The sequence below is a fragment of the Triticum dicoccoides genome, chromosome 7A (assembly GCF_002162155.2).
Source record: "Triticum dicoccoides isolate Atlit2015 ecotype Zavitan chromosome 7A, WEW_v2.0, whole genome shotgun sequence".
Taxonomy (NCBI): Eukaryota; Viridiplantae; Streptophyta; class Magnoliopsida; order Poales; family Poaceae; genus Triticum; species Triticum dicoccoides.
This window is the reverse complement of record NC_041392.1, coordinates 444,961,405-445,033,493: the sequence shown is the minus strand read 5'-3', so window position 1 is coordinate 445,033,493 and position 72,089 is coordinate 444,961,405. Positions and strand designations below refer to the sequence as shown.

The 72,089-nt window shown below is 47.1% G+C and overlaps 1 pseudogene; it reads left to right on the top strand.

The window, feature by feature from the left end:
• Positions 1–22,566: 22,566 nt before the first annotated feature.
• On the top strand, positions 22,567–25,166 carry LOC119328677 (annotated as a pseudogene).
• Positions 25,167–72,089: the final 46,923 nt, after the last annotated feature.

Below are 72,089 nucleotides of genomic sequence, written 5' to 3'. Positions count from 1 at the left end.
CCTCTTCCTCATCCTCCGGAAGCTCTTTTCTCAGGATATACGCGACATATGGAACTGTCCAGTCGGGAATGACCACCAAGACCTCCATGATCAAGTCGACCACCGCTGGGACTTCAACCTCAGTCGGATCTGTGGCACTCTTGGGCTGTGGAGTTTCTTCGGTGAAAGGATCTTCTTTGACTGACGGATTGTGTATATGCTCCAAGAACACACCACTCGGAATGGCTTCTCTCTTGGAACCTATCTTTGCTAGATCATCAGCTGCTTGATTTTTCAGTCGGGGTATATGATGGAGCTCCAACCCCTCGAACTTCTTTTCCAGCTTCCTCACTGCACTGCAGTATCCAGTCATGGCTGGGCTTCTCACGTCCCACTCCTTCATCACCTGGTTGACCACTAAATCCGAGTCGCCATAGACCATCAGGCGACGGATGCCGAGTGAAATGGCCATGCGCAACCCATATAAGAGGGCCTCATATTCTGCCTCATTGTTGGAGGAATCAAAGTGAATCTGGAGCACATATCTGAGCTTATCTCCTCTGGGGGAAACCAGGACAACCCCAGCACCGGAACCATTCAACATCTTAGAGCCATCAAAGAACATGGTCCAATGCTCCGAGTGAACTTCAGTCGGCTGCTGCTGTTCAATCCACTCGGCGAGGAAATCTGCTATTGCCTGGGACTTAATGGCTTTCTTTGCCTCAAACTTGATATCAAGGGGAAGAAGTTCAATCGCCCATTTGGCCACTCGACCAGTTGCATCTCTGTTGTGCAAAATCTCTGATAGTGGAGCGTCGCTGACGACTGTGATGGAATGATCAGAAAAATAATGAGCAACCTTCTTTGTGGTCATGTATATTCCATACACAAGCTTCTGATAATGAGGATATCTCTGCTTGGATGGAGTCAAGACTTCAGACAAATAATACACGGGGCGCTGAACTTTGAGAGCTTTTCCTTCTTCTTCCCGCTCGACCATAAGCACAGTACTGACGACTTGTCCTGTGGCTGCGATATAGAGCAACAGAGGCTCTTTGCTGATTGGAGCAGCAAGCACCGGCTGGGTGGAGAGCAGAGCTTTTAGCTCGGCAAACGGTGCATCAGCTTCTGGAGTCCACTCGAACTTGTCTGTCTTCTTCATCAGTCAGTAAAGAGGCAATGCCTTTTCACCGAGTCGTGAGATGAATCGACTTAATGCGGCCAAGCATCCAGTAAGCTTCTGGACATCGTGCACTCGCACAGGGTGTTTCATTCGGAGAATAGTGCCAATCTTCTCTGGATTAGCGTCGATTCCCTGTTCGGAAACGAGAAAACCGAGTAACTTGCCACCAGGAACTCCAAATGTGCACTTTGATGGATTGAGCTTGATATCATATCTTCTGAGGTTGGCAAATGTTTCGGCGAGATCAGCGAGCAGGTCGGAACCTTTTCGTGACTTGACAATGATATCATCCATATATGCTTCCACATTCCGACTGATTTGAGTGAGTATACACTTCTGAATCATTCGCATAAATGTGGCTCCGGCATTCTTGAGGCCGAATGGCATGGTGATATAGCAGAAGCACCCGAATGGAGTGATGAAAGCTGTTTTTACCTCGTCGGGTCCGTACAGACGGATCTGGTGGTACCCGGCGTAGGCATCTAGAAAAGACAATCTCTCGCATCCCGCGGTCGAGTCAACAATTTGATCTATGCGAGGGAGAGGAAAATGATCTTTCAGGCAGGCCCGGTTGATGTGTTTGAAATCAATGCACATTCGGAGTGATTTGTCCTTCTTAGGAACCATGACGACATTAGCGAGCCACTCGGAGTGGTATATCTCTCGGATAAATTCTGCCGCCAATAGTCGAGCCACTTCCTCACCAATGGCTTTTCTCTTCTGGACGGCGGACCGCCGAAGATGCTCTTTGACTGGTTTTGCAGATGAGTCGACTCTTAGGCGATGCTCAGCCAGTCCCCTGGGAACACCTGGCATGTCAGCGGGCTTCCATGCAAAAATGTCCCAGTTCTCACGGAGGAACTGGATGAGCGCTTCTTCCTATTTTGGGTCGAGTGTTGTGGAGATGCGGGTCAGAGCTGCATCGGGGTCGGTCGGGTGAATGTGAACAGGCTTTGTCTCATCGGACGACTGAAATGCAGACTCTGTGGCGGGTTTCTTGGATCGCAGCAAGTCACTCGGATCTGCATTTTGCTTGTATTCCTCGAACTCGACCGCTGTCACCTGGGAATCGGCAATCTTTGAGCCCTTCTGAAAGCACTCTTCTGCCTTTTTCCGATCACCGGTGACAGTGATCACTCCTTTGGGGCCGGGCATCTTCAATTTGAGGTACACGTAACATGGTCGAGCCATGAACCATGCGTAAGCTGGTCTCCCCAAAATGGCATGATATGCACTCTGAAAATCCACGACCTCAAACGTTAACTTTTCTTTGCGAAAATGTTTCAAATCACCAAACACCACGTCCAAAGCTATTTGGCCGAGTGACTCGGCTTTCTTCCCTGGTATAACTCCATGAAAGCTCATGTTACTAGTGCTCAGTCGGGACATCGGAATGCCCATTCCTTTCAGTGTGTCTGCATACAACAAATTCAGCCCGCTTCCACCGTCCATCAGCACTTTTGTCAGTCGAGTGCCTTCGACAACTGGATCGACCACCAAAGCTTGCCTCCCAGGGGTGGCAATATGAGTCGGGTGATCAGATTGGTCGAATGTGGTGGGTATTTGAGACCATTTCAGATAATTTGCTTTTGCTGGGGCAACCATGTTCACCTCTCGGTTAATGACTTTCAGTCGACTCCTGCTTTCCACATCTGCAAAGATCATCAGAGTGGAGTTGATATGCGGATATCCTTCCTCACTGTCCTCCTTGTCTTCGGCCTTGTCCGACTCCTTCTCCTTGTCCTTAGACTGTTTTCCCTGAAACTGCTGAATCAGGAGTCGACATTGGCGAGTGGTGTGCTTCGGGTAGATGATATTCCCCTCTTCGTCTTTCTTCGTGTGGATGTGGCATGGCATATCCATTACGTCGTTCCCTTCTTTATCCTTTACCTTCTTGGGGTTCCAGGATCCTTTTGGTTTCCCCTTAAACTTTCCCTGAGTCACGGCCAGAGCCTCTCCAGGAGCTGCCGGTTCAGCCTTCCGCTTCTGTTTCCGACTGGTGTTTCCTTTTTCCGACTGACTCGGCTTGTGCTTGCCGCTTTGGAGTCGGTCTTCTTCTTCGCCATCGGCGTACTTGGTAGCAATCTCCATCATCCGACTCAAGGTCATGTCACCGGTTCGACCAAACTTCAAACTCAGTTCTCTGTTCTTGACGCCATCTTTGAAGGCGCAGACTGCCTGATGATCAGACACATTCTCCACAGTGTGGTGCAAAGTGATTCATCTCTGAATATACTCTCTGAGAGTCTCATTAGCCTTCTGCACGCAGACTTGCAACTCTGTCAACACAGCTGGTCGCTTGCAAGTTCCTTCAAACGTTCTGATGAACACTCGGGACAGATCTTCCCAAGTGTAAATGCTGCTAGGAGGTAATTGAGTCAACCATGCCCTGGCAGAACCTTCCAGCATGAGGGGCAAATGCTTCATGGCCACCTCGTCGTTCCCACCACCAATCTGAACTGCCACTCGGTAGTCTTCAAGCCAAGTTTCAGGCTTAGACTCACCAGTGAACTTGCTGACTCCTGTTGCCAACCTGAAATTGGGAGGGATGACTGCGGCTCTGATAGCTCTGCTGAAACATTCAGGACCAGAAACATGCACTCGACTGCTTGTGGGTGCATCTCTGTCGAGTCCGCCTCGATGGGCTCTGTTCCGGTCGACCAAACCTTGCACGATAATGGATCGCGCGTCGAAGCCTGGTTCTCTGGAGTCGACTGGAACCCTTCGCCCTGTACTGAACTGACGCCTGTCATCTTGCTGCCGAGGAGCGTAAGACCCACCCCTCGGAGGGGAATGGGGTACTCGACGCCTATCATCTCGGTCGAGTCGGTCACCATATTGGCCTCGCCGATTCTCGTGCCCCTCACGCCATGGAGGCAATCTGGGACTGTGAGCCGACTGAACCGTATTCGCAGTGACGGGTCGATTGTGAATTCTGTTGCGCGACTGAGACACGGCTGAATTCTGATCTCCTGCTGCCCGGAGCAGATCCCTGATGTGCATCAAACCTCTGCCAGCTTCCGACTGAGAAGGCTGGATGGACTCTGCTATACGGGTCGCAGCTGCTAAATTCTGGATTGGGGTTCGATATACCTGAGTCGGCGGGAAGAGTTGACGTCGACTGGTGTCGGGAACTCGTTGCCGCGCGCGCTCGTCGAGTGCTCGCTGAAGATTCTCCAGTCGAGTGCGTTCGGCCAAATTGGCCAAACGTGCCTCCTCCAGGGCACGAGCCTCGGGGGTTTCTCCTGCGATGGGAGTACGCAGGGCATCCACGTTCCTGCGGCGAAGTTCCTCTCTTTGCAGAGAGTCGAGTGGCTCGGGCTGGTACTCTTCGTGGCCTCGTGCGGGGTCGCCTTCGTCACCTGCTCCATCATCACGGGCGAAGCCAGGGGGACTGCAGGGCCCGTCGACCATCAAGATTTCCGCCGCTGGATCACTGCTATCGCACTCGGATGCAGTCTCTACGGAGCCAGTCGACAGATCGAACAAGCCGTAGAGAGATTCGTCGGGCTCGATTGCCGCAACTTGGATGGTGGCCGACTGGCGAGCCACCGCGTGCCTCACCCATCGCTGAAGCCTCGACCGGCCCGAGCGCTTGCGCTGGCGGGAGACCGGGAGGGTGGACGATGGAGGAGTCGTCCGATACGGGGTCGACGGTTGCCGCAGCAGAACGCCGCGAACACATGCGCGAAAATGCGTCGCACCGCGGACGGGGAGCGCATCAACGTCGAGTGGAGCCTCCTGGAGCCAGGCGGAGTCGTCGGCGATGAAGGTGAGAGTGCCGAGACAGATCTCTCGACCCTCGACCAAAACTCCAGCAGCCACCATGATGAAAGTACTCGGAAGAATCGCAACTTCTCCACAAAATCGCTAAAACACCTGCCCCACGGTGGGCGCCAACTGTCGTGGTTCTAAGCCTGACAGTAGAGTGGGGGTAGGTATGGAGAGGCAAGGTCCTAGCTATGGAGAGGTTGTAAACACAAGGGATGTACGAGTTCAGGCCCTTCTCGGGAGAAGTAATAGCCCTACATCTCGGAGCCCGGAGGCGGTCGAGTGGATTATGAGTATATGAGTTACAAGATCCCGAACCCCTCTACCTATGGAGGGGGGTGGCTTATATAGAGTGCGCCGGGACCCCAGTCAGCCCACATAGGAGAGGGTTTAAGGTGAGTTAAGTCCGGGGCGTTACTGATAACGCCCCACATAAAGTGTCTTTACTACCATAAAGTCTACTTAATTACAGGCCGTTGCAGTGCAGAGTGCCTCTTGACCTTCTGGTGGTCGAGTGAGTCTTCATGGTCGAGTCCTTCAAGTCAGTCGAGTGAGTCCCTCGTTGGTCGACTGGAAGGCGACCTCTTCTAAGGGTGTCCTTGGGTAAGGTACTTAGATCAGGTCCATGACCCTACCCTAGGTACATGACCCCATCAGGCGTCTCCACTTCCCCATGGCGCCTCGGCAACTACACGGATTGGACAAGTCCCTGCATGCAAAGCGGGTCATAATTACCTGTGATCGTGGGGGCCGTCGGTTGGCCCTCGCCAGCTATAAGTACGGATCGGCGCGCGCCCTTCCAGTTCATCCCCCCTTGCTTTTCCTTCTTCTTCATGGCCCCGTCGAGGAGGTTCTCGGCCGCAGAGAAGGGAAAGGCTCGCCAGGTTGAGCCTGCTTCTCCCCCGCCCAAGCGCGGCCGAGGGCGCCCTCGCAAACATCCTGTGGCCACCACGGCAGCTCCTCGTGGCCATGGAGACGATTTCCAGCACGGCGACGGGCGGACTGCTGCGGCCGGGGGTGCGCTTCGGTCGCACGTTCCCCTAGGCCACGCTTTCGCGCTGCAGAGGTGCTACCGGAGTTCGTTGTGTGGTCGGTGGAGCCGACTAGCACCCGGCTTCCACTTTCTCGCTTCCTCCTCGGCGAGCTCCCGACCGGCGCCCCGGGCGTCCTCTGGCTCCAGGCAGACGGCTGCTGCAGCCGGGCCTCATGGGCTTCACTGGAGGTCTCCGCAGCCGGGAGCCTGGCCCTGGCCCGCGGTTGGCAGACGTTTGCCAGTGCGCGTGGCCTGAGCCGTCGGTGCACCCTGCACTTCAAGTTTGACGGCGATGCCACCCTCTACGTGAGGGTGTTTGGGCAAGATGGTCGCCGCGCAGGGTGCTGCGCCGAGGGCGACGACCGCGGCCGGGAACCCAGCTCTGGCGATGATGGAGAGGACAGCGCTCGCGTGACTAGCGGCGCTCAGGGTTCCTCAAGCTTCTCCGGTTCTTCTTCAGGCGGCGACTCTTCTAGCGGTGGCCGCGGTCAGCCTCCACGCCGTCGTATCTGCTTGGGAGGTGGTAGTGTGTCCGTCCGCCGTCGCGCCCCGGTGAAGCGCGAGAGGGAGTCTGCCTGAGCCCCGGAGGCAGCTTGAGTCTTCCCTACAGGCCGGTGTGAGGCGAGCTGCGCCTGATTTGTTCTTTCTTTTCCTTTTTCCTGCGTAAAAAGACAGTAGTGTGGAGCCCCGCGGGGGCGTGTTTGGGTTATTGCTGTTAATCATCGTTTTGCTTCCGTTATCGTGCCTTCCGGCTACGTGCCCGCGCATGGATAGTTCCCGGCCCCAGCCGTGGGGGGCGACCGACCCAGGCCCTGTGTTCGTGTCACGGTGCCCGTGGGGCACGGACTGGATGGGTGCTCCTGTAATGACCCAGGTCGTGAACCCTTTGAACGACTAGGACAGGAACACTCGCGAGGGTGCTCGGCTGCCCCCCCTCGCGAGGCCTTGCATAAGAGAAATCGAGGCAGGAGAGTGAAAAGTCGAAGAACCACAAGCCAAAGACGGCAACAACTTCGATAAAACTTCGAATGAGAAGGAACAAGCCAACTGCGGAAAGCAAATGAAAAGCCGCGTCCGGCACCTAATCTAGTCTTCGACGTCTTCTCACCAGCGTGGAGCTAAGTGCTGCCACTGAGCGTGGGAGGGAGCCCCAGGGCCTGAGGCCGGCGCTCCTGAGACTCCGGGGCGTGTACATCCCCAACTCATTATTACGTGAGAGTGTCACGGGCGGCGAGCTTCACAGGTGTTGGCCTTCTTCATAGGCTCCGGGCCTTTTCAAAAACGCGACAGCTTCACAGGCATTCGCCTTCTTCACAGGCTCTGGGCCTTTTCCAAAACGCGACAGTTTCATAGGCATTCGCCTTCTTCACAGGCTCTGGGCCTTTTCCAACACGCGACAGCTTCACAGGCATTCGCCTTCTTCACAGGCTCTGGGCCTTTTCCAAAACGCGACAGCTTCATAGGCATTCGCCTTCTTCACAGGCTCTGGGCCTTTTCCAAAACCCGACAGCTTCACAGGCATTCGCCTTCTTCACAGGCTCTGGGCCTTTTCCAAAACGCGACAGCTTCACAGGCATTCGCCTTCTTCACAGGCTCCGGGCCTTTTCCAAAACGCGACAGCTTCACAGGCATTCACCTTCTTCACAGGCTCTGGGCCTTTTCAGGGGTAGAACCTCCGAAGGTGCTGGATGTTCCATGCGTTCTGGACCGATACCCCCTCCTGAATCTCCAAGCGCGCGGAGCCGGGCCTGGAAACATGAACAACTTTGAACGGGCCCTCCCACATGGGAGAGAGCTTGTGCAGCCCCTCCCTGGAGAGAACCCGCCTGAGCACGAGGTCTCCTACCTCAAGAGTTCTGGAGCGGATGTTGCGGCAGTTATATCGCCGCAGTGCTTGTTGGTACCTCGCCGCTCGCAGCGCGGCTTCTCGGCGACGTTCCTCCCCCAGCACGAGGTCCATCCCCCGCATGGCGTCCTGCTGCACCTCGTCGAATGCCAGGACCCGTGCGGAGCAACGTCGGACCTTGTGAGGGAGGACCGCTTCGGCTCCGTAGACCAGGAAGAACGGGGTCTCTCCAGTCGGCTTGGTCGCAGTTGTGCGGATGGACCACAATACGGACTGAAGCTCGTCGTACCAACCTCTGCCGCAGGCCTCCAGTTTCTTCTTGAACGTCCTGGTCTTGAGGCCCCTCAGGACCTCTGCGTTGGCTCGCTCGGCCTGGCCGTTGCTTCGGGGGTGCGCCACTGAATCGTAGCATATCTGCGTTCCAAGGTTAGCACATTATGTTTTGAAGAGGTTACTGGTGAACTGCGAACCGTTGTCCGTGATGATGCAGTTCGGCACCCCGAACCGGCTCACGATGCCCTTGATGAACTTGACCGTGGAACCCGCGGGAATGGTGCGGACAGCCTCTACTTCAGCCCACTTGGTGAACTTGTCCACGGTGACGTAGAGGTAGCGGTAGCCCCCTGGCGCTCGAGGAAACGGGCCCAAGATGTCCAGCCCCCAGACTGCGAATGGCCACGAAAGGGGTATAGTCTGCAGGCCTCCTGCTGGCTGATGGATCTGCTTGGTGTGGAACTGGCAGGCCTCACAAGCTTTCACTAGTTCGATGGCATCATTGAGTGCGGTGGGCCAATAAAACCCACTGCGGAACACCTTGCCGACGAGGGCCCGTGATGATGAATGATGTCCACAGTCTCCGCCGTGTATATCTTCCAGCAGTTCCTTCCCTTGCTCCTTGGAGATGCAGCGCAGGGATACATCGTTTGGTCACTTCCGGTAGAGCTCTCCATCCTTGATGCAGTATGCCGTGGCCTGGCGTGCCACTCGCTCCGCTTCCTCCTCCTTCTCCGGCAGGGTCCCTTGTGTTAAGTAACTCCGGAGCTCCGTGATCCAGCATCCTTCCTGAGGTTCCATCGTCAGGAGCAGGCGTGCTCCTGAGGCTGGGCCATAGGCCGGAGCTCCTAAGGCAGGTGGCTGGGGGAGCTCCTCGCGAGGCTGAGCCATGTTTGACAATGACGGCCGGGCTGAGGGTTTGAAGAGCCGCTCCTAGAAAATGCCAGGCTCCTGAGGTAACCGCCTGGACGCCCGTTTGGCGATGTCGTCGGCCTCCTGATTGGTGCCGCGGGGCACATGCTGCAACTCCAACCCCCAGAACTGCTTCTCCATCCTACGGACCTCCGCAAGGTAGGCTTCCATGTGCTCATCTTTCGGCTCGTACACCTTGTTGGAGAAATTGACAAGGAGCTGTGAATCGCCCTCGATGGTGAGGCGTTTCACCCCCAGGGCAGCCGCGGCCTTCAAGGCCACTATTAAATCCTCATACTCAGCTATGTTGTTGGAGACCTTTTCACCTTGCTGGAAACAGAGCTGCACAGCGTAGTAGAGCTTGTCCTGAGTGGGCGATATCAGCACCGCCCCAGCCCCAGCGCCATGCCTGGAGAATGCCCCATCGAAGTACATGACCCAGCCTTCTGGCGCCTCGCTTCCCGGGGAGAGGAACCGATCCTCGTCGTCCTTGAGGCCTGGTGCCTCCGTCCATTCTGCCACAAAATCCGCCAACGCTGCTCCCTTGATGACTCTGGTCGTGCTTAATTCGAGCTGAAACGCTTGCAGTTCTATGTTCCACTCAGCGACCCTTCCAGCTGAGTTAGGGCTCCTGAGCACTCTCTCCAGGGGGTATGACGAGACGACCTTGATGGGGTGACCCTGAAAATAGTGCCGCAGCTTGCGCGAGGCCACCAGTAGCACGAGGAGGAGTTTCTGAGGCATGGGATACCGTGCCCTCGCATCCCGCAACACCGTGCTGACGAAGTACACTGGGTGCTCAACGAGGTTGGGTGCGTCAGTGCTGGCGGCTTCCTTCGGAGACCATGGCACCTCTTGAGGCGATGAGGCCTCCTGAGGCTGGCCAACTGGGAGAGGGGCCTCTTCCGCCTCCGGTGCACTCCTCTGCGGCGGCTGATCCTCCTCAGCCGCGGTGGCAGTTTGTGTGGGCCTTCCTTGTTCCTGTTTTGCCTTGTCCCGGGTTGCTGCTGCGGTTTTGATTTGACACTCCTCTCTAACCGCCACCAGGGCTGCGCTGGTGGAGTAGGGAGTGGCGGCGAGGTAAAGCACCAGGGGCTCTTGAGGGCGTGGAGCCACCATGACCGGTGGGCTGGTCAGGTATCTCTTGAGATCCTAGAACGCCTTGTCGGCCTCTTCAGTCCACTCAAAGGGCCCCTTTTTCTTCATTAGCTGGAAGAAGGGCAGCCCTTGTTCCCCCAACTTGGAGATGAAGCGCCCTAGCGCGGTCACGCGCCCAGTGAGCTTCTGCATTTCTCTGAGGGTCTTTGGCGGGCTCATGTCTTCCACTGCCTTGACCTTTTCCGGGTTAGCCTCGATGCCTCGGTGGGACACGAGGAAACCCAAGAGCTTGCCCGAGGGGACTCCAACACACACTTCTCTGGGTTGAGCCGTAGGTTCACTGCGTTGAGGCTCGCGAAGGTTTCCTCCAGGTCTTGTATCAGGGTCCTGGCCTCCCGAGACTTTACCACAATGTCATCGACGTAAGCTTCAACATTCTTCCCGAGCTGCGGGCCCAAGGTGATGTGCATCAGCCGCTGAAAGGTCGCCCCTGCGTTGCGCAGCCCGAATGGCATGCATGTGTAGCAGTACACCCCACACGGGGTTAGGAAGGCTGTCTTTTCGACGTCTTCTACCGCCATCTTGATCTAGTGATACCTAGAGAAGGCATCCAAGAAGCATAGCAGGTCGCATTCCGCGGTGGAATCGACGATCTGGTCGATGCGGGGGAGTGGGAACGGATCTTGCGGGCATGCTTTGTTGAGGTTGGTGAAGTCGACACACATGCGCTCCTTCCCTCCCTTCTTTGGCACAATGACAGGGTTGGCTAACCAATCCGGGTATCGGACCTCGCGAATGACCCCAACGGCTTCTAATTTGCGCGTCTCTTGGATGATGAAGACCTGCTTTTCTGTGGACTGCCGCCTGGCCTTCTGCTTCACAGGGCGCACGTTGGGGCACACGTTGAGGTGATGCTCGATTACACTCCTAGGGATCCTTGCCAACTGGTCAGGCTCCCAAGCGAATACCTTCTTGTTTGCACGCAGGAACCCGACCAGGGCCTCCTCCTGCTCGGGTTCAAGGTTGGCGCCTATGGTGAAAGTGGCGTTGGTGGACCCGTCCTCATCGATGGGTATCTGCTTGGTTTCTGCCTTGTCTTGGGTGAAAAACTGTTTCTTCTTGGCGGGTGCAGCACCCTTGGGCTCGGGGGTCTCCAAGTCGGCGGGCTGTGCCGACGCCGCCGTCTTGAAGGCGAGCTTGAGCACCCGCAGCGCGTCTCCGGTGTCCCCGTGCACGGTGAGGACACCGCTGCTCCCGGGCATCTTCATGAGGTTGTACGCCGGGTGCGTCGCGGCCATGAACTGGGCCAGCGCTGGGTAGCCGAGGATGGCGTTGTAGGGGAGGCCGATGGGGGCGATGTCAAAGTCGACCAGCTCCGTGCGGAAGTTGTTGTAGGTGCCGAAGGTTACTGGAAGCCGGATCTGTCCCAAGGAGCTGGATGATCCACCCCCAACGCCTGAGAAGGGCCGGCTGGGTTGCAGCCGTTCCAAGGGTATGCAGAGGAGGTTGAAGGCCTCGACTGAGAGCACGCTGAGGCCCGCACCGCCATCGATGAGAGTTCTGGTGACGGCCACCTGGCAGATGGTGGGGGTGCACAGCATGGGGAGCGCACCCGAGCAGGCCGAGTTGGAGGGGTGGTCCTCCGAGCTAAAGGTCAGGCCGGCCTTGGGCGCCGCCTGGTCCGGGAGAGCCCCCTGCCGCGTGGAAGCGGCCCTGACCCGGGGATGAACGGCTTGACGTGGTGACTTGTAGGCGGCGCCTGCGAGCCGCCCAGGAGGGCCGTGACGATTGGGGGTGTTGGTGTAGCGCGATGGGCGGGGAAGAGGCTGCGGGGCTCTTCCCAAGAGGCCACGGAAGCTGCCGGCAGGTGGAGCAGCCATGTGCGCGGAGCGCCGGTGAGGGCCATGGGGAGCCAGTTGGCCATGACCCTATTGTCACCTCCAGCTTCGAGGAGGGCCTCCTCGCTCGCCAGCAAGAAGGCCAGCGGATCTGTCGCGCCGCCGTAGCGTGGCGGCGTCGTTGGCTTGAACTTGTCCGGCCACCGTACCCGTTGCAGGGCTGGGGCCAGGGCTGGGGCCAGGGCTCGGAGCCCCCTGGCCCCCATACTAGCGCCGGCGGCCGGAGCGGGTGACACGCTACTCATCGCGAGGCAGGCCGTGGCGGTGGCGGAAGAGAAAACTCCGGTGCACCCCTACCTGGCGCGCCAAATGTCGGATTTCGGGTTCCGACAGACCCTTGAGGTTTGAACACTGGGGTGCGTGCGGAGATTTCCCCTCCTACCTACCTGCACCCCTCCGCCGCGCTAAGATCTAAGCTACGGAAAGAACAACACAAGAGACACAGGGTTTATACTGGTTCGGGCCACCGTTGTGGTGTAATACCCTACTCCAGTGCGTGGTGTGGTGGATTGCCTCTTGGGCTGATGATGATGATCGATACAAGGAAGAATAGCCTCGCGAGGGTCTATTCTTGGCTGGGGCGATGAACTGCTAGGAGGAGTCCAGTAACCCTTCTCTCTCTCTCTCTCTGTGTCTAAACCTCTCTGGCCCCTACCCCCTTGCCCTGTGGGTGGCTGGTCCTATTTATAGAGGCCCTGGTCCTCTTCCCAAATATCGAGCGGGAAGGGAGCCAACAATGGCGGGCTAATTTGAAGGGGGACAGCTAGTACCAGCTATCCTGACAAAAGTAGTCTTCACCTGCACAAAGCTCTGATGGTGACGCCGTCTTCGGCTCCACAATGACCTCCGTCTTGCAGTCCTCTTGGTCTTGGTCTTGTTGTACCGAAATGGCAACCTTTGCCTGATGCCTCGGTACTCCGCGGCTGCGCTTGCCCCCTCTGCACCAAAGAGGAAAGGAGGACACTACGTGGGCTGGTTCCCGCCTGGCGCCCTTGGTCGTCATGGCTTGCGTCACGGGCACCTCATGAGGTACCCTGCCTTGATCTCTCCGCCTCCTCGCGAGCCAGCCTGGTGAGGCCATGCCTGAGGAAGCTCCGCGTCGTCCACCCCGCGAGGCTTGGCCCCTCGCGAGGGTCTTGGGTCTATGTTGGTGAAGATGGGCCGTGCTGGGCCCCCCTTTGAGCCACGCCACAGGCCGCAGGCAGGCAAGTCTGGGGACCCCCGTTCCCAGAACACCGACAATAGGCTCCTCCATCGCAGAAGAACATCGTGCCCTCATTGGCACGATGTTGAGTGGCTTCCGGTTTGTAGAGGTCGGAATGCATGAGGTCTTCAAGTGCCTCTTTAGAGGTTTTGAGGTATGTTTTATACATCCCTACCTTTTTTGTCGTATGTTGCTTAGTTTGATGCTAGTTCTATCCAGTAGCCCTCTCCGGACATGGATGACAGCAACACTTGTTCGAAGACTAAAAAACTGCAAATAGCTCATGTAAATGCATAGCGAGCAGTAGCCCCTGAGCCCCAAGTTGCTTTCAAAAAACTGACTTGGGAGTCGAATTGGATATTTAAAAAAGCAAAGATGCAGTAGCCCCTGAGACTCTGATTGGCTTTGAAAAAGTCGAACAGAGGATCAAAACTGTTGTATGGATGCTAATAATTTAATATATGTGCATGCCTCGACTTCGGCTCCGAAGTCCATCTCCGAAGAGGTAGCGGAGATGAATCGGAAGCTAAAGCGGTCCGAAGACAACCTTGATCTAATGCAAAAGCAGGTCGAACGGGCCCAAGGTAAGCTGAAAGCTGACGCTCGGCTAAAGTTACCTTGTGGTTGTTTTAGCTTTATTGCTAATGCTGAGCTGTTTTATGGCAACTGCAACTACGGAGCCTGAAGCCCTGAAGGCCGAGCTACAAAAGGCTCGACGAGAGGCCGAGTAGCAGAAGGTTGCGGCTGCGAAGGCCAAGAAGGAGCTGACCGAAGAGAAGGCAGCCTGTGGCAAGGACTAGGCTCGGGTCCTCGAGGTCGAGGAAAGCCTGAAGGGCGTGTACCTCGAACGTGACACCCTCTAGGGGGAGCAAAAGAAGGTGAATGTCGAGCTCAAGAAGATCAGCTCGGCAAATGCCAAGGCCTAGATCCAGGCCTGGGCAGATCGCGAAGTGCTCCAGCAAGCGAGGCAGATCACAGTTGGTAAGTCGTTCTTACTTTAGTGTATTTTTGGCCGCAAGAGGTTCGCCAAGCTTAATCAACTCTGGTGATCCACAGACACCTTTGTTGATCTGCCGAGGAGTGTTTCTGACGTCGGACACTACTTCGGTGCTTAGGAGGGTCATGCCACGGAGAAGGTGTCCTGGCTGTAGTTTTTTTGGAACATACACACTAGGAGCGTCCGGCTTTAAATTAATAAAGCCACCAGGCAGGATCCACACATACTTAAGTCTTACAAACCGAATAAAATAGTCATCGAGCCCTCGGCTCAGGATAAAGCTAAGAAGACCACAGCCAAAAGTTCAACAGCACAAAAGCGGAGCATCAAGTAGATAGATAGCTAAAAGTAGATGTCTCATGATCAAGTCATCGTCCCTTGTTGTGCCTTCACCATGGTCGTCTTGATCAGCTCCATAGTCTCGTTCATGCGTTCGACGTCACGCTTCTTCCCTAGCGGCGCCCATACCTGAAGGAAAATGTGACATTTGAAGATGATATCAGCGGGGTGGATCGGGAACTTGTGCCCTATCATAATTTTGTTCCGAACCGTCCAAAGGGACCAAAGTAGCGCCCCAACGCATCTCCAAACGATCCTAGCATTGGCCCCTCTTTGTGTCGTTAAGATAGAAAGAACATCATGGCTAGACTGTGGATTCCAATTTTGTTTGAAAGCGTCTCTAACCGCACTCCACGCAAATCTAGCGAGCACACTGCCAAAGAACACATGGTTTGTGTTTTCCCCTAAACCGCAAGTGGTGCACGTTCCATCCGCCGGCCCATTGTGTTTGGCCACATTATCAGAAGTTGGTAAGCGGTTGCGAAACATTTGCCACAAGAAAATCTTGATTTTGAGAGTAATACTGGCCTTCCATAGCCCCCTAGCTATATCCAGCGTAGTACCCTCGGAGAGCTTGTCGTACAGGGACTTGACTGTAAAATTCTTGGAGGAGGTCAACTTCCACGTAATCGTATCCGCCTCATTACTACGAGTCAGCCCTCCCAAGTTAGCCACCAATGAGTCCCAGCTAGCGGCCTCCGTTTTCTCTAGAGTCCTAATAAAGGAGATGGCAGGCGGCTGGACTCACAGAGCATCGGTCACCATAATGTTGGTGTTCATTGCTAGTTGGTACAGATCCGGGTGAGATTGCCACAACGGTTCCTGACCCCACCAATGGTCGATCCAGAAGCATGTGGACTTGCCATCATTGACACAGAACTGTGCACCCACTGTAAAAGCCGGTCGTACCGCTTGGACTCCGTTCCAAAAGGCCGAACTGTTGCTTTTAGCCTTGAACAAATTCCCATCCGGGAAATATTTAGCCCAAAGGATGTCTGCCCAGAGTCCCGACTCGTTTTGGGCAAGACGCCACCACCACTTAGTAAGCAGGGCCACGTTCATGAGTTTAGAATTCATAACACCCAAGCCGCCAAATTTTTTTGGCCTACAAACTGCTGCCCATTTCACTAAGTGGTACATGCGCTTGGTCCCAGCTCCTTCCCAAAAGAACCGGGAGCGCGGAGTATCGAGTCTAGCGTGAACCCCATACGCAAGTAGGAACATTCCCATTGTGAAAATAGGAAGGGAGGATAACCTCGAGTTGGTGAGAATAAGCCTCGCCGCCGAGGACATAAACCTGCCCCTCCAAGGGCTCACTCTGTTAGCAACTTTCCCATACAGCGGCTCCCATTCCGCTATGGTTAGTTTCTTGGTCGAGATCGGGAGGCCCAAGTATTTAATCGGGAAGCTCCCTAGCTTGCAATTAAGTAGATTCGCAATCTGAGCGCTTTCTATATCATCCATCCCAATGGTGATCACTTCGCTCTTCAGAAAGTTGATCTTAAGCCCCGATAAAATCTCGAAAGCGAGTAGTAGTAACTTGATGGTAGCTATGTTGTGGTTGTCGGGCTCGAACAAGAGCATCGTATCATCTGTGTATTGCAGATGCGTAACCCCACCAGGAATGAGGTGGGCTACAAGCCCTTTAATGTACCCCGCTGCCCTTGCTTTATTAATCATGGCCGCCAGGGCATTCACAACAAAGTTAAAAATGAGAGGCGAGCTTGGGTCTCCCTGACGGAGACCACATTTGTTACGGAAAAACTTACCCATTGTGCCATTGGCAGTGACCGCCGTGTGCCCACTACACACGAGGTGCATGATGCGATGCATGAAACCTGCCTCAAAACCCTTTTTGAGGAAGACCTCTCTCACGAACTCCCAGTTCACGCGATCGTACGCTTTCTCAAAGTCTAATTTAAGCAGCACTCCCTGTGCTTTGGTCCGTTTCAACTCGTGAACCATCTCTTCTAATGCAATTGGTCCCTCGAGGATGTTATGTCATTTGATAAAACCCGTTTGACTAGAACTAATAACTCATTGAGCGACCGGAGCCAAGCGCGAGGCATAAGCTTTCGCACAAATTTTGAAAGGGACGTTAATCAAGGTAATGGGTCTAAAAAGCTTAATGTTGTCCGCCCCTTTCACCTTAGGGATAAGGCTAATGGCTCCATAGTTCAAACGAGATAGGTCAACCGTGCCTAAAGCAAAGCCATTGACAATATCATAGAACAGGTGCTTAAGGCAGGGCCAAAACTTCTTAAAGAACTTGACAGGACATCCGTCCGGCCTAGGCGCCGTGCTCGTTTTCATATCGTCTAGGGCCTGGTCTATTTCCTCAAGCAGGGAAGCAAGGGCAAGCCTATCGTTCTCCTCTGGTGAGATACGCTCTGCAAGATCCCACAGATCATCACGCAAGCAGAACGGTTTTTCTACGGTCATCCCCAAAAGGCCTATGAAAAACTCGTAGATATGAGCCACGATTTGTTCCTGCGTCAACAGGATACCGTGATCTGTTTGGAGACGCAGAATGGAGCACTTCCTTTTCCGCCCGTTCACATAGGCGTGGAAATATCCTGTGTTTGCGTCTCCTTTCGTGACCCATTTGACTCCGCCCCTGCGTCGCCAATATTCCTCCTTCATGCGCAAAATTGTCGTGACTTGATTCTCCAAGGCGTACCTATGGGCCCACTCGGCCTCCGAGAAGGGACATCGATCTGCCTCAGCATCTAATAGCGCAATTGTCTCTACAATACGCGCATGCTCTTTCTTGGACTCGCTACCGTGGTTAGCGCCCCACCCGCGCAGGAAGGCACGTAGCTTGCCGGCAGTCGCGTTCCAGCTATCCGCTGGCCCACGTTGGGGCCCCAAATGGGTACAAATCGCTCCCCATCGATCTACCACCATCTGGACGAATCCCTCTGCTTCGAACCAAGCCGTTTTGAAGTAAAACCTAGGGTTACGATGGATGAGATCCTCCCCTGAGGAAAAAATCAGCGGAACATGGTCTGATCCGATACGCATCTCTGCCACAAGAGAGCACATGGGAAACAGAACCTCCCATTCGGGCGTAAAAAAGACCCTATCCAGCACGCTACGAACCGGTTGTGTTTGTTTGTTAGTCCAGGTATATCTAGCACCAGTCCGCGCTGCTTCCCGCAATGTTGCTGCCGCAATGGCATTATTAAATAAGGACACCCTAGTCCAATCAATATTAGCATTATTCTTATCCGCCCCCGAGCGAATCAAGTTAAAATCACCCCCCACAACCACAGGGAGGTTGTTTGCCCTTTTGGCCCCGACCAGGTTAGTCAGTTCGAGCAGGAACGCCGGCGATCTGGAGTGATCAGCAGGCCCATAAACACACACGACCACCCACGACAAACCAGATACATGATGTTTAATAGTAGCGGATAAAAGGAAAACGCCAACATCCCAATGCAGTACATCACATACATCCTTATTACAACCCATCAAAATGCCACCAGAATGCCCAACAGAGGGGACCCAATGCCAATCAAAACGTTGTAGGGGGTCGTATGCGACCAGTTCTCTGAAAGTAAAATCAGTTTTAATCGTCTCTTGAAGCGCAACCACATCAATACGTTCTTTGGCCATGTATTCTTTAAGTTGCGTGCGCCGGCCACCGTGGCCACAACCACGGATATTCCAGAACATGTACCTCATCTAAATAATCCTGTTACATAGGCGCACACCCTGAGAGGTCACCGCCTTCGCCACTCTCTTCCTAGCCATCACTCGGCCATTAGAAGGAAGGACACCAGCTTCCCTAGCTTGTGTCGCCTCGTCGGGTACTCTCTCGTCACCAGCCACTACTAGTACGATGGCTAACTCGGTGCTGCCAGCGCAGCGCACGGCAGCGGCTGCCAGCACAGACTGCGCCTCTTCCCTAGCACGCACGAGCGATATAATATCGTTCTAAGAACCTCGGGTCTCTACGCCGCAATCGTCTAAAATGCTCGCCAGGTGATCGTCCGAGAAAGAATTTAGAATACGGTAAGATTGCAATGGATTACCTACGGCGTCCATGTTCTTGTCGGCGATGCGGAGTTTGGCGCTCTCCATGGAAGAGAGATCATCGAGCTTGGCCTTGGCCCGAACGCTAGGAGCGCGCTGCACCACCGGGATCGCCTTGGAGCACCTGGCCTTGTTGTTAGTTCCCGTCGCCCCCAGCACCGCCCCCAACTCTCCACCAAGGTCAGACGTCACCACCTCCGCCACAACCATCGCCTGCTTGTTAGCCGGCTTCCTCCCCGCCGTTTTCTTAGGTTGCCGACCAGTGCTGTTGGAACCGTGACGCGGAGCAGGCGTTAGGTTGACACCCTCGTTCACCATGCAACCAGAGTCCGCACCCACGGCCACAGGAGAGGGATGAGGCAGGAAGCGAAGCAGCAGAGGAGACCCCGCCCGCGCCAATCAGAGTCGCCGCCACCTGGATCGGGGCAGAGAGATTGGTCCCGTACTTGTTGAAGGTTAGCTCCAGCGACCAGGCGAGCGGAGGCACGCTCACCGCGGTGTCCTGAGTCGCCACCCCAATGGCCCCAGCCTCAGCCGACAGCGCACCCAGCTTATCCCAAGTTTCCATGTCAATTTCCGTGTCAATGGATGTATCCTGGATGTTGTCGTCTTGTTCTTCCCCCTGTCTTGCATCTTGGAATCCTGGTTCGCCGCAGCACTAGGGTTGCCCTTGCCCCCTTGCTGATCTTTGCCTTGTTCAGCCCTACCATGCTTGTCATTGCCATGCGGTCGCGCGCACGGATTCGCGTCCTTGGAAGGACCAGATCCAAGCACGGCCCGCTCACCACCCCTTTTGGGCAGGGTCTCACGCTGCACCTTGATTTGATATCCCTCATGGTTGAACCACACCTCGATGACTCCATTCAGCTTCTCCGAGGCTTTGCAAGCGAGCTTCATCCGAATAGGCCCCAACCCGATCAGAGACAGTTCATCGACCACGATTGGCTGGACTAGCAGAGCCGCACCCATGTCTCAGGCATCACCATAGGCTGGACCTCCTCGTGAAGCATGTCGCGCACACGCACAGTGATGTCATTGATAGACAGAAACAACTTACCGCTCGATTTTGCCATGTGTAACAGATCTGCAGAAGGAAAGACCACCACGAAATCGTCATCGCCCACTTGTGTGACCTGCCAATCCCAATCTCCCGTCACCATGTGCTTCAGATCTTGTTCGAGAATCCGAAGATTAAGATTCCCCGGCTCCGCAGAGAGGATGGCAGTGTTCTTGATGCGAGCATCGATGGGGGCTTCGGACTCGTCATCGTCCTCAAACTCAAGGCAAAAGAAAACCTCCCCAGAGATGGCACTTCCCATGATTTGAAGATGAAGCTGCCGGCCCCTCGTCGGATAATGAGCGGACGCATGCCCTTCTTCCTTGTAGAGCACACAGAGAGGCAAGAACTTGCACTTGGACTGGTAGTGTTCAAGGCGCCCGCACTTGAAGCGCTCGACGTCCGGTGCCTCCTCCACTGGGATGGGCTCCTCCGCCGTACCCTTGGACGCAGAGGGCAGTGCCACCGCCAGTGGATCTGCAGACGCACGCGGCTTCTTGGCCATTGGGTCCCTGTGGCCCCACCACAGTTGGGGTAAGCCTCATGCTTCCTCTTAAGCTCGCGCCGCCACTGTTGTACCTTCTTCTTCTTCTTGCGCTCCTGCTGCTGGATCCACCAGGGGGAGGAGGACCCTAATCCCTCTCACGCCCGCCATGGTCGCGAGATCCACCACGTTCTTCTCTGACCTCGCGGCCACTCGAACGCTCACGCATCACGCGCTTTGCTTTGTCGCGCAGCTCCCGCTCCCTGCGCCGCTCCGCCTCCGGATCTGAAATCTCCACCGGTCTCTTGTCTGCGCGGAGATCTCCCATCACCACCGTCGCGAAGGAATGGAGGAGGGGGAGCAGGGGGCAGAACTTGAGCGTACGGGCGGAGTGAGCGAGGCGCCGCACCTTGCGAGTGGTGGCTAGAAACCCTAAATGGGGATCCAGGCAACCCCTCCTCATCCACTTATAGCCAATGGTCGGGCGAGTACCGGCGCCGAGGCGCGTCGGGCCGATGAGGCACGTGGGGCCGCAGGTCCAAGGCCATCTCTAGGCCCAACCCCACAAGTGGAACAGAGACGCGACCAGCCTGGCCCCTCAGCCCAGTCCCAGAACCAATAGCCAGCCCCGCACCCGACGCCGGCCCAGTAATGACCCCCACAGCCGGCCCATCCGGCCCAACCCTAGGGCACGGAGTAGAGCGCATCTCCTCTGGACCGCACGACGCCTTCGTCGCCGCCGCCACCGCAGGGGGCGTCGGCAGGCACGGCCAGTCCTCCCTGGACAATTCCGACTGAGCCTCCAGCAGGCTCGCCGCCGTCTTGGATCTGATAAGCGTCGCCGCCCCTGGTGAATCGCCAGCTCCCGAGCCCGAGCTGCTCGACCTCGTCGGCAGCTAGATGTGCGAGGCCATGGCTCTGGAGCCGCAGCCACCCGGCGCGAAGCGCCTCCCTCGCCCCAAACCTGCTCCACTCTTCGTCGCCGCAAAGGCCACGAAATCTCCGATCGACGGCCCTACTGGCACCGCGCACATGCCCTGCTCCGAATCCATCTCCTCGTCACCGGCCTCATCCTCCGAGTCCTCCGCCGCCAGCCCCCAAAAGCGGTTGCGGCGAGCGCCACCCCCCGCCGCAGGTGAGCCGGCGCGGCCCTCCCTGCCGCTCACCTGGGGGCCGCCCGCGCTGCGCCGGACCACGGACCAGCCCGTCGGCGCCACCGAGGTCGGCTCCCGCACTGTTGCAGGCACACTGTCACCCGCGTAGTCGCCTTCCCGTACACCTAACGGTTCGCCTTCCATCCAGTCACACACCCGAATATCTCCATCCTGGCTGTAGTTCTAGACGCCGTCGCATTCGCCACTACTGAATCACCAGATGAAGCAGCTAATGGAGTTCAATGACCGCATAAGCCAATTGGACGGTTGAGGGTAATACTAGAGCTCCGATTGTAGATGCTCTAAGGTCCACGTAGAAGCTGTGCGTACGAATAGCATTTTTTGACCAGATCATTTATAAGATTCCAGTATATTCTAAGAGCATCTCCAACAGAGGCGTTAAAAGTAGCCCGCGCTGGAAAAAACGTCAATTTAACGCGCGGAGCATCTCCAACAGACGCTGCAAAAGCCAGCACGCTGTAAAATCCATCCAGCGCGTTGGGAATTTCTGCATCGCACGCGGGATATTTGGTGCGCGGCATACAACGCGCTGGACAATTTAAAGCGCGAAGACGAACTGCTCCACTTCCTCTGCTCGTCCCGCCTCGAGCTCGCCGCTGCAGGAGCTGCAGCGCGCCGCCGCCGGCCGCGGCCACTCCTATGCGTTCTCGTCTCTGCTCGTCCTAGCACGGGACGGAGCCGACGCTGCCCTTCTACTCGCCGGCTGCAGCTCGCCGCCTCGAGTTCGCTAGCTGGGAGCGCGTGCCGGCCGGGAGCCGCCGTTGCCCTTCTACTAGCTTGCTCCAACGATTAAGGGAAGCTAGCTAGCTCGCATTTGCGATTCACAGCAAGCTAGCTCGCGTGCGGTGCCCGGCGGAAGATGATTTGCAAGGTCAGCAAGCTAGCTTGCTCCAACCATTGGGGACCCAATTGCATTTTGTTCTGATCAGATGGACTTATTTGTAAATGTTTAGGGACCTGTTTGTTGTAGATATATTTGTGGCGCTTTATTTTTTAGTGCGTCTGCTGGACTGCTGCGCGCTGCCCGTTGCGCGTTATATTTTTGAGCCTCTGCTGGATTGAATCGACCACGGCGCGTTAAAATTACTAAAATGGCGCAGTAAAATTATTTTAGTGTGCCGTTTTTTTGAGCTTCTGTTGAAGATGCTCTAACAAGTTGACGAGGACCAGGTGGTTAGCACTCCGCCGGCTGTCGTATGCTCGAAAAATCCGCCCGGCCGGCTCTATAAATCCACTAGTCTCAACTCTCATTTTAGATCTCACACAAACACAAACGATGATGGCCAGAGCGAGGAGCTCCGGTCTCCCTTCCCTGTTCCTGTTCTTCTGCTTCTACTTCTGTTCCACTTCCTCAATCTATGCCAATTCCGCTGTCTCGCTGCCCTTCGACTTCTCGCACCCCACTGCAATCCTCATCTTCCCCGAGCATGCATCCATCACTGCGACTGCGAGTGCGAGACCTGGCAGAAGCAGAGCGCACAGCACCGCCCGGGGGTCGTACGCGAAAAGAGTGCAGCCATGGGAAAGCCCCACGGGCAAAATGGTAAGCTTCGCCACCAATTTCTCCTTTCAAATTATTGCGGGCCTGCACAGCCATAGCTCGTCATGTACCGGCGATGCGACGCCCTTCTCTTTCACTCCGACGATGCCCCATGGCCACGGGCAGTACCTCGGCTTCCTCCTGTCCCAGAATTCCACCACAGACTGGTACTGGTACACGGGCCAGCGCCTTGCCTGCTTCAGCCCGGAGACTGAGGATCGCAGTAGCAAGCTCATCGCCATCGGCATGAGATCTACGGAGGGCACGGGGACGAGTTTTTCGCCGAGCAAGAACCTACCGTCTGCTTTTCTGCCCCGTGTTTCCTACCTTGCTCCTCACGCTGCTGAATTATCCTTCAATTGCAGCGGATCCTATCACCACCGTGATAAGTTCCTTGGGATTAACACCACCGAATTATGCGATCCTGTCTTTTTTGTGTTCTTACAAGAACAACAAAAATCATTTGCTTTCTCTGCTGGTTCATTGGGAGGTGTGGGATTTCACAACCTCACAGGTTGCAGAATCACACGAGGAGCTTCCTTTTACTTATTAGATGTAGATGGTATCACAAGTACCACACGACGAAGTGGAAGAGTACCCAGTCGACACCATTATCGCAGGCTCCCCTACGAACCTAGGGCGCGAAGATTGTTGTCCGGTACATATGGCCGGAGAGCGACAAGGAAACTGCACGTTGCAGCCCGCGGCAAGGCCGTATCATCGTGGTTGGAGCAAGCAGCTGTTGCGGCTTCGGCCTTGATAGGGTTGATCTGCGCCGTGGCAACCGTGCTGCTCTGCTGCATGCGTAGCAAGAGGCCGCGGCAGAGCACTGCTAGGTCTAACCAACTGGAAGACGTCGAGCACGTGATAAGAGAACCTGAGCTAAGGCGAGCATTGGGACCTAGGGAGTTCAGGTACAGCGAGCTCGCCGCTGCGACGGACAACTTCGCAGAGGAGAGGAAGATTGGGAGAGGGGGATTCGGCCCGGTGTACAGAGGCTACTTGACTGGCCAAAACCGTCATGTGGCCATCAAGATGCTCTCAGAGGATCTATCTGTGCAGGGTCTGAAGGAGTTTCAGGCAGAGGTCACCGTAATGAGCCAGCTGAGGCACCGCAACATCGTCCACCTCGTCGGCTGGTGTGGTCGCCGGAGAGAACTGGCGCTTGCCTACGAGCTCATGCCCGGAGGCAGCCTCGACACGCACCTCTACAATCCTGACCGGACGATAACTTAGTCTGAGAGGTAAATAATTCTTTTCTTTTGCAACGAAGAGTCACTTGGCTTTAGGGGGTGTTTGTTTCCAGGAACTTTTTTATGTAGGGATTAGAAAAAGTTCCTTATAGAGACTTTTTTATCAAATAGGAGAAACTTTTTAAGATTTTTTGAGACTTTTTCATCAATGCCCCTCCATGCATCCATTGGCCCGCCATCGTTTAATTGTTATTTTTCTATATATTAGAGGCAATATGGTCATTTAATAGCCTCTAGGAAGGGACTAGGGACTTTTTAGTTTCTGAAAACAAACAAGGTGAGACTTTTTAGAAACTAGGGACTTTTTAGTTGAGATTAAAAAAATCATAGGACTAGAGAACCAAACACCACCTTAGTCTCACCTGAAAAGTTAAGAAGGTTGATCGATGTCCACGCTGCAGGTACAAGATCGCGCTGGGGCTGGGCTCCGCGCTGCGGTACCTCCACACGGAGTGCGAGCAGTGCGTCGTGCACGGGGACATCAAGCCTGCAAACGTGATGCTCGACGCGTCGCGCAACGTCAAGATCGGCGACTTCGGGCTGGCGAGGCTCGTCGACCACGGCGCAGAGCCGCAGACGACGCAGGTCGTGGCAGGCACCGTCGGGTACATTGACCCGGAGTTCGTCAACGACCGCAGGCCGAGCGCCGAGTCCGACGTGTACAGCTTCGGCGTCGTGCTCCTCAAGATCGCCTGCGGCAGGCGGCCGGCGTCGAGGGGGCCAGGCCATGCCTCGGCGGCTCTGCTGGCGTCTGTCCGGGAGATGTACTGCCGGAACTAGATCCTTGACGCGGCAGACAGGAGGCTCGACGGCGACTTCGACGGGCTGCAGATGGAGCGTCTGCTCGTGACAGGGCTTTGGTGCATGCACCACGATCCGGTGCGGCGGCCGTCGGTGACGCAGGCTGTCGATGTGCTACGATCTGAGGACGCCAGGTTGCCGGTGCTTGAAGCGGTGCGTGGTTCTGGGGAGATTCACTTCTTGGAGGGACAGGCTTATGGTGATCTACCCGCCGAGGACTCTTCTTATTTGCATGAATCAACTGAAACTGCGTACCTTAGTGCTACCGAGGACTGAGCTTATTTATTCCCGGCAGATATGCGAACATATGAGCAGCGTATTTTCAGCAATAAGCGCGTTGATTGATTATACTAGATATTTCCTGGTTGTTGCAATGATTTTCAGTATGCATTTGCAGCTCTGGCTTTTATTTGACGATGCACATGTAGTTATAATTTTTTTAAACATAGTACACACGCATATACTCACATATACACACAGACATTCAACCATATGAACACGCACATCCTGCCGCTATCGGGGGTATTCACAAACGACTTTATAGCCGACAAGAACGTATCCACCCACTGAAGCACATCGTCGGAAGGCTTAGAATAAATCCAAGAAAATGCGACCATGTGTGACAAGTCTAGAATTTGAATCCTGATGGATTGGTTCCACCACAAGAAACCTAACCATTTGAAATATACTCAGTTTGAATGTTGACAAAATTAATGATCCATCTATCCATCGATCACTAATCAGTGCATATAAATGTTGTCGTGTCTCCCTCATTAGGGCCATTCGTATTTTTTATACCACTATCTCCTTCCGAACTAAGGCTGGTCATAGTGGAGAGTAACTTAGACTAGTAACATACATATGTTACTAGTCTATGTTACTACCTTCATAGTGGGTAGTGTCATAGGTGTGGTAACATAGTTGCCTTCATTTATTACTTTGTAGACTCATTATGCATTGGAAACCGCTATGTGATGGTAACATATTATGTTACTCTATTTGCCTCTCTCCTCATTAACTACTTGCCACATCACCAATTTTGCTTATGTGGCATCTATGTTACTACCTATGTTACTCCCACTATGACCAGCCTAATATGTCCCCCATATTTTGGGTCAAAATTTGACCATTCATTTGAGTAACAAAATATAAAATGTACAACAGCCATAAAAAAGTTTCCAACGATATCATTTCAAAAAAAATGATTCATATTTGGAAACATGTTAAATATACATAAAAAAGAGTTTCACATGCATACAAAAATGTATGATATGTAAGAAAAGATGTATACATGCGTTAGAAAAATAGACATTAAAACATGTGTTTAAGAAAATATTATTAATGTATTTAAAAATATTAAACATGTTTTTTAAAAGATGTTTATTAAAAAATATAGACATGCGTTGAAGAAAAGGGGAATAAACCAGCGTGTATTTCAAAAAGTGTTCAAAATGTATATTTCAAAGATCTACACCGTACATTTGAAAAATGTTAGACATGTATGAAAAAATGTTCCACATATACACTAAAAATTTACATTGTGTAATGAAAAATAGATATGTGCTGAAAACAAAGAAAAAACTCTAAGAAACCGATGAAAAAACACCAAAACAAAAAAGAAACCTTGAGGAAAAAATCTGAAAAACTGAAGCAATACCGCGGAAAACCAGTGAAGAAAAAAGAAAAAGATAAATCAAAGAAAAACCAGTGAAGGAATGAGAAAACCCTGAAAAAAATCAAAGATAAATAAATCATTAACCGAAGAAAACTGAAGAAAAACCGGTTAAGAAACAAAGAAAACATTAAACCAAAAAAACTGTACAAAAAACCATTACAAACAGCACAAAATGAGCGAACTAATCAGTAGTTGGATGGTTAAGAGGACAGTGGTATCCCCAGCCCATCAAGGTTCAAGTTCTGGTGCTTGTATTTTTCTGAATTTATTTAGGATTTCCGGTGACATGCTTTTAGTGGAAGGAGACGTTCTCATCGACTACGAGGCGCCTGTCAATCTCAAGATGATATGCCGCGTGAGTCTCTCGGAGGTGCTCATAGGGGTAGGGTCGGCGTATGTGTCCGTAGGGATGAATATATGTGCGTAAATGAAGGTAAACGTTTGGGCGCGGTGCGCCGCCTTAACTTCCGGCCGGCTCGCACGCCACACTGGCAAAACGCGCAATACGCAGTGGCCCCACCCGCCCCGCCTCCTTCCTTATGCGCCTATAGCCTTACGCGCGCGCATCCCCTCCCCTCCCCTTGGGCTGCGACTGGGCCACCACGATACGTCCATTTTGCATCATGTTTTCTTACTGTTATTTACAATGTTTTATCCATAATAATATTTTTTGGAGTAAGTCTAATTCCTTCTTCTCTCATAATTTGCAAGGAACACAACAAGAGGGAGAATTTCAGCAGCTGGAAATCTGGACCTAAAAAACCTATGTCGGGCCACCTATTCTGCACAACTCCAAATGGGCTGAAACTTCACGAAGATTTTTATTGGAATATATAAGAAATATTGCGGGCAATAAGTACCGGAGGGGGGCCACCAGGTGGGCAGAACCCACCTGGGCGCGCCAGGCCCCCCTGGCGGACCCTGGTGTATTGTGCCCTCCTAGGCCCACCTTTGGTGCCCATCTTCTGGTATATACAAGTGGTTTTGACCAAGAAAAAATAACAATAGTACTTTCGGGACAGAACGCCGCCGCCTCGAGGCGGAACTTGGGCAGGAGCACTTTTTCCCTCCGGCGGAGCGATTCCGCCGGGGGAACTTCCCTCCCGGAGGGGGAAATCATCGTCATCGTCATCACCAACAACTCTCCATCTTGGGGAGGGTAATCTCCATCAACATCTTCACCAGCACCATCTCATCTCAAAACCTAGTTCATCTCTTATATTCAATCTTGTTACCGGAACTATAGATTGTTGCTATGGGGTGACTAGTAGTGTTGATTACATCTTGTAGTTGATTACTCTATGGTTTATTTGGTGGAAGATTATATGTTAAAATCCATTATGCATATTAATACCCCTCTGATCATGAGCATGTTTGTTGATTGTGAGTAGTTACTTTTGTTCTTGAGGTCACGGGATAAATCATGTTGCAAGTAATCATGTGAAATTGGTATGTGTTTGATATTTTGATAGTATGTATGTTGTGATTCCCTTATTGGTGTCATGTGAACATCGACTACATGACACTTCACTATATTTGGGCCTAAGGGAATGTATTTTGGAGGAGTAAATAGATTGTGGGTTGCGAGAGTGGCAGAAACTTAAACCCCAGATTATGCACTATTCCGTAAGGGGCCGATTGGATCCTAGAGTTTAATGCTATGGTTAGAATTTGTTCTTAATACTTTTCTCATAGTTGCGGATGCTTGAGGGAGGGTTAATCATAAGAAGGAGGTTTGTTCAAATAAGAACAGCACCTAAGCACCGGTCCACCCACATATCAAATTATCAAAGTAGCAAACACAAATCAAACCAATATGATGAAAGTGACTAGATGAAATTCCCGTGTACCCTCAAGAATGCTTTGCTTATCATAAGAGACCGTTTTGGCATGTCCTTTGCCTCAAAAGGATTGGGCTACCTTGCTGCATACTTGTTACAATTATTGTTACTTGCTCGCTACAAATTATCTTGCTACCAAACTACTCACTACTTATAATTTCAACATTTGCAGACAATACCTTACTGAAAACTACTTGTCATTTCCTTCTGCTTCTTGTTGGGTTCGACACTCTTACTTATCAAAAAGAGCTACAATTGACCTCCTATACTTGTGGGTCATCAAGGCTATTTTCTGGCGCTGTTGCCGGGGAGTGAAGCGCCTTTGGTAAGTGGAATTCGGTAAGGAAACATTTATATAGTGTGCTGAAATTTATTGTTACTTGTTATTATGGAAAACAATCCTTTGAGGGGTATGTTCAGGGTATCTTCACCTCGAACCAAACCACAATTAATTGCCCCTCAACCTACATCACCTACTGAAAATATTGAATATGAAATTCCTTCGGGTATGATAGAACAACTGCTAGCTAATCCTTATGCAGGAGATGGAACGGAATATCCTGATATGCACTTGATACATGTGGAACAAATTTGTGAATTGTTTAAACTTGCAGGTTTACCCAGGGATGAAGTTATGAAAAAAGTTTTCCCTTTATCTTTGAAGGGAAAATCATCGGCATGGTATAGTCTATGCGATGATATTGAATCATGGAATTGGAATCATTTGTTTCACCAAAAAAATTTATCCTATGCATCTAGTTCATCGTGATCAGAATTATATATATAATTTTTGGCATCGTGAAGGAGAAAGTATCGCCCTAGCTTGGGGGAAGCTTAATTCAATGTTATATTCATGCCCCAATCATGAGCTCTCAAGAGAAATTATTATTCAGAATTTTTATGCTTGGCTTTCTCGTAATGATCAAACCATGCTGGATACTTCTTGTGCTGGTTCTTTTATGAAGAAGACTATTGAATTCCGGTGGGATCTTATGGTAAGAATTAAATGCAACTCTGAATATTGAGAACTCGGTGAAGGTAAAGAGTCGGGTATAAAGCTTAAGTATGATTGTGTTAAATCTCTTATGGATACCGATGCTTTTCAAAAGTTTAGCACTAAATATGGACTTGACTCTGAGATAGTAGCCTCCTTTTGTGAATCTTTTGCTACTCATGTTGAACTCCCTAAAGAGAAGTGGATCAGGTATCAACCACCTATTAAATAAGAAATTAAAGAACCGGTATCGGTTAAAGAAGAAACTATACTTTATAATGTTGATCCAGTTGTTCCTACTGCTTATTTCGAGAAACTTCCTTTTCCTGATAGAATAAAGGAACATGCTAACGTTTCAACTGTGGTTAATGAAAGTGCGTTATATCGACTAGAGGGGGGGGTGAATAGGCGATTTTAATGAAAGTCTTCAAAACGTGGGAGTTATGAAGACAAACGATAGAAATAAACCTAATACCCTGCAGCGGAAGGTAGACTACACTAGGCAAGCCATAGTCAAGTATTCAATAGAGTGAAAGCACAATGACTAATAGCAGCAATGTAGTAAGGATCAGGTAGGAAGATATTATGAAGCCAGACAGAACACGCAATCACTCAGTGAAGACAAAAGATAGTGCAAACATACAATGACTTCACAAGGAGTAACAGTAAGTAAAGGGAAGGGAAGATGAAACCAGTGACTCGTTGAAGACAATGATTCGTTGGACCAGTTCCAGTTGCTGTGACAACTGTATGTCTGGTTGGGGCGGCTAGGTATTTAAACCTTAGGACACACAGTCCCGGACACACAGTCATGAACACGCAGCTCAGGACACCCAGTCCTCACCGTATTCCCCTTGAGCTAAGGTCACACAGACCTCGCCCAATCACTCTGGTAAGTCTTCAAGGTAGACTCCCAAACCTTCACAGACTTCGTCCACCAGCAATCCACAATGTCTCTTGGATGCTCAGAACGCGACGCCTAACCGGCTAGAGGATGCACAGTCCTCAAGTGTAATAAGTCTTCAGATCACACAGACAAGAAGACTTAAGTGATGCCCAATTCTCTTTGGCTCTGGGTGGTTAGGGCTTTATCCTCGCAAGGAATTCTCTCTCAAAGGCTTCGAGGTGGGTTGCTCTCAAACGACAAAAGCCGTACTCTCAATCTGAGCAGCCAACCGTTTATGGTTGTAGGGGGTGGGCTATTTATAGCCACTTGGCAACCCGACCTGATTTGTCCGAAATGACCCTGGGTCACTAAGGAACTGACACGTGTTCCAATGGTCAGATTTCAAACTCACACGGCAACTTTACTTGGGCTACAAGCAAAGCTGACTTGTCCGACTCTGGACAAGATTCGCTCTCATAGTCTTCACTCAAAGACATAGGTTTTGTTTAGGCATCACTTCAGTCATTCTGACTGGTTCTCTTGGACCCCACTTAATAGTATGGTGGTTCCTATGACTCAACACAAAAGAAAAAGAACTACGAAAGATCTAAGTCTTCGAGCTCCATAGGCTTCATGTGGTGTCTTCTCTTGTCATAGTCTTCAATGTGAATATCTTCATATACCACCTTTGACTTCAATGTCTTCATACATTTTTAGGGGTCATCTCTGGTAGGAAAATCGAATCAATGAGGGACTTCTACCTGTGTTATCCTGCAATTCTCACAAACACATTAGTCCCTCAACTAGGTTTGTCGTCAATACTCCAAAACCAACTAGGGGTGGCACTAGATGCACTTACAATCTCCCCCTTTTTGGTGATTGATGACAAACTAGTTGAAGTTTTCAACGGGGAATATAATCTGTGAAATTGTAAAGGATAGGGAGTTGTCTTCATAAGTTGCAAGGGCTCCCCCTGAAGATGTGCATATAAGTAATTTGCTTTTGGAATGCAAATGCACATGGCAGGTTGTACTTGTGGAGATCCACTTCAACTTATGATGACAATCCACTATGCATGTGAAAGTATATGAAGGTAATGACAATGCATAATGGAAAATGGACGTCTGCAGAATGATCTAAGTGCGGAATTTATCGTCGCACATGCGGAATTTATCATCGCAGAACAAAGTGGCAGATAAGTCACAGACGACCATCGAGTTTAAGTGTTACAACTCAAAGAACCAAATGTAGCAAAATGAGAGTTGTAAGCACGAAGCAAAATATAAAGCACCCGCCCATATGGACCCGCTTCAAGACTATCAACCTCATATGCTTCTCCCCCTTTTGTCAGTAAGGACCAAAAAGGTTTGAAGACATAGAGCATCTACTCGTTCCCATGCGAGCATATGGCTGATATGAGATATCAGAGTGAAGTTTAATTAGCCGCATTACCCATGGGGCGTAGAACTTCAAGCCAAACAGATCAGAGCCCGATGCAGCAAGTTGGCGGATGAATAAGTCCTGTGCATTGAAGCATTTTCCATGAAGAATATAGAAGACCAAAGTCTTCATTGCACCCTCAAGCTTGGCATTTGGAGAGTGCCCTTTGATGGGCCAGAGAGTTCGCCTGATGATGTGATAGATGGTTCTTGGCAGATACTCAAGGTCTTCAACGAAGAACTCTGTTGGATAAGCAGCATCTTGGGGTAATGGCTTCATCATGCTGAGCATCTAACTCATATCAGGTTCCGTCCTCTTAAAGATGCTTTCAATAGCTTCACTATGCAGCTGACAGCCATGCTCGTAGAGATCGCCAGGAGTGGGCAAACCAGTGAGCTCAATGATGTCAAATGCATTGGCTTCGTGATGAACGTTTCCGGTCATCCACTCCAGGACCCAAGTCTTCGGATCTCTGTTGTACCCGCGGATGTGAAGTGTGGCATAGAATTGGAGCAGCAGCTCTTCATTCCAATGCTCTTGGTCAGTAACGAACGACAACAGTCCAACTTCCTTGAAGCAATCCAAAGCTTCTTCCAGACAGGGCAGACCAGCTATGGCTTCAATGTCAAGGCGCTTGTGTGAGAAGATGCGACCTTGGTTGTAAAGAATGAATGAGTAATAGCTTCGCTGAGGATAGCTCTAGAACCGATCAGATGATATCCTTTCCCTTGAGTAGGGGTTCCTGGAGCTATCAAACAATGTGTTGTCTGCCCTGAAGCCATTGATATTGAAGGAGCCAGGTGCTGATGCAGGACCTGGGAACCTTGGCAATCTTGGGATTGGCTTTTGTACATGAGGCATGTGCTCAACATGATAGTCGAACTGGGGACCGGCAGCAGACTTAGGAACAGAAGTGATGGGATCAGTGGCTTTGCTGTCTTCTTCTTCCGTTGGGGAGGGCTCCACATTAGTGGTGGTTGTGGCAGCCACAAGATTTTCAAGCACGTTCTCCTTGAGAATTGCTTCTTGGTGGGACAGTGGAGTGGCAACTTGTGGGACTTCATCTTCCGCGGCTGATGCAGCCGGATTGTCTTCAGCAGAGACTTGAGGCCTTGGACCTTTGCGAAGCCTGCGCAATGCAGGCGACGCCTATGGAGTTGGAGTGGGCTGGGCCTCATAGTCTTCTTCCTCTTGTGGGCGATCTGCCCATGAAGCATCATGTGCAATTGGCGTCAGTGGACGACCAATGCTGATGAGTTCGCTATTTTCAAGCTGAGGAAGGACTGCACCATCTTCTACATTGTCATGTTGACCAATGTCTTCAGCAGCGATGGGATCAGCTGTTGGAAAGTCTTCAGCTTCATGAGCCTCTGTGGAAGCAGGCTCATGGATAGTCAGTTGGCGTTCAGGTTCAGGATAGACCATAGAAATGGGTTCAACTATCAAAGGCTCTGTGGGAGCAGCCCGATCTTTCTTGGTCTTCCTCTTCTTCTTGGAGGGGGCAGTAGGAGAGGCTTCAGAGTGTTTCCTCTTCCTGGCTTCAGCCTCAGCAGTCCTTGTCTTCTTAAGCTCTGAAATGGTTGACCGGCTTTTTGGCTTCGAGCCAGTTAGTCCAGTTGGAAAGACAATCGGAACTGCCTCCTGCCTTGGTGCGTCAGGTTCAGCCGTAGCAGGCTTCTTCTTCTTCTTTGCGGCCATCCTGGGATCGATGCCAGGACGCCCAAGGGCCTTGCGCTTCTCAGCCTCATTATAGGCTTGCACACATCTGTCAGCCAGAGTCTTCATGCGCTCACGCGAACCCTGAGCTTCTGCATGTTTCTTTACAAAGGCTTGCTTGAGCTCGTGCATCATACTCTTGAAGTTCTTCACTTCCTGCACGCTGAGCTTGGCCATATGCTTCTTGAACTGAGCCTTTTCATAGTCAATCTTTTGCTTCAGTTCAACAATGCGCTGGGCAATAGCGAGTTCTGAAGCAATGGCGCCTTGGAAGGCGACACTGAGGCCAATTGGTAGCTGCAGATCTTCAAAGCTGATGTTTGGCGTGTCAAACCATTCGTCAATGAAGTTGTGGATGATGGTCACATCAAAGAGAGGCAGATCATTAAGATTTCTGCTTCTTCTTTGCTCTTGATGAGTTGCTCAAGAGCGTCATCTGCAAGATCTTCATCACTTGACAGATCGATGGCATCATTGCGCAGAATGGCAGCAACAGTTAGCTCTTGGCCGGTGTGAGGTAGAGGCATTTTGACCTTCTGGGGCTTGGAGACGCGTGATAAGTCTTCAGACTGCACACTGTCTTCAGGAGGTGCAGTTGCCAGTGGCTTCGCTCGTGAGATTTTTGGTGAGAGGGCAGGCTTTGAAGCTTTAGGCTTCTTCAGCTTCTTTGTCTTCGGTACTGCAGGCGCTTCTTCGGATTCAGCGTCAGCTGCAGGCTCATTCACTGCAGTCCCTTGAACCAAGATACGGGTGATGAGGCCTTCAAGGTTGTAGAAGGGACCGATGACATTGGGTTCTGCATCTCGTGTGCCATCTGCCCTTGGTGCTGAGGGACCAGGGTTGAAGTCTAACCTCAAAGTCTTCTTGTTCTGCTTCGCTGAGTTCTGGGCAAACTGGAAGTTGCGCTTGAACAGATTGTCATCACGACACCATAGTAGTGACGATGGGTGTGCATCAGCAGGCTGTGGCCCACGGACCATGCAGGGATAGAAGCCTTGTGCAATGGCTTCATCTCTGGACCTGGGTAGAAGATTCTTGTATAGGATGTCTCCCCACGGTCTCTTGATGGCCATTTTCCTCAGCATATTCCTGGGTTACAAATCGGTATTTGAACCATTGTTTTGCCCAATATCTTCGAATCCATTGGATTCGGGTCTTGCGCTGATTTTAATCCTCTTCAGGATCTGTCTTGTACAGTTCTGAGAGTTCATCTGGCAGATCTCTGGATGTTTCTCCATGACGCTTTCTGCCACCCTTCCTTGCTGCTTTCTCTGAAGCCATAAACTTTAACTTAAAAGGCTTCAACACGTTCAAAGGCTTCAAAGGTTTTCGCTTGCTGGACCAACAGGAACTGGCTTCGGGAGAATTAATGTGATGCTGTAAGAATTCTGCAAATGAATGCAGACTATGAGAACCAAAGGATTCTCCCACAGACATGTACCTGTGACAGCATTAAGGTGCGAGGGAAGGGGAAGAGGTCATATGCATTCTCAGAAGATTTTGAAGATAAATCAGTTTAGAAGACATTGACATCATCGTGCGAAGACATTCACTCATAGATAAGGAGTTGGTTCCAGATTTGTACGAATCCACAGATCAGTACAAGTGAGGAATCTAACTACTTTGTGAAGCATAAGTGAATATACTAGGCATGTTATGAGATGCAGTATGAGAGAGATCTAACTTGTGTGAATAGAAACTGCTTGTGGTAGAAAGTTAAAAATCCATAGGATCAACGGTGCTGTAAAAAGGAAGTTTTATTTACCACACTAAGAACTGCCAGACGAAGTGGAAGATGATGCCGAGCAGTTCGATCTTCCGTGCCCTAACTTGGCGACGGAGGACACCTACGGCGACGGCGGAGAGGACGATGTCCGCGGTCGGTGTGAAGACGGCGTCGGAGAGGTTGCGGCAGCGAAGCGCTTCATCGCCGGCGTCGTCGAGGGCTAGCGGTGGCGCTAGGGTTCGTGCGAGAGTGGAAGAAGAGATAATGACCGCTGTGAAGTGTGTATTTATAGGTACATGGGCGGCACTGCGCTATTACATAGGTGCCCCTGGTGATTCGCATCTGAGGAACACGTGGCCATTATGCGGAATTTTGGGGTTTGTTCCACGTCCCACGCACGCCTTGATTGTCGGGTGGTCGTTCCTACTTCTCCGGGTTTCATGTGGAGGAATGAGCATTGAAAACGGACTTAATGGTTGTCTCTGTATCTTCTGCTGACAAGGACACAGAGAAGACATTCGACAGTTTCAATAGAATGCATATGATTTGGAGAGATAGAATTTGAGATAGAAAGCATAGAGAGGTTAGGGTCCGATCACATTCACTTAGTTCAAAAGATTCAACAATGAAGACATAGCTATAAGTGAATGCTATAGAGGACAGAACACTAATATATATATAATCAACATAGTGAAGATAATCACGAAGATATGTTGAGATCGAAGCCAAACCAAATGTGAAGACATTGCAAGGTAACGCTATGAGTGAAACACTTCAAAATAGAACATTTGGTGGTGGCGTTACCCACCGTATAGGAAGTATTAGACCCAGACACGGCGCACAATTATCGTGGCGCTCCGAAGTCAAATTCCACATTAATGTATTCACACTTAGAATGTATGTCTTCATTGATTGAAGATATACTTTACTTCGTGTGTTGCACATCTAAGTCATCAATATGCATTAGGGTTAGGATGTGTGCCTGATCACAGAACATTTGAGGATTCCAGGATATTTAGCTCACACCGTAACTTGCAAAAATCTCTTCTCATCCAAGGGCTTGGTGAAGATATTTGCCAATTGCTCTTCGGTGTTGACGTGTATGATATCAATATCTTCCTTCACAACATGATCTCTGAGAAAGTGATGACGAATTTCAATGTGCTTTGTCTTCGAGTGCTGAACTGGGTTGTTGGCAATCTTGATGGCGCTTTCATTGTCGCAGTAAAGTGGCACTTGCTTCAGATGAATGCCATAGTCCTTGAGTGTTTGCTTCATCCATAGAAGCTGAGCGCAGCAAGATCCAGCAGCAATGTATTCAGATTCAGCAGTGGAGATAGATACACAGTTCTGCTTCTTTGAAGACCAACATACAACTGATCGTCCCAGAAAGTGACATGTGCCTGATGTAGACTTGCGATCAACTTTGTCACCAGAATAATCAGCATCCGAGAATCCAACCAGATCAAACTTTGAGCCCTTTGGATACCATAATCCTAGAGTCAGGGTGTGAGCCAAATATCGAAGAATTCGCTTCACAGCTAAGTGATGCGACTCCTTTGGTGCCGCTTGAAATCGAGCACACATGCAAACACTAAACATAATATCTGGCCTAGATGCACATAGATAAAGTAAAGAACCAATCATGGAGCGGTATACCTTTTGATCGAACTCTTTACCATTGTCGTCGGGACCCAGATGATGTTTGGCTGGCATTGGTGTTGTGAAGCCTTTGCAGTCTTGCATACCAAACTTCTTCAGGCAATCTTTGAGATACTTCTCTTGGGATATGAAGATGCCGTTGCATTGTTGTTGTATTTGAAGACCGAGGAAGAACTTCAGCTCTCCCATCATGGACATCTGATATTGCTCTTGCATCATATATCCAAACTCTTCACTGTACGTCTGATTGGTGCAGCCTAAGATAATGTCATCCACATATATTTGGCACACAAACAGTTCACCATCATATGTCTTCGTGAAGAGAGTTGGGTCTAGGGAACCAGGTATGAAGCCTTTGCTCTTCAGGAAGTATTTGAGTGTGTCATACCAGGCCCGAGGGGCTTGTTTGAGGCCATACAGTGCCTTGTTGAGCTTGTATACCATGTCTGGATGTTTTGGATCTTCAAAGCCAGGCGGTTGTGCAACATACACTTCTTCTTCAATCTTGCCATTGAGAAAAGCACTCTTCACATCCATTTGATATAGAAGTATGTTATGATGATTTGCATAGGCCAGCAGTATGCGTATGGCTTCAAGTCTAGCCACAGGAGCAAATGTTTCATCGAAGTCAATGCCTTCCACTTGAGTATATCCTTGAGCAACCAGACGAGCTTTGTTTCTGACAACTTGACCATGCTCATCTTGCTTGTTGCGGTATATCCATTTGGTGCCTATTATATTGTGCTTCCGTGGATCAGGACGCTTAACTAGTTCCCATACATTATTCAGCTCAAACTGTTGAAGCTCTTCTTGCATAGCTTGAATCCATTCAGGTTCCATGAAGGCTTCTTCAACTTTCTTGGGTTCTGTTATTGAGACGAATGCGAAGTGCCCACAGAAATTTGCTAGCTGAGTTGCCCTTGAACGAGTGAGTGGACCGGGTGCATTGATGCTATCAATTATTCTTTCAATCTGCACTTCATTGGCAACGCGAGGATGTACAGGGCGAAGACTTTGCTCTTGCTGATCATTGTCGTTGTTAGAAGGAATGTCTTCAGGCTGAGCATTGTCTTCATGTTGATCAGGTGCTGAGATGATAAGTTCTTCTTCAGGATGAGCTTCAGAAGGTATAATTTCTCCAGTTCCCATTAGCTTGATTGATTCACTGGATGGAACTTCATCTAGCACATTTGGCAGTTGCTCTCTTTGTGAACCATTGGTCTCATCGAACCACACATCCACTGTTTCAACCACTTTGTAATGAAAGAGATTGAAGACTCTGTAGGAGTGTGAATCCTTTCCATATCCAAGCATAAAACCCTCATGTGCTTTTGGTGCAAACTTTGAGGTGTGATGTGGGTCCTTGATCCAGCACCTTGAGCCAAATACTCTGAAGTAATTGACATTTGGCTTCTTGCCAGTAAGGAGCTCATAAGATGTCTTGTTCAGAAGCTTATGAAGATAAACACGACTGATTGTATGGCATGTAATATCAATGGCTTCAGGCCAGAATTTTCTTGGGGTCTTGTATTCATCTAGCATCGTTCTGGCCATCTCAATGAGTGTTCTGTTCTTGCGTTCGACGACGCCATTCTGCTGTGGCGTGTACGGGGCTGAGAATTCATGTGTGATGCCCAAGGTATCAAGATATGTATCAAGGCCAGTGTTCTTGAATTCAGTGCCATTGTCACTTCTGATGTGCTTTATCTTGGCGCCATAATTGTTCATAGCTCGATTTGCAAAGCGTCTGAAGACATCATGCACTTCAGTCTTGTAAAGGATAATCTGCACCCAAGTGTATCTAGAATAATCATCAACAATAACGAAGCCATAGAGGTAAGAAGTAGTAGTAAGAGTTGAGTAATGAGTGGGACCGAAAAGATCCATGTGAAGCAGTTCGAAGGGTCGAGTAGTGGTCATGATTGTCTTCGAGGGATGTTTGGCCCTCGTCATCTTCCCTGCTTCACAGGCACCGCATAAGTGATCTTTCTTGAACTTTACACCCTCGATGCCTATGACATGCTTCTTCTTTGCCAGGGTGTGGAGGTTCCTCATGCCAGCATGCCCAAGCCTCTGATGCCAGAGCCAACATTCTGAAGCTTTTGCTAGAAGACATACGGCAAGCTGTGGTCCTGCTGAGAAATCTACTACGTACAGATCATCTTTTCAATACCCTTCAAACAATAGAGACTTGTCAGATTCCATTAGTACAAGGCAAAGATATTTTCCAAATATTACGATCATGTTCAAATTGCAAAGCATTGAGACAGACATTAAGTTGAAGCCAAGGGATTCAACAAGCATGACTTTATCCATGTGTTGATCCCTTGAGATTGCAACTCTACCTAGACCCAATACCTTACTTTTACAAGTGTCAGCAAATGTGATGTGGCTCTTGTCGGATGGACGTAAGGTTGAGTCCATAAGAAGACTTCTTTTGCCAGTCATGTGATTTGTACACCCACTATCAATAATCCATTCTGAAGACGCTGGTGTCGTACCCTACAGTGCAGTTAGGGGGATAGGCTTCACCAAGAGCATTGTGAAGCAAAAACATTTGACGAACCAATGGGTTATGAAAGCTTAGATCCAGATTAGGACTAATAGGGAGAGTAGCAAGCGATTCAGGAATGAAGTACATAGTAAGACCATTCGGGCATTTGATCTTGCACCCTACAAGATGTTTAAGGTCCCCAGCAATGGTGTCAGACGATTTTGGTTTTCTACTGGAGACCTTTCCCTGCAAAAGAGAGTTAAGCTTTCTTAGCCACCCACATCTTCAAGGGTGGCTGAGAAGCAATAAGTCTAAGTGCAGCATCTGAGAATTTTGGCTTTGGAGCCCTAGCAAACAGTCTTGCAGGCGGACAATAGTACTCATAAGAATAAGCAGAATAGTTCTTGGTCTTATGAACATGGCGGTTTGATGCACCGCTCTCATATTCATATGCCTGAGTATGGTTTCCCTGCAAAACATTTGTGTTAGTGCGACTCAGGTGAGTCCTCTGTCTGTATGAAGCCTTTGGACCGTATGAAGCCTTTGGTCTGAGGTTTGTCTTCTTCACATGAGGTGTCATGATGACATTCACAGGAAGATTCTCCAGACACCTTTTCGGAACCCAGATCTTCTTCATAGGCGGTCCATTCCTGCAGTTAGTACTAATGTACCTGGCAAACACTTCACCATTCTGATTCTTAAACAGTACATAGTTTGCATCAAAGGATTCATCAATGATAATGGGTTAGCACAAGTGAAGCCAGATAGATTGGATGGGTCTGCTGAAGGTTCCTTTGCAGCAACCCACATGGTTTTGGGGTACTGCTGAGGTTTCCAGTAAGAGCCATCAGCATTCATTTTCCTTACGAACTCAACACCCTCTTTCCTCGGGTTTCGGTTCAGTATCTGCTTTTTGAGGACATCACATAGTGTCTGATGCCCTTTAAGACTTTTGTACATCCCTGTTTCAAGCAATGTCTTCAACCTAGCATTCTCATCAGCAATAGCAGTGGTATCCTCAGCAGAGGGGTTAGTTACCACATCAACAGTTGAAGATATTGCAACAGTAGTAGCAGTAGAACATTCAGCAACAGAAGTAGCATTATCACGCTCAATGCATTTAAGACATGGTGGTTCAAATCCTTCCTGAGCGGGACTAATCTGTTTGGTGCGAAGTGACTCGTTTTCCTTTTGAAGATCTTCATGAACCGCTCTCAATTTCTCAAGATCTTGTTTCCTTTGAAGATAATCATAGGACAGCTTTTCATGAGTTGTTGAGAGAGTTTCATGACGACTTTCAAGTTCCTGATACTTAATGTGAAGATTTTTTATGTCTTCAATTAAGGATTCAGATCGAGTCATTTCAGCACCTAACAGATCATCGCTTCTGTCTAACAGTTTTTGAATATGTTCCATAGCTTTCCGTTGTTCAGTTGCAATTTTAGCAAGTGTTTTGTAGCTGGGTTTTGAATCACAATCAGAGTCATTGTCACTAGATGTTTGATAGTGAGTAGTGCGTGTGTTTACCTTGGCACCGCGTGCCATGAAGCAGTAGGTAGAAGCGGAGTAGTCCTTGTCATTTGCATCGGTGTCGGTGACGAGGTCATTGTCTTCAGTATTGAAGATGGACTTGGCAACGTATGCTGTAGCCAGACTTGCAACGCCTGAATCGGACTCCTCCTCGGACTCCACCTCCGCCTCCTCGGAAGCAGACCCCTCCTCTGAATCCATTTCCTTGCCAACAAGCGCATGTGCCTTGCCAGATGAGCTCTTCTTGTGTGATGAAGACTTTGAGGAAGACTTGGAAGAAGACTTTGAGTATTTCTTCTTCTTCTTGTCGTCAGAGTCATATTCCTTGCTCTTCTTCTTCTTTTTGTTCTCATTGTCCCACTGTGGACACTCAAAGATGAAGTGGCCAAGTTTCTTGCACTTGTGACATGTTTTCTTCTTGTAGTCATGAGCAGAAGCTTCATCATTCCTTGAGCTTGATCGGGAAGACTTTCTGAAACCTTTCTTCTTGGTGAATTTTTGGAACTTCTTCACAAGCATAGCAAGTTCCCTTCCAATGTCTTCGGGATCATCAGAACTGCTGTCAGATTCTTCTTCAGATGAGGAGACAGCTTTTGCCTTCAAGGCACGAGTTTGCCCATAGTTTGGACCGTAGATATCTCTTTTCTCAGAAAGCTGAAACTCATGTGTGTTGAGCCTCTCAAGTATGTCAGATGGATCGAGTGTCTTGAAATCAGGACGTTCTTGAATCAGCAGGGCTAGGATGTCAAACGAACTATCAAGTGATCTCAGTAGTGTCTTGACGACTTCATGTTTGGTTATCTCAGTAGCGCCGAGGGCTTGAAGCTCATTTGTGATGTCAGTGAGTCGGTCAAATGTGTGCTGGACATTCTCATTGTCATTTCGCTTGAAGCGGTTGAAGAGGTTGCGAAGGACACTGATTCTCTGATCTCTCTGGGTTGAGATGCCTTCATTGACCTTGGAGAGCCAGTCCCAGACCAGCTTAGATGTCTTCAAAGCACTCACACGGCCATACTGTCCTTTGGTATGGTGACCACAGATGATATTCTTGGCAGTAGAGTCCAGTTGAACAAATTTCTTGACATCAGCAGCAGTGACACCTTCTCCAGCCTTGGGAACGCCGTTTTCGACGACATACCATAGGTCGACATCAATGGCTTCAAGATGCATGTGCATCTTATTCTTCCAGTAGGGATATTCAGTTCCATCGAAGACGGGGCATGCAGCGGAGACTTTAATTATCCCTGCAGTCGACATAGCTAAAACTCCAGGTGGTTAAACCGAATCAGACAGAACAAGGGAGCACCTTGCTCTGATGCCAATTGAAAGTGCGTTATATCGACTAGAGGGGGTGAATAGGCGATTTTTATGAAAGTCTTCAAAACATGGGAGTTATGAAGATAAATGATATTAATAAACCTAATACCCTGCAGCGGAAGGTAGACTACACTAGGCAAGCCATAGTCAAGTATTCAATAGAGTGAAAGCACAATGACTAATAGCAGCAATGTAGTAAGGATCAGGTAGGAAGATATTATGAAGCCAGACAGAACACGCAGTCACTCAGTGAAGACAAAAGATAGTGCAAACATACAATGACTTCACAAGGAGTAACAGTAAGTAAAGGGAAGGGAAGATGAAACCAGTGACTCATTGAAGACAATGATTTGTTGGACCAGTTCCAGTTGCTGTGACAACTATACGTCTGGTTGGGGCGGCTAGGTATTTAAACCTTAGGACACACAGTCCCGGACACCCAGTCCTGAACACGCAGCTCAGGACACCCAGTCCTCACCGTATTCCCCTTGAGCTAAGGTCACACAGACCTCGCCCAATCACTCTGGTAAGTCTTCAAGGTAGACTCTCAAACCTTCACAGACTTCGTCCACCGGCAATCCACAATGTCTCTTGGATGCTCAGAACGCGATGCCTAACCGGCTGGAGGATGCACAATCCTCAAGTGTAATAAGTCTTCAGATCACACAGACAAGAAGACTTAAGTGATGCCCAATTCTCTTTGGCTCTGGGTAGTTAGGGCTTTATCCTCGCAAGGAATTCTCAATCAAAGGCTTCGAGGTGGGTTGCTCTCAAACGACAAAAGTCGTACTCTCAATCTGAACAGCCAACCGTTTATGGTTGTAGGGGGTGGGCTATTTATAGCCACTTGGCAACCCGACCTGATTTGTCCGAAATGACCCTGGGTCACTAAGGAACTGACACGTGTTCCAACGGTCAGATTTCAAACTCACACGGCAACTTTACTTGGGATACAAGCAAAGCTGACTTGTCTGACTCTAGACAAGATTCGCTCTCATAGTCTTCACTCGAAGACATAGGTTTTGTTTAGGCATCACTTCGGTCATTCTGACTGGTTCTCTTGGACCCCACTTAACAGTACGGCGGTTCCTATGACTCAACACAAAAGAAAAAGAACTACGAAAGATCTAAGTCTTCGAGCTCCATAGGCTTCATGTGGTGTCTTCTCTTGTCATAGTCTTCAATGTGAATATCTTCATATACCACCTTTGACTTCAATGTCTTCATACATTTTTAGGGGTCATCTTTGGTAGGAAAACCGAATCAATGAGGGACTTCTACCTGTGTTATCCTGCAATTCTCACAAACACATTAGTCCCTCAACTAGGTTTGTCGTCAATACTGCAAAACCAACTAGGGGTGGCACTAGATGCACTTACAGTTAACAAAAACTCTGTTAGGACACCTAAACTAGATGAACAAATTAGAGTTCAACCTAATATTGTTATAGTTAAAGATCTCTTGCAAGAAGATGTGGATGGGCATGTTATCTACTTCTGTAAAGAAGCTGCTAGAAATGCTAAACCTAGTGGAAAAGATAAACATAGACATGTTGTTGGCATGCCTGTCATTTCAGTTAAAATAGGATATCACTGTTATTATGGTTTATGTGATATGGGTGCTAATGTGAGTGCTATTCCTCACAAGTTATATCAAGAAATTAGGGAGGAAATAGCACCTATTGAGATAGAAGACATAGATGTTACTATTAAACTTGCAAATAGAGACACTATATCACCAATTGGGATTGTTAGAGATGTTGAAGTCTTGTGTGGGAAAACAAAATATCCTACCGATTTTCTTGTTCTTGGTACTCCACCTGATGACTTCTATCCCATTATCTTTGCTAGACCTTTCTTGAACACAGTTAATTCTAGGATAGATTGCCAGAAACAAACTGTGGAAGTTAGCTTTGGTGATGAGCCTCATGAGTTTAATTTTTCCAAGTTTAGTAGAAATTACCATGAAAAAGAATTGCCTAGTAAGGATGAATTCATTGGTCTTGCTTCTATTGTTGTGCCACCTACTGATCCATTAGAGCAATCCTTGCTAGACCATGAGAATGAGTTACATATGCACGAAAGAAATGAAATAGATAATATTTTCTTTGAACAACGTCCTCTACTTAAACACAAATTGCCTATTGAAACTCTTGGAGGTCCTCCTCCACCTAAACGTGATCATGTGTTTGAATTAAAACAATTGCCAGACACTTTGAAATATGCTTATCTAGATGAAAAGAAGATATATCTTGTTATTGTCAGTGCTAACCTTTCAGAACATGAAGAAGAAAGATTATTGAAAGTTCTAAGGAAGCACCGAGCTGTTATTGGATGTACTCTTGATGATTTAAAGGTCATTAATCCCACTCTATGTCAGCATAAAATTAATATGGAACCTGATGCTAAACCAGTTGTTGATCACCAACGTCGGTTGAATCCGAAGATGAAAGAGGTGATAAGAACGGAAATATTAAAACTTCTGAAAGCACGTATAATTTATCCTATAGCTTATAGTAGATGGGTAAGTCATGTTCATTGTGTTCCTAAGAAGGGAGGTATTACTGTTGTTCCTAATGATAAAAATGAACTTATTCCACAAAGAATTGTTACAGGCTATAGAATGGTAATTGATTTTGGAAAATTAAATAAGCAACTAGAAAAGATCATTACCCTTTGCCTTTTATTGATCAAATGGTTGAAACATTATCTAAGCACACACACTTTTGCTTCCTTGATGGATATTCTGGCTTTTCACAAATACCTGTTTCTCAACCTGATCAAGAAAAACCCACTTTTACTTGTCCTTTTGGAACCTACGCTTGTAGACGTATGCCTTTCGGTTTATGTAATACCTGCTACCTTTCAAAGATGTATGATGGCTATATTCTCTGACTTTTGTGAAAAGATTGTTGAGGTTTTCATGGATGACTTTTCTGTTTATGGGAAGTCTTTTGATGATTGTTTAAGCAATCTTGATCGAGTTTTGCAGAGATGTGAACAAACAAATCTTATCTTGAATTGGGAGAAGTGCCACTTTATGGTAAATGAAGGCATTGTCTTGGATCATACAATTTCTGAAAAAGGTATTGAAGCTAAGGTTGATGCTATTGAGAAAATGGCATGTCCCAAGGACATCAAAGGTATTAGTAGTTTCTTAGGTCATGTTGGTTTCTATCGGAGATTTATCAAAGACTTCTCTGAAATTTCTAGGCCACTCACTAATCTTTTTCAAAAGGATATTCCTTTTGTCTTTGATGATGATTGTCTTGAGGCCTTTGAAACACTCAAGAAAGCCTTAATTACTGCACCTATAGTTCAACCACCTGATTGGAACTTGCCTTTTGAAATTATGTGTGATGCTAGTGATTATGTTGTTGGTGCTGTTCTAGGACAAAGAGTTGATAAGAAATTGGATGTTATTAATTATGCTAGTAAAACTCTAGACAGTGCTCAAAGAAATTGTGCTACTACTGAAAAAGAATTCTTAGCAGTGGTGTTTGCTTGTGATAAGTTTAAACCTTATATAGTTGATTCCAAAGTAACTGTTCACACAGACCATGCTGCTATTAAATATCTTATGGAAAAGAAAGATGCTAAACCTAGACTCATTCGTTGGGTTCTCTTTTTACAATAATTTGATTTGCATATTATTGATAGAAAGGGAGCAGAGAACCCTGTAGCTGATAACTTGTATAGGCTTGAAAATGTGCTTGATGACCCACTTCCTATTGATGATAGTTTTCCTGATGAGCAGTTAGCTGCAATAAATGTTGCTAATGGTACTCCTTGGTATGCTGACTATACTAATTACATTGTTGCTAAATATTTGCCACCTAGCTTTACTTATCAATAAAATAAAAAAATTCTTCTATGATTTAAGACATTACTTTTGGGATGACCCACATCTTTATAAAGAAGGAGTAGATGGTATTATTAGATGTTGTGTACCTAAGCATGAACAGGGACAAATCCTATGGAAATGTCACTCCGAGTCTTATGGAGGGCATCATGCTGGAGAAAGAACTACTCACAAGGTATTGCAGTCTGGATTTTATTGGCCTACTCTCTTCAAGGATGCCCGTAAGTTTGTCTCTTCTTGTGATGAATGCCAAAGAATAGGTAATATTGGTAAGCGTCAAGAAATGCCTATGAATTATTCACTTGCTGTTGAACCTTTTGATGTCTGGGGATTTGATTACATGGGACCTTTTCCTTCCTCTAATGGGTATACACATATTTTGGTTGTTGTTGATTATGTTACTAAATGGGTAGAATATATTCCAACCAGTAGTGCTGATCACAACACATCTATTAAAATGATTCAGGAAGTTATTTTCCCAAGGTTTGGAGTCCCTAGTTATTTAATGACTGATGGTGGTTCACACTTTATTCATGGTGCTTTCTGTAAGATGCTTGCTAAGTATGATGTTAACCATAGAATTGCATCACCCTATCATCCTCAGTCTAGTGGTCAAGTTGAAGTTAGCAATAGAGAAATAAAATTAATATTGCAAAAGACTGTTAATAGGTCTAGGAAGAATTGGTCTAAGAAATTAGATGATGCACTTTGGGCTTATAGGACATCATATAAAAATCATATGGTTATGTCTCCTTATAAAATGGTTTATGGAAAAGCTTGTCATTTGCCTCTTGCGTTAGAACACAAAGCATATTGGGCAGTTAAAGAACTCAATTATGATTTCAAACTTCCTGGTGAAAAGAGGTTATTTGATATACGCTCATTAGATGAATGGAGAACTCAAGCATATGAAAATGCAAAGTTATTTAAAGAAAAAGTTAAAAGATGGCATGACAAAAGAATTCAAAGCGCGAGTTTAAAGTCGGAGAATATGTTCTTTTGTACAACTCTCATTTCAGATTCTTTGTAGGAAAACTCCTCTCCAAATGGGAAGGCCCTTATGTCATCGAGGAGGTTTACCGGTGCGGTGCCATCAAAATAAATAATTCTGAAGGTACTAACCCGAAGGTTGTCAATGGATAACGAATAAAGCATTATATCTCAGGTACGCCTATTAATGTTGAAAGCAATATTATCCAAACTTTGACACCGGAAGAACACATAAAAGAGTCCTTTCAGAACACTCCAGAATTGTCAAAATAAGGAGATACGTGATACGGTAAGTAAGCGGACTCCGAAAAATCTACAAAAATATATTTTATCAGTTTTGGAATATTTTAAAATTTGGAAATAAAGAAACACCCAGGAAGCGTCCCCTGGTGGGCAAGCCTGGCGCTCCCAGGTGGGTTGTGCCCGCCTGGGACATCTCCCGTACTCCTTTTTTCTTCCATATGCTTGTCCTCCAAGATAAATCTATATATACTTCCCAAATCCATTAACCACCGTATCGCGGAGAAAATCCTCTGTTCTCTTTTCTTGCTATTCTTGGTCAGATTTGTCAAGCTGGGCATCATGTCTTCCTGTTCCTCCAACCACATGGAAGAAGATGCTTGGCTGATGAAGATCGAGACGAAGAGGGAGGAGCCCACGGACGCTATCAAATGAGACAAGGGCAAGGAAACTACCATGGATCCATCCCCGGTGGTAGCACAAGCACTGTTGGCTGAGGAGGAGGAGGAAGTTATCCTTAAACCATGTCTTACTCACCTTACTCATGCTAAGATTAAAGCTTTTCGTGCTTTTGAATTGGTTCGCATACAAAATAAGTGTCTCACTCACGAAAATATTCTGCATCAAGAGCATATCATCTATCTTCGGAGCGTCATCCGTCGGCTTCAGGATCTCTTGGCCTTTAAAGACAAGATCGCTTCATCAACACCATCACCTTCTTCACCACCAAAGGAGAACTGAGTATCGGGTATGGGCACTCCCCTTGGCTTCCGCCAAGCTTGGGGGAGGTGCCCCGGTACTGTATCACCCCACTACCCTTTTGCTTTTATTTATCTTAGTTCAATCTTTTGCATTTAGATGAAATAAAATTTAGTTCAATCCTCTCTTATTTGAAAGTTTGCTTAGTGATCTATCCTTGTAATCGTGTGCAAGTCATATAATAAAGTTAGTTTTAGTTTTTGCTTTCTTTACTTTCATGTTGCAAATAAAGAAAAGAAATAAGAAGGAAAGAAAAAGAGAAAGGAAATAAATAAAAGAGAGGAAATAAATCAATATGATCATATACTAATCCTATGGTAGGTGATAGCACCACATAAGGAAAAGTATAAGTAAGAAAAATTTATTAGAGATTGACAAACATAACATTAGTCAATGATGCAACTCATGAAAGAATTAAGAATGGAAGGGAAGATTCACATATAAATATACTATCCTAGAATTCTTTTGTGATTGTGAGCCCTCATCAAAATATTATATGCCAAAATTGTTGATATTGGACAAGGAAGACAGCTTAATGGTTTATGTTTGTTTATATTCACATAGAAGTCATATTGTCATAGATCCTTCAACATGTGGTGCTTGCCCCCTATCTATGCTAGCCAAAAATTCCGTACTAAGTAGAGATACTACTTGTGCATCCAAAAACCCTTAAACCCAAATCTTTTTTCAAATGTCCACCATACCTACCTAGGGATTGAACAAGATCCCTCAAGTAAGTTGTCGTCGGTGCAAAAAGGCAATAAAAATTGATTCTAAATATGTAAGATCATTTAGTATAAGAGAAAATTGAGCGTTATACAAACTTGGATGACAAAGAATAAAAGCGATAGACTGCATAATAAAGGTTGTCATCTTAAGGGTCAATACAATGTGATGTTCTCTTGCACTAAGGGATTGAGCATGCAAACAAATAAAGCGCATGGCAACCTCTGCTTCCCTCTGCGAAGGGCCTATCTCTTACTTATATGTATTTACTTTTATGCAAAGAGTCAAAGTTTTCCTTCTATTCCTTTTTATTTATTCTTTTGGCAAGCATCATGTGGTGAGGAAAGATCTAGGCACATATGTCCAGTTGAATATAGATAGCATGAGTTATTATTGTTGACATCACCCTTGAGGTGAGTAAGTTGGGAGGTGAAACTATAAGCCCCTATCTTTCTATGTGTCCGGTTGAGACGTTTTGTTCATGAGTACAAGGTGAGGGTTAGCAATCATAGAAGACTATATGATGGTTGAGTATGTGGACTTGCCTAAAGGCTCCGATACGTGACCCTTCCTGAAAAGATGATGAATTGTAGTTGCAAAGTTGACTGAGGATATAGTTTGTTGGTTACTAATAGAGTTTTTGCTTTATACTTCGATTTTGTGATGAACTATTACTTATTCATATGAAGTATATGATGAAAGTTCTACGATAAAAGTCCTATGTTTAAATTTGTTGTTGTTATAATAATCAACATGATGCTTCTATGTATGTATTTTGTTTTTATCGACACCTCTCTCTCAAAGCATGTGGACATGTTTTTCGATTTCGGTTTTCGCTTGAGGACAAGCGAGGTCTAAGCTTGGGGGAGCTGATACGTACATTTTGCATTATGTTTTCTTACTGTTATTTACAATGTTTTTATCTATAATAATGCTTTTGGAGTAATTCTGATGCATTTTTCTCTCATAATTTGCAAGGAACAGACCAAGAGGGAGAATTTTAGCAGGTGGAAATCTGGACCTGAAAAAGCTACGTTAGGCCACCTATTCTGCACAACTCCAAATGGGCTGAAACTTCACGGAGATTTTTTATGGAATATATAAGAAATATTGGGACCAATAAGTACCAAAGGGGGCCACCAGGTGGGCAGAACCCACCTGGGCACGCCCTGGTGTATTGTGCCCTCCTCGGCCCACCTTTGGTGCCCATCTTCTGGTATATATAAGTGGTTTTGACCTATAAAAAATCACAATAATACTTTCGGGACAGAACGTCGCCGCCTCGAGGCAGAACTTGGGCAGGAGCACTTTTGCCCTCCGGCGGAGCGATTCCGCCGGGGGAACTTCCCTCCCGGAGGGGGAAATCCTCGTCATCATCATCACCAACAACTCTCCATCTTGGGGAGGGCAATCTCCATCAACATCTTCACCAGCACCATCTCATCTCAAACCCTATTCCATCTCTTATATTCAATCTTGTTGCCGGAACTATAGATTGTTGCTAGGGGTGACTAGTAGTGTTGATTACATCTTGCAGTTGATTACTATATGGTTTATTTGGTGGAAGATTATATGTTCAGATCCATTATTCATATTAATACCCCTCTGATCATGAGCATGTTTGTTTATTGTGAGTAGTTACTTTTGTTCTTGAGGTCACGGGATAAATCATGTTGCAAGTAATCATGTGAATTTGATATGTGTTTGATATTTTCATAGTATGTATGTTGTGATTCCCTTAGTGGTGTCATGTGAACGTAGACTACATGACACTTCACCATATTTGTGCCTAAGGTAATGCATTGTGGAGTAGTAAATAGATGGTTGGTTGCGAGAGTGACAGAAACTTAAACCCCAGTTTATGCACTATTCCGTAAGGGACCGATTGGATCCTAGAGTTTAATACTATGGTTAAAAATTATTTTTAATACTTTTCTCGTAGTTGTGGATGATTGCGGGAGGGCTAATCATAGTAGGAGGTTTGTTCAAGTAAGAACAGCACCTAAGCACCGGTCCACCCACATATCAAATTATCAAAGTAGCGAACACAAATCAAACCAATATGATGAAAGTGACTAGATGAAATTCCCGTGTACCCTCAAGAACGCGTTGCTTATCATAAGAGACCATTTTGGAATGTCCTTTGCCTCAAAAGGATTGGGCTACCTTGATGCATACTTGTTATAATTATCATTACTTGCTCGTTACAAATTATCTTGCTACCAAACTACTCGCTACTTATAATTTCAGCACTTGCAGACAATACCTTACTGAAAACTACTTGTCATTTCCTTCTGCTCCTCGTTGGGTTCGACACTCTTACTTATCGAAAGGAGATACAATTGACCCCCTATACTTGTGGGTTATCACCCCTCCCCCTCCCCTCGGGCTGCGACTGGGCCACCACGAGCTCCATCGTCGACTGCCATGGCTGCCTACTGCCATGGCCAGATCCATCACCTACCTACGGCCTTCACGCGTGCTCATCCCCTCCCCCCTCTTCCCGGGCGTGACTGGGCCACCACAAGCTCCATCGCCGGTGGGAAGACGCTCCCTCGTCAGTCGTGACACCCTCAATTCAATCATACACTAATCATACACGCAAATGTGTATGATCAAGATCAGTGACTCACGGGAAGAAATCACAACACAACTCTAGACACAAATTAAAATATTACAAGCTTTAAATTACAAGCCAGGGGCCTCGAGGGCTCGAATACATAAGCTAGAATACACAAGAGTCAGTGAAAGCAACAATATCTGAGTACATGCATAAGTTAGAGAAGTCTGCCTTAAGAAGGCTAGCATAAAAGCAACAATGATCGAAAAGGCAAGGCCTCCTGCCTAGGAGCCTCGTAACTACTCCAGGTCATCAGGGGCCGTCACATAGTAGGCACCCTCAGGGTAGAAGTAGTCATCAGTGGTGTCGTATGGCTCCTGGGATCCGTCATCTGGTCGCAACAATCGGGTATGGGGGGAAAGAGCTAGCAAAGCAACCGTGAGTACTCATCCAAAGTACTCGCAAGACTTACATCAAATCTAAACTAAATATGCATCTGTCTCAAAGAAATGGGTTGTATCTGTGGACTAAACTGCAGAATGCCAGAAGAGAAGGGGAAAGCCTAGCCTATCGAAGACTAGCATCTTCAAGCAGCTCCAAGCATCTTGCAGCATTAGAAGACATAAGAGTGGCATATTCTAATATTAGTAAGTATGTTGTAACATTGCCCAGAGATCACTTCCTCGACTCCCTGCGAGGAAACAATCCCAGAGCCATCATATCCATTACATGCCTCAACATCCAGTATCCAGTTCTAGTTGTATCGATCGGGATACAACTCCGAGCGTCCGTTACCGTGGACCCTCTTATTCGAATATATAGAATTCTTCCCTGTAGGGATGCACCAACTTACCCAACACACTCGATCAACTCCGGCCGGACACACCATCAGGTCATGACCACCCTCGGCTGATGAACACATCGTAATCCTACCTAGGCTCAACAGAGAGGCCAGCATGCCGGTCTACATCCTTGCATTGTTGAGGAAACCGTTAACTGGTAGCTGCTCGGTTGGCTAGCGAGTAGGGGATTAATCGTCTAATCGGCAAGTTAATCGTCCATTTAATCAATTATTCGGACGATTTTTTGATTTATCGGCTACTCGGTGACCCTATGAGTAGGGATTAATCGGCAAGTTAACTGGTTAATCGGATGAATTCTTGAACATGGCCTAAATGTGAAGGGGTCATGGGCCAATCGTCCTTTGCAATCCTGCGTGTTGCGAACACGGCCGGTGAGCAGACCTAGCCTCCTTATAGAAGTGTAGGCTTAACCAGTCCAGCCCGGCGCACGCCACTCAGTCGCTGATGTTAGTGAGCTTTTGGCTGATACATACGATGCAGAGTGCCCATACTTATTCCCGCGTGGTGGTCAGTGCGAAAAAGGCCAGAAGCCTACTCGGATCAAATATCCAAACCATTAGTATCTTGGTAGTGTACGGTAACGATCAATGATCCACGATATGTGGTCCCGTCGCCCTGTCTCACGGACTTGCGGCAAGGGCAAAGAATGCCCGGCTGCGCCGCGTGGAAAACTTGTGGGTATCCTCTAGATCAACCCGACTTCACATCACTCGCGGGTACCCCTCGGGGCCGACCCGATGTCATCATGGCTCTATGGTAAGTCAAAAGTAACCGTGTGTCTGAAACAGCAAGGGGGAAACCTGAGGAACACCCTCGATGGATTCCCACTCGATGTAACCATTAAGGTGGACTTGGAGGAATCACCCTCGTTGGTCCACACATGAGGGGTTGCACGACAGAGTCGTTATCGGGAGTGGTGAAGGAGGAATCACCCTCGATTACCATGGCCGAATAGCTACACTACAGGGTTAACATCAGAAGTGCTGGCGAGGTATCACCCTCGGCACTCGATAGTAACTCTGCAGAGTCGTACAACTAAGGGGGTGATGTGTGGTGTCGGGCCCTGGATGTCGATCACGTTGATCGAGTCATCGAACATAGAGCGGGGCAACTAGGACAAGGTGGGGGTCATTGATGGATCACCAACCAACATATACTAAGAAGTTTAGAATAAGCAGGTAAGCTATGAAAGCAGGTAACAAAAATAGGCTATGCATCATAATAGGATCATAGAAAAGTAGTAGCAGTTCTAATCCAAGCATGAGTGAGAAAGAAATGGGCAATATCGGAATGCTCAAGGGGGGTTTGCTTGCCTGAAAGCTCTGCTGAAAAGGAAGAAGTGTCTTTGTCGACATAGTCGATCACAAGGGCATCAACATCGGTCTCGGGGTTTACCGGAGAGAAGAGGGGGAAGAAACAATAATTATAAAGCAAACGTAGCAATACAAGCATGACAGGACAAATAACGGTGCTAGGTGTGACCTAACGTGGTACTAGGGGTGTTCTAACGTGGCGCTACACGATACCGATGAAGGGGATTAACATCCGGGAAAGTTTGCCCAGTGTTAGGCATTTTCGGACAAACGAACCGGAGGGGGAAGGTTGGATGTTCGCTGTGACGCCCCCGATTTGACCGTACACTAATCATACATGCAAACGTGTATGACCAAGATCAGGGACTCACGGGAAGATATCACAACACAACTCTACAAATAAAATAAGTCATACAAGCATCATATTACAAGCCAAGGGCCTCAAGAGCTCGAATACAAGAGCTCGATCATAGACGAGTCAGCGGAAGCAACAATATCTGAGTACAAACATAAGTTAAACAAGTATGCCTTAAGAAGGCTAGCACAAACTGGGATACGTATCGAAAGAGGCGCAGGCCTCCTGCCTGGGATCCTCTTAAACTACTCCTGGTCGTCAGCGGAATGCATGTAGTAGTAGGCACCTCCATTGTAGTAGGAGTCATCGTCGACAGTGGCGTCTGGCTCCTGGGCTCCATTGTCTGGTCGCAACAATTGGGTATAGAAAGGGGGAAAAGGGGGAGCAAAGCAACCGTGAGTACTCATCCAAAGTACTCGCAAGCAAGGAGCTACACTACATATGCATTGGTATCAATGAAAGGGGTAGTATATGTAGACTGAACTGCAGAATGCCAGAATAAGAGGGGGATAGCTAGTCATATCAAAGACTACGCTTCTGGCAGCCCCCATCTTGAAGCAGTAGAAGAGAGTAGATGGTAAGTTAACCAAGTATCATCGCGTAGCATAATCCTACCCAGCGATCCTCCCCTCGTCGCCCTGTGAGAGAGCGATCACCGAGTTGTATCTGGCACTTGAAAGGGTGTGTTTTATTAAGTATCCGGTTCTAGTTGTCATAAGGTCAAGGTACAACTCCGGGTCGTCCATTTACCAAGGGACACGGCTATTAGAATAGATAAACTTCCCTACAGGAGTGCACCACATTTCCCAACACGCTCGATCCCCTTTTGCCGGACACACTTTCCTGGGTCATGCCCGGCCTAGGAAGATCAACACGTCGCAGCCCCACCTAGGCACAATAGAGAGGTCAGCATGCCGGTCTAAATCCTATGCGCGCAAGGGTCTCGGCCCATCGCCCATTGCACACATGCACGTTGCGTACGTGGCCGATGAGCAGACCTAGCAACCTCCATTACAAAGGAAGTTGCGCTACGTGGTCCAACCCGGCACGCGTTGCTCAGTCGCTGACGTCATGAAGGCTTCGGCTGATACCATGACGTCGAGTGCCCATAACTGTTCCCGCATAGTTGGTTAGTGCGTATAGGCCAGTGGCCAGACTCAGATCAAATACCAAGATCTCGTTAAGCGTGTTATCTTAAAGTAACTATGAATGCCGACCAGGGCCAGGCCCACCTCTCTCCTGGGTGGTCTCAACCTGCCTTGTCGCTCCGCCACAAAGATCCACCCAGAGGGCCGTCGGGACAAAGGTCCTTTCAGCCCCCAATCTGTGAATCACTCGCGAGTGCTCTACGAGCCGACCCGACTTTAGTCACCACTTGTATAGTATGTATGTATATACCCATGATCACCTTCCGAGTGATCACGGTGAAGGAAATATGCCCTAGAGGCAATAATAAAGTTGTTATTTATATTTCCTTATATCATGATAAATGTTTATTATTCATGCCAGAATTGTATTAACCAGAAACTTAGTACATGTGTGAATACATAGACAAACAGAGTGTCACTAGTTTGCCTCTACTTGACTAGCTCGTTGAATCAATGATGGTTATGTTTCCTAACCATAGACATGAGTTGTCATTTGATTAACGAGATCACATCATTAGAGAATGATGTGATTGACTTGACCCATCTGTTAGCTTAGCACGATGATCGTTTAGTTTGTTGCTATTGCTTTCTCCATAACTATACATGTTCCTATGACTATGAGATCATGCAACTCCCGAATACCAGAGGAACACTTTGTGTGCTACCAAACATCGCAACGTAACTGGGTGATTATAAAGGTGCTCTACAGGTGTCTCCGATGGTGTTTGTTGAGTTGGCATGGATCAAGATTAGGATTTGTCACTCCGATTATCGGAGAGGTATCTCTGGGCCCTCTCAGTAATGCACATCACTATAAGCCTTGCAAGCAATGTGACTAATGAGTTAGTTGCGGGGTGATGCATTATGGAACGAGTAAAGAGACTTGCCGGTAATGAGATTGAACTAGGTATTGAGATACCGACGATCGAATCTTGACAAAGGGAACAACGTATGTTGTTATGCGGTTTGACCGATAAAGATCTTCGTAGAATATGTAGGAACCAATATGAGCATCCAGGTTCCGCTATTGGTTATTGACCGGAGATGAGTCTCAGTCATGTCTACATAGTTCTGGAATCCGTAGGGTCCGTCCGCTTAACATTCTATGATGATTTGTATTATGAGTTTTGTGATTTGATGGCCGAAGTTTGTTCGGAGTCCCAGATGAGATCGGGGACATGACGAGGAGTCTCGAAATGGTCGAGATGTAAAGACTGATATATTGGAAGGCTATATTCGGACATCGGAAAGGTTCCGAGTGATTCGGGTATTTTTTTGGAGTACTGGAGAGTTACGGGAATTTGTATTGGGCCTTAATGGGCAATACGGGAAAGGAGAGAAAAGCCTCAAGGGTGGTCGCGCCCCTTCCCCATGGACTGGTCCGAATTGGACTAGCAAAAGGGGGCGCCTCCTTCCTTCCTTCTACTTCTCCCTCCCCTTTTTCCTATTCCACGAAGGAGGTAGAATCCTACTAGGACTAGGGAGTCCTAGTAGGACTCCACACTTTGGGCGCGCCCTATGAGGGCCGGCCTCCTCCTCCCTCCATCCTTTATATATATGTGACCAGGGGGCACCCCACAGACACACAAGTTGATCATTGATCCCTTAGCCATGTGTTGTATCCCCCCTCCACCATAATCCACCTCGGTCATATCTTAGCGGTGCTTAGGCGAAGCCCTATTCCGGTAGCATCATCATCACTGTCATCACACCGTTGTGTTGACGAAGCTCTCCCTCGAGATTCAATCCTGGATCAAAAGTTCGTGGGACGTCACTGAGCTGAACGTGTGCAGATCACGGAGGTGCCGTACTTTCGGTACTAGGATCGGTTGGATCATGAAGACGTACGACTACATCAACCGCATTGTCATAACGCTTCCGCTTATGGTCTACGAGCGTACGTGGACAACAATCTTCCCCTCTTGTTGCTATGCATCACCATCATAGATCTTGCGTGTGCATAGGAAATTTTTGAAATTACTACGTTCCCGAACAGTGGCATCAGAGCCAGGTCTATGCGTAGATGTTATATGCACGAGTAGAACACAAAGGAGTTGTGGGCAGGGGTATATACATATTGTACCGACATTACGCGTACGCTTACACGAGACTGGTTCTACCGACGTGCTTCGCACACAGGTGGCTGGTGGGTGTCAGTTTCTCCAACTTTATTTGAATCGGATTCAATGAACAGGGTACTTTCTGAAGATCAAAAAGCAATCACTATACCGCATTGTGGTTTTGATGCGTAGGTAGGAATGGTTCTTGCTCAGCCCGTAGCAGCCATGTAAAACTTGCAACAACAATGTAGAGGACGTGTAACTTGTTTTTCCAGGGGCATGTTGTGATGTGATATGGTCAAGACGTGATGAGATATAAATTGTTGTATGAGATGATCATTGATGACCCAAAAGTGTAGGGGATCTATCATAGCCTTTTCGATAAGTAAGAGTGTCGAACCCAACGAGGAGCAGAAAGAAATGATAAGCAGCTTTCAGTAAGGTATTCTCTGCAAGCACTGAAATTATCGGTAACAGATAGTTTTGTGATAAGGTAATTTGTAACGGGTAGAAAGTAATATAAGTAAACAAGGTTCAGCAAGATGGCCCAATCCTTTTTGTAGCAAAGGACAAGCCTAGACAAACTCTTATATGAAGTAAAGCGCTCCCGAGGACACATGGGAATTATCGTCAAGCTAGTTTTCATCACGTTCATATGATTCGCGTTCGGTACTTTGATAATTTGATATGTGGGTGGACCGGTGCTTGGGTACTGTCCTTACTTGGACAAGTATCCCACTTATGATTAACCCCTAATGCAAGCATCCACAACTACAACAGAAGTATTAAGGTGAACCTAACCATAGCATGAAACATATGGGTCCAAATCAGCCCCTTACGAAGCAACGCATAAACTAGGGTTTAAGCTTCTGTCACTCTAGCAACCCATCATCTACTTATTACTTCCCAATGCCTCCTTCTAGGCCCAAACAATGGTGAAGTGTCATGTAGTCGACATTCACATGACACCACTAGAGGGATGACAACATACGTCTCATCAAAATATCAAGCGAATACCAAATTCACATGACTACTTATAGCAAGACTTCTCCCATGTCCTCAGGAACAAACGTAACTACTCACAAAGCATATTCATGTTCAAAATCAGAGGGGTATTAGTATGCATAATGGATCCGAACATATGATCTTCCACCAAGTAAACCAACTAGCATCAACTACAAGGAGTAATCAACACTACTAGCAACCCCCATGTACCAATCTTAGGTTTGGATACAAAGATTGGATACAAGAGATGAACTAGGGTTTGAGATGAGATGGTGCAGGTGTTGGTGAAGATGTTGATGGAGATTGACCCCCTCCCGATGAGAGGATCATTGGTGATGACGATGGTGATGATTTCCCCCTCCCGGAGGGAAGTTTCCCCAGCAGAACAGCTCCGCCGGAGCCCTAGATTGGTTCCGCCAAGGTTCCGCCTCGTGGCGGTGGAATTTCGTCCCGTGAGCTTGCTTATATTTTTTCTCGGACGAAAGACCTCATATAGCAGAAGATGGGCATCAGAGGGCCACCAGGGGCCCACGAGGCAGGGGGCGTGCCCAGGGGGTAGGGCGCGCCCCCCACCCTCGTGGCTAGGGTGTGGGCCCCTCTGGAACTTTCTTCACTCATTATTTTTTATATATTCTGGAAATAACTTACGTAAAGTTTCAGGACTTTTGGAGCTGTGCAGAATAGGTCTCTAATATTTGCTCCTTTTCCAGCCCAAAATCCCAGCTGTCGGCATTCTCCCTCTTCATGTAAACCTTGTAAAATAGGAGAGAATAGGCATAAGTATTGTGACATAATGTGTAATAACAGCCCATAATGCAATAAATATCGATATAAAAGCATGATGCAAAATGGACGTATCAATCATGTTTTGTTAAAGTTATCGGCAACTGGCAGGAGCCTTATGGTTGTCTCTTTATTGCATAAGATGCAAGTGCCATGTAATTGCTTTACTTTATCGCTATGCGATAGCAATAGTTGCAAAAGCAATAGCTGGTGAGATGACCATGTGATGACACATTGATAAAAGATCAAGATGATGGAGATCATGGTGTCATGGCGGTAACAATGGAGATCATGACAGTACTTTGGAGATGGAGATCAAAGGCACAAGATGATGATGGCCATATCATGTCACATATTTTTGATTGCATGTGATATTTATCTTTTATACATCTTATTTTGCTTTGTTCGATGGTAGCATTATAAGATGATCTCTCACTAAATTTCAAGATATAAGAGTTCTCCCTGAGTATGCACCGTTGCGACAGTTCGTCGTGCCGAGTGAATCATATAGTAGATATGATCAACATAGTGATGTTCACCATTGAAAACTACTCCATCTCACGTGATGATCGGGTATGATAAGCTCTACGTTCACATACAATGGGTGCAAGCCATTTTTGCACATGCAGAATACTCGGGTTAAACTTTATGAGCCTAGCATATGCAGATATGGCCTCAGAACACTGGAGACCGAAAGGTCGAGCGTGAATCATATAGTAGATATGATCAACATAGTGATGTTCACCATTGAAAACTACTCCGTCTCACGTGATGATCGGACATGGTTTAGTTGATTTGGGTCATGTGATCATTTAGATGACTAGAGGGATGTCTATCTAAGTGGGAGTTCTTAAGTAATATGATTAATTGGACTTTAATTTATCATGAACTTAGTCCTGATAGTATTTGCATAACTATGTTGTAGATCAATAGCTCACGATGTAGCTCCCTGTTTATTTTTGATATGTTCCTAGAGAAAAACTAAGTTGAAAAATGTTTGTAGCAATGATGCGGATTGGATCCATGATCTGAGGATTATCCTCATTGCTGCACAGAAGAATTATGTCCTTGATGCACCGCTAGGTGACAGACCGATTGCAGGAGCAGATGCAGACGTTATGAATGTTTGGCAAGCTCGATATGATGACTACTTGATAGTTTAGTGCACCATGCTTTACAGCTTAGAAACGAGGCTTCAAAGACGTTTTGAATGCCACGGAGCATATGAGATGTTCGAAGAGTTGAAATTAGTATTTCAGACTCATGCCCATGTCGAAAGGTATGAGACCTTTGACAAGCACTTTGCCTACAAGATGGAGGAGAATAGCTCAGCTAGTGAGCATGTGCTCAGAATGTCTGAGTACTACAATCACTTGAATCAAGTGGGAGTTAATCTTCCAGATAAGATAGTGATTGACAGAGTTCTCTAGTCACTATCACCAAGTTACTAGAACTACGTGATGAACTATAATATGCAAGGGATAACAGAAACGATTCCCAAGCTCTTCGTGATGCTGAAATCGACGAAGGTAGAAATCAAGAAAAGCATCAAGTGTTGATGGTTGACAAGATCGCTAGTTTCAAGAAAAGGGTAAATGGAAGAAGGGCAACTTCAAGAAGAACGGCAAGCAAGTTGATGCTCAAGTGAAGAAGCCCAAGTCTGGACCTAAGCCTCAGACTAAGTGCTTCTACTGCAAAGGAACTGGTCACTGGAAGCAGAATTACCCCAAGTATTTGGCGGATAATAAGGATGGCAAAGTGAACAAAGGTATATTTGATATACATGTTATTGATGTGTACTTCACTAGTGTTTATAGCAACCCCTCAGTATTTGATACTAGTTCAGTTGCTAAGATTAGTAACTTGAAATGGGAGTTGCAAAATAAACAGAGACTAGTTAAGGGCGAGGTGATGATGTGTGTTGGAAGTGATTCGAAGGTTGATAAGATCACCATCGCACACTCCCTTTACCTTCGGGATTAGTGTTGAACCTAAAATAAATGTTATTTGGTGTTTGCGTTGAGCATGAATATGATTGGATCATGTTTATTGCAATATGTTATTCATTTAAGTCAAAGAATAATTGTTGTTCTATTAACATGAATAAAACCTTCTATGGTCATACACTCAATATAAATGGTTTATTGAATCTCGATTGTAGTGATACACATATTAATAATATTGAAGCCAAAAGATGCAAAGTTAATAATGATAGTGCAACTTATTTGTGGCACTGCCGTTTAGGTCATATTGGTGTAAAGCGCATGAAGAAACTCCATGCTGATGGGCTTTTGGAATCACTTGATGCTTGCGAACCATGCCTCATGGGCAAGATGACTAAGACTCCGTTCTCCGGAACAATGGAGCGAGCAACTGACTTATTGGAAATAATACATACTGATGTATGCGGTCCGATGAGTGTTGAGGCTCGCAGCGGGTATCATTATTTTCTGACCTTCACAGATGATTTGAGAAGATATGGGTATATCTACTTGATGAAACATAAGTCTGAAACCTTTGAAAAGTTCAAACAATTTCAGAGTAAAGTGGAAAATCATCGTAACAAGAAAATAAAGTTTCTACAATCTGATCGCGGAGACGAATATTTGAGTTAAGAGTTTGGTCTTCAACTAAAACAATGTGGAATAGTTTCACAAATTCATGCCACCTGGAACACCACAGCATAATGGTGTGTCTGAATGTCATAACCGTACTTTATTGGATATAGTGCAATCTGTGATGTCTCTTACCGATTTACCACTATCGTTTTGGGGTTATGCATTAGAGACAGCTACATTCACGTTAAATAGGCCACCGTCTAATCCATTGAGACGACACCGTATGAACTATGGTTTGGCTAGAAACCTAAGCTATCATTTCATAAAGTTTGGGGTTGCGATGCTTACGTGAAAAAGTTTCAAACTGATAAGCTCGAACCCAAATCGGAGTAGTGTGTCTTCATAGGATACCCAAAAGAAACTATTGGGTACACCTTCTATCACAGATCCGAAGGCAAGATATTTTGTTGCTAAGAATGGATCCTTTCTAGAGAAGGCGTTTCTCTCGAAAGAAGTGAGTGGGAGGAAAGTAGAACTTGATGAGGTAATTGTACCTTCTCCCAAATTGGAAAGTAGTTCATCGCATAAATCAGTTCCAGTGATTCCTACACCAATTAGTGAGGAAGATAATGATGATGATCATGAAACTTCAGATCAAGTTACTACCGAACCTCATAGGTCAACCAGAGTATGGTCCATGCCAGAGTGGTATGGTAATCCTGTTCTGGAAGTCATGTTACTACACCATGAGGAACCTACGAACTATGAGGAAGCGATGATGAGCCCAGATTCCGCAAAATGGCTTGAGGCCATGAAATATGAGATGGGATCCATGTATGAGAACAAAGTATGGACTTTGATTGACTTGCTCGATGATCGGTGAGTCACTGAGAATAAATGGATCTTCAAGAGGAAGACGGACGCTGATAGTAGTGTTACTATCTACAAAGCTTGAATTGTTGCAAACTATTTTCGACAAGTTCAAGGTGTTGACTATGATGAGATTTTCTCACTGGTATCGATGCTTAAAAGTCTGTCTGAATCATGTTAGCAGTTGCTGCATTTTATGAAATCAGGTAAATGGATGTCAAAACTGCATTCCTTAATGGATTTCTTAAAGAAGAGTTGTATATGATGCAACCAGAAGGTTTTGTCGATCCTAAAGGTACTAACGAAGTGAGCAAGCTCCAGCGATCCATCTATGCACTCGTGCAAGCATCTCAGAGTTGGAACATATGCTTTGATAAAGTAATCAAAGCATATGGTTTAAATAGACTTGCGATGAAGCCTCTATTTACAAGAAAGTGAGTGGGAGCACTACAGCATTTCTGATAAGTATATGTGAATGACATATTGTTGATCAGAAATAATGTAGAATTTTCTGGAAAGCATAAAGGAGTGTTTGAAAGGAGTTTTTCAAAGAAAGACCTCGGTGAAGCTACTTACATATTGAGCATCAAGATCTATAGAGATAGATCAAGACGCTTGATATATTTTCAATGAGTACATACCTTGACAAGATTTTTAAGTAGTTCAAAATGGAACAGTCAAAGAAGGAGTTCTTGCCTGTGTTGCAAGGTGTGAAGTTGAGTAAAGACTCAAAACCCGACCACAGCAGAAAATAGAAAGAGAATGAAAAGTCATTCCCTATGCCTCAGTCATAGGTTCTATAAAGTATGCTATGTTGTGTACCAGACCTATTGTGTACCTCACCATAAGTTTGGCAAGAGAGTACAATAGTGATCTAGGAGTGGATCACTAGACAGCAGTCAAAAATATCCTTAGTGGAATAAGGAAATGTTTCTCGATTATGGAGGTGACAAAGAGTTCTTCGTAAAGAGTAACATCGATGCAAGCTTTGACAACGATCTGGATGACTCTAAGTCTCGGTCTAGATACATATTGAAAGTGGGAGCAATTAGCTAGAGTAGCTCCGTGCAAAGCATTGTAGACATAGAAAATTTGCAAAATACATACGGCTCTGAATGTGGCAGACCCGTTGACTAAATTTCTCTCACAAGCAAAACATGATCACTCTTTGGGTGTTAATCACATAGAGAAGTGAACTAGATTATTCACACTAGTAAACCCTTTGGGTGTTAGTCACGTGGAGATGTGAACTAATCACATAAAGATGTGAACTATTGATGTTAAATCACATGACGATGTGAACTAGATTATTGACTCTAGTGCAAGTGAGAGACTGAAGGAAATATGCCCTAGAGGCAATAATAAAGTTGTTATTTATATTTCCTTATATCATGATAAATGTTTATTATTCATGCTAGAATTGTATTAATCGGAAACTTAGTACATGTGTGAATACATAGACAAACAGAGTGTCACTAGTTTGCCTCTACTTGATTAGCTCGTTGAATCAATGATGGTTATGTTTCCTAACCATAGACATGAGTTTTCATTTGATTAATGGGATCACATCATTAGAGAATGATGTGATTGACTTGACCCATCCGTTAGCTTAGCACGATGATCGTTTAGTTTGTTGCTGTTGCTTTCTCCATAACTATACATGTTCCTATGACTATGAGATCATGCAACTCCTGAATATCGGAGGAACACTTTGTGTGCTACCAAACGTCACAACGTAATTGGGTGATTATAAAGGTGCTCTACAGGTGTCTCTGATGATGTTTGTTGAGTTGGCATGGATCAAGATTAGGATTTTTCACTCCGATTGTCGGAGAGGTATCTCTGGGCCCTCTCGGTAATGCACATCACAATAAGCCTGGCAAGCAATGTGACTAATGAGTTAGTTGTGGGATGATGCATTACGGAACGAGTAAAGAGACTTGCCGGTAATGAGATTGAACTAGGTATTGAGATACCGACGATCAAATCTCGGGCAAGTAACATACAGATGACAAAGGGAACAACGTATGTTGTTATGCAGTTTGACCGATAAAGATATTCATAGAATATGTAGGAACCAATATGAGCATCTAGGTTCCGTTATTAGTTATTGACTGGAGATGAGTCTGGGTCATGTCTACATAGTTCTCGAATCTGTAGGGTTAGCATGCTTAACATTCTGTGACGATTTTTATTATGAGTTATGTGATTTGATGACCGAAGTTTGTTTGGAGTCCCGGATGAGATCGGGGACATGATGAGGAGTCTCGAAATGGTCGAGACGTAAAGATCGATATATTAAAGGCTATATTCGGACATCGGAAAGGTTCCGAGTGATTTGGGTATCTTTCGGAGTACCGGGGAGTTACGGGAATTCGTATTGGGACTTAATGGGCCATAAGGGAAAGGAGAGAAAGGCCTCAAGGGTGTCTGCACCCCTTCCCCATGAACTGGTCCGAATTAGACTAGGGAAAGGGGGTGCCCCCTTCCTTCCTTCTCCTTCTCCCTTCCCTTTTTCCTATTCCATGTGGGAGGTGGAATCCTACTAGGACTAGGGAGTCCTAGTAGGACTCCACACTTTGGGCGCGCCCTATGAGGGCCAGCCTCCTCCTCCCTCCATCCTTTATATACGTGGCCAGGGGCACCCCATAGACACACAAGTTGATCATTGATCCCTTAGCCGTGTGTGGTGCCCCCCTCCACCATAATCCACCTCGGTCATATCTAGGGGTGGAAAGTGGTAGCGGATAATCCGAAACATCTGATATTCGTATTCGAGAAAATGCCTATTCGTATCTGAAACATCCACATCCGAACCAAAATGAAAATGGAAATTATCCGTATCCGAATTTATTAAAAAATACAAAATAAAATATGGTAGGAGATTTTGACACAAATATGGATATGGAAGTGGATATATCCGTATCCGAATAAGATTATGGGAGGTATTTTTTAAAATTCTAGGCCCAATATTCCAATTATCCAACATAAAAGCCAAAAAAGTGGTCAAATTTTACTAATTATATGATTAAACTTATAAATTATTATGCATTACAATAATATTTATTCATAAACCTATTTATCATTGACTTATTGTATGTCACAAGTTGATTATTTTAGGTCACATAGCTATCGACTAATTTACTTAAGCAATATGTTGATATTATTCGTATCCATTCCGAATCAAGAAAATATCCGATACGTATCCGTATTCGAATAATATCCGAGCCGCATCCGTATACGAGAACATCCGTATTCGGATTCGTATTCGTTTTGAAAATATGAAAATGGAAGTGGTAAGAGCACTATCCGATCCGCATCCGATCCGTTTCCACCCCTAGTCATATCGTAGCGGTGCTTAGGCGAGGCCCTGTTCTGGTAGCATCATCATCACTATCATCACGCCGTCGTGCTGACGAAGCTCTCCCTTGAGATTCGATCCTGGATCAAGAGTTCATGGGACGGCACCGAGCTGAACATGTGTAGATCACGGAGGTGTCGTACTTTCGGTACTAGGATCGGTCGGATCGTGAAGACGTACGACTACATCAACCGCATTGTCATAACGCTTCCGCTTACGGTCTACGAGGGTATGTGGACAACACTCTTCCCCTCTCGTTGCTATGCATCACCGTGATAGATCTTGCGTGTGCGTAGGAAATTTTTGAAATTACTGCGTTCCCCAACACACGGCCCGATAGTATAGCATGACAGACGGACAAGACTGTAGGGCCACTGATGATAAACTAGCATCCTATACTAAGCATTTAGGATTGCAGGTAAGGTATCAACAACTATAGCAACAATGATAGGCTATGCAACATAATAGGATTAACTGAAAATAGTAACATACTACACTACTCTAATGCAAGCAGTAGAGAGAGAATAGGCGATATCTAGTGATCAAGGGGGGGCTTGCCTGATTGCTCTGGCAAGGAGGGGTCGTCAACAACGTAGTCGATCGGGGCACCAGCAGCGGCATCAGTCTCGTAGTCTACCGGAGAGAAGAGGGGGAAGAAACAATGAATACAATGCAAACAGATGCATACCAATGCATGACATGACAAGTAACGGTGCCAGGTGTGCCCTAACGTAGTAGGAGGTGATACCGGCGAAGGGGGGAAAACATCCGGGAAAGTATTCCCGGTGTTTCGTGTTTTTGGACAGATGGACTAGAGGAGGGAGCTTGTTGTTTCGCTATGCTAGGGGCGCATGGTGAATGAACAGACTGCGTATTCGGATTCGTCTCGTCGTTCTAGCAACTTTCATATATAAAAAGTTTTTCGATCCGAGCTACGGTTTATTTTCTATTAAATTCTGAAGTTTAAAACAATTCCTGAAATTATTATTAAATCTAAAATGGGGTTATTGCACCAGTATGATGTCATCATGATGTCAGTGGTCAACACTGAACATTGACTAGTCAAACAGGGCAGTGGGGCCCGTCTGTCATTGACCTAACTAATTAATAGATTTAAATTAACTAAACTAGTTCATTAGGCTAACTAATCAAGGTTAATTAAGTTAGTTAATTAACTATTTAATTAGTTAACTAATTATTTTTATTTTTATATTTTTAATTCATTTTTATATAGGGGCGTGGGGCCCCTTGGTTAGTGGCCCATGCCTTAGTGGGGCGGGCGTGGCCACGCGGTTGACGGGCACGGGAGCCACCCGTTAGGGCGCCCGCCCAGGCCACCAGGGGAGAGGGCGACGGGGCGCCGGCGGCCAGCGGGGCATGGACCTGTGCGGGAGGAGCGGCGCGGGGTAGCTAGAGGCGGGGCGGCGCAGAGGGCTGCCGGAAGTAGCTAGCAGAGGCGGGGCGGCAGGCATGAGCAGCGAGGGGAGCAGGGGCAGGGAGGAGCAGCAGCAACTATCAGCAGGAGGCGGCGGGCGCACGTGTGGACGGAGAGGCACGCGCGAGCGCCGCCATGAGGCTGCAAGCGGGGCGCGGTCGGGTGCTGCTCAGGCATGGCCAGGGCGCAGATGGCGCTTCGGCGGGCATGGGAAGGCTCGCGGGGACGAGGAGGGAGCGGGGTGAGCGGGCGCGCACAGGGCGGCGCTGGAGGGCGCGGGCGGAGGGAGGCACGGCGGCCAGCGCTAGCAGGAGGGCGGCACAGCACGACGGGGCTGCAAGGGCGGGGCATGGCCGGCGATGGCCAGAGGCTAGTGCGGCGCGAGGGCTAGGAGGGGTGGCCGGGAGTGGGGCGACGCACACGGCCGAGGTGCGGTAGGTGCGGCCTGCTACCTCTTGAGCACTGCGTTGGTTTTCCCCGAAGAGGAAGGGATGATGCGGCAAAGTAGCATAAGTATTTCCCTCAGTTTATTAGAACCAAGGTATCAACCCAGTAGGAGGCTACGCGCCAGTCCCTCATACCTGCACAAAACAAATAAATCCTCACAACCAACGCGATAAGGGGTTGTCAATCCCTACACGGCCACTTACGAGAGTGAGATCTGATAGATATGATAAGATAATATTTTTGGTATTTTTGTGATAAAGATGCAAAGTAAAATAAAAGCAAAGTAAAAAAGCAAAGGAAATAACTAAGTATTGGGAGATTAATATGATGAAGATAGACCTGGGGGCCATAGGTTTCACTAGTGGCTTCTCTCAAGAGCATAAGTATTCACGGTGGATAAACAAATTACTGTTGAGCAATTGACGGAATTTAGCATAGTTATGAGAATATCTAGGTATGATCATGTATATAGGCATCACGTCCAAGACAAGTAGACCGACTCCTGCCTGCATCTACTACTATTACTCCACACATCGACCGCTATCCAGCATGCATCTAGAGTATTAAGTTCATAAGAACAGAGTAACGCTTTAAGCAAGATGACATGATGTAGAGGGATAAACTCATGCAATATGAAATAAACCCCATCTTGTTATCCTCGATGGCAACAATACAATACGTGCCTTGCTGCCCCTACTGTCACTGGGAAAGGACACCGCAAGATTGAACCCAAAGCTAAGCACTTCTCACATTGCAAGAAAGATGAATCTAGTAGGCCAAACCAAACTGATAATTCAAAGAGACTTGGAAAGATAACCAATCATACATAAAAGAATTCAGAGAAGATTCAAATATTGTTCATAGATAAACTTGATCATAAACCCACAATTCATCGATCTCAACAAACACACCGCAAAAGAAGATTACATCGAATAGATCTTCACAAGAGAGGGGGATAACTTTGTATTGAGATCCAAAAAGAGAGAAGAAGCCATCTAGCTAATAACTATGGACCCGTAGGTCTGAGGTAAACTACTCACACTTCATCGGAAGGGCTATGGTGTTGATGTAGAAGCCCTCCGTGATCGATGCCCCCTCCGGCGGAGCTCCAGAAAAGGCCCCAAGATGGGATCTCGTGGATACGGAAAGTTACAACGGTGGAATTAGGGTTTTTGCTCCGTATCTAGCAGTTTGGGGGTACGTAGGTATATATAGGAGGAAGGAGTACGTCGGTGGAGCAACAGGAGGCCCACGAGGGTGGAGGGCACGCCCAGGGGGTAGGCGCGCCCCCTACCTCGTGGCCTCCTGGTTGATGTCTTGACGTAGGGTCCAAGTCCTCTGGATCATGTTCGTTCCAAAAATCACATTCCCGAAGGTTTCATTCCGTTTGGACTCCGTTTGATATTCTTTTTCCGTGAAACCCTAAAATAGGCAAAAAAAACAACAATTCTGGGCTGGGCCTCCGGTTAATAGGTTAGTCCAAAAAATAATATAAAAGTGTATAATAAAGCCCAATAATGTCCAAAACAGAATATAATATAGCATGGAACAATCAAAAATTATAGATACGTTGGAGACGTATCATGCTTCATCCTTACCATTTATGCACCTACCTATGAAGAGAGCAAAATAATGTATAGCAGGACAATGAATGCTCCCTATGGTAGCTTGTGTTATATCTCTAGATTCCCCCACAGTTATACTAGCAAGAAAATATGTAAATTCAGATTTGCGAGGTTCACTATTGCTGCCCCATTGTGGAAGTTTGCAAGCAGTATTAAAATCCTCTAAGTCCATAGTATAAGAATTTTCATAAAGATCAAATACGACAGTTTGAGAATTACGTGATGATGAAAATTTGAACCTTCTCACAAAGGAATCAGTGAGATAATGGTATTGGCGGCACTTATCTGCCTCGAAGCTCTCAAGATCGGCATTACGCACATACCCGTTAAATTCTTCCTTGATTCGTGCTTGATCCATAAAGTCCTCTGACGACCATTCACAAGCCCGCACCTGAGCTTCCCTCGGTGGTTCATCGTCGGCATCGCGTATTGCGAGCCTGGGTCCTTGCTTCCTTGAAGGACCACCTTGGTACATTTTCTTAAACATATTTCTTCCTCTGAAACATTTTTGAAAATTTTAGTAACTTCAAATAAAAGTGAACCAAACTCAACAAAATTGATAGCAACTACACCCGCAAGTGCCTAGAGACTATATCATGCATTAGAACTACTTGGAACCATATAAATTTGACATGCAAGCTCAAGAGCATGGTCACCTAGGCAACACAAATTTGAAATGAACAAAGCACTAGAACAAAAACTAATTGGACCATTGGAGGAGTCACATACCAAGGAACAATCCCCCAAAGCAGTTTTGTGAGAGGTGCTTTGAGCAAGGAGATCGAAAATCGCAGCAAAATGAGCTAGAACTCGTGCTTGAGATGGTTGGTGATTTTTTTGGGAGGAAGAAGGAGTGTGTGGTGGCTGGAATAACTGGAGGGGAGCCACCGTGGGCCCACGAGGTAGGGGGCGCGCCCAGGGGGTGTGGGCGCGCCCTGGACCCTCGTGGCCAGGTGCTTGCTTCCCCTGCTGTGTTCTCAGTGCCAGATATTCTCAAATATTCCAGAAAAAATCATATTTAAATTTCAGGGCATTTGGTGAACTTTTATTTTTGGGGTGTTTTTCTATTGCATGGATAATTCAGAAAATAGATAGAAATTACTATTTTTGCTTTATTTAATATAAATAACAGAAAGTAAAAAGAGGGTACAGAGATTTGTGTTTTCTAACTCCATCCATCTCATGCTCATCAATAGGAATCCACTAACAAGGTTGATCAGGTCTTGTTAACGAACTCATTTTGAGTAACATGAAACCGGATAAATTTTGAATAACACTATGTTACCTCAACGGGGATATGCATGTCCCCAATAATAAGAATATCATATTTCTTCTTGACAGTAGGTAGAGGAAATTCAAAACCTCCAAAAATAATAGATGGAATTTTTCCAATGGAGTTTATACTATGAACTTGATGTTGTTTCCTCGAAAAGTGTACCGTATGCTCATTTCCATTAACATGAAAAGTGACATTGCCTTTGTTGCAATCAGTAACAGCCCCTGCAGTATTCAAAAAGGTTCTTCCCAGAATAATAGACATACTATCGTCCTCGGGAATATCAAGAATAACAAAATCCGTTAAAATAGTAACGTTTGCAACCACAACAGGCACATCCTTACAAATACCGACAGGTATAGCAGTTGATTTATCAGCCATTTGCAAAGATATTTCAGTAGGTGTCAACTTATTAAAATCAAGTCTATGATATAAAGAGAGAGGCATAACACTAACACTGGCTCCAAGATCACATAAAGCAGTTTTAACATAGTTTCTTTTAATGGAGCATGGTATAGTTGGTACTCCTGGATCTCCAAGTTTCTTTGGTATTCCACCCTTAAAAGTATAATTAGCAAGCATGGTGGAAATTTCAGCTTCCGGTATCTTTCTTTTATTTGTAACAATTTCTTTCATATACTTAGCATAAGGATTCATTTTGAGCATATCAGTTAATCGCATACACAAAAAGATAGGTCTAATCATTTCAGCAAAGTGCTCAAAATCCTCATCATCCTTTTTCGTGGATGGTTTGGGAGGAAAAGGCATGGGTTTCTGAACCCATGGTTCTCTTTCCTTAATGTGCTTCCTAGCAACAAAGTCTCTCTTATCATAACATTGATTCTTTGATTGTGGGTTATCAAGATCAACAGCAGGTTCAGTTTCTACCTCATTATCATTGCTAGGTTGAGCATCAACATGAACATCATCATTAACATTATCACTAGGTTCATGTTCATTACAAGATTGGGTTTCAGCATCAGAAATAGAAATATCATTGGGATTCTCAGATGTGTCAACAACAGGTTCACTAGAAGCATGCAAAGTCCTATCATTTTTCTTTTTCTTCCTTTTAGAAGGACCAGGTGCATCAATATTATTTCTCTGAGAATCTTGCTCAATTCTCTTAGGATGGCCCTCAGGACACAAAGGTTCCTGAGTCATTTTACCACCTCTAGTCATAACTCTAACAACATTATCATTTTTCTTACCATTTAATTCATTGAGCAGATCATTCTGAGCTTTAAGTACTTGTTCTACTTGAGTGGAAACCATAGAAGCATGTTTACTAATAAGTTCAAGTTCACCTTTAGCATTAGCCATATAATCACTCAAGTGTTCAATCATATAAGCATTGCGTTTTAATTCTCTACCAAAATAAGCATTGAAGTCTTCTTGCTTAACCATAAAGTTATCAAACTCATCCAAACACTGGCTAGCAAACTTACTAGGAGGGATTTCAGCTTTATCATATCTATACAGAGAATTTACCTTTACTACATGTGTCGGGTTATCAAGACCATGTGTTTCTTCAATAGGTGATGGATTAAAACCATGTATTTCTTCAATAGGCAGTAAATTAAGACCATGTATTTCTTCAACAAGAGGTAAATTCTTAACATCTTCTGCTTTTATACCTTTTTCCTTCATAGATTTCTTTGCCTCTTGCATATCTTCAGGACTAAGAAACAG